This window comes from Cheilinus undulatus, linkage group 1, assembly GCF_018320785.1.
Source record: "Cheilinus undulatus linkage group 1, ASM1832078v1, whole genome shotgun sequence".
NCBI classification, from domain to species: Eukaryota; Metazoa; Chordata; class Actinopteri; order Labriformes; family Labridae; genus Cheilinus; species Cheilinus undulatus.
The window spans coordinates 47,156,996-47,229,084 of NC_054865.1; the positions used below are offsets into that span (position 1 = coordinate 47,156,996).

General features: G+C 38.2%; 2 protein-coding genes across 2 annotated transcripts; both read right to left on the reverse strand.

Annotated features, from left to right (window-relative positions):
- Window positions 1-6,136: 6,136 nt before the first annotated feature.
- On the reverse strand, window positions 6,137-33,427 carry secisbp2l (SECIS binding protein 2-like). Its single transcript, XM_041787842.1, has 18 exons — window positions 33,209-33,427; window positions 28,140-28,351; window positions 23,952-24,279; window positions 23,678-23,816; window positions 21,192-21,415; window positions 19,549-19,573; window positions 19,314-19,429; window positions 18,140-18,250; window positions 17,897-18,007; window positions 16,660-16,827; window positions 15,834-15,975; window positions 14,569-14,744; window positions 14,297-14,429; window positions 14,026-14,188; window positions 10,747-10,967; window positions 10,010-10,164; window positions 9,606-9,825; window positions 6,137-8,314 (listed from the first exon to the last, which is right to left on the reverse strand). Exons 1-18 carry the CDS (start codon window positions 33,227-33,229, stop codon window positions 7,689-7,691), a joined length of 3,291 nt encoding a protein of 1,096 aa, XP_041643776.1. The 5' UTR covers window positions 33,230-33,427; the 3' UTR covers window positions 6,137-7,688.
- Window positions 33,428-33,596: 169 nt separating this feature from the next.
- Window positions 33,597-47,299, reverse strand: cops2 (COP9 signalosome subunit 2). Its single transcript, XM_041795474.1, has 13 exons — window positions 47,146-47,299; window positions 46,563-46,676; window positions 46,380-46,457; window positions 46,168-46,293; window positions 45,957-46,046; window positions 45,779-45,856; window positions 45,485-45,659; window positions 45,184-45,362; window positions 44,884-44,936; window positions 41,226-41,323; window positions 41,036-41,118; window positions 38,107-38,165; window positions 33,597-34,182 (listed from the first exon to the last, which is right to left on the reverse strand). The coding sequence occupies exons 1-13, from the start codon at window positions 47,197-47,199 to the stop codon at window positions 34,038-34,040; spliced, it is 1,332 nt and encodes a 443-aa protein (XP_041651408.1). The 5' UTR covers window positions 47,200-47,299; the 3' UTR covers window positions 33,597-34,037.
- Window positions 47,300-72,089: the final 24,790 nt, after the last annotated feature.

Below are 72,089 nucleotides of genomic sequence, written 5' to 3' on the forward strand. Positions count from 1 at the left end.
CACTGAATTTAAGACTGCAGCATCAGGCTGCAACATATCCAAATTGAACAAAGAAAAGGGTTTCTTCATACTTTCTGAATGCAAGTCTTCTTGAAATTATACACCTTCATATAAATAAGATTCTTTAATCATTTGTAGTTGTGACAAAAGAACAGACATCATTTCTGAGTTGGAAATGATTAAATACTGTATAGCAGAGCCCCCTAGTGGCTGTTCAGTGAAACTATAATAAGGGCCCCAACCAATTATTTCTATAATATTGATAAAGATGTGGAAAAATTTCTCAGAATTTTTGAAATCATAATGCAAGTAAAAATACAATACATATTAACAATCACCAGAACAACTTACTCAAGCTGCCTGCTTTAGTTCCAGTTTTACTCAACAGTGGTTCTCAGGACTCAGCACTTCCTTAATAAAAACATCCTGCCCCAAATTTCCAAAAATACCCAACCGTTCAAATTAATTTGAGAAAAAGGCTGTTGTTTGGACCTAACATAGAACACAAATGTGATTCATTAGGTTAAAGGTGCAGTGCACAAAATTCAAAAGCATTTAGCAGAAAAACTTTGAAAACACATTATATTCATAAATATGTTACGTGTTAAATCTCCTGAATACATTAAAAACGGTTTTTGTTTTTAAACTTAGAATAAGCTCTTTTCTTTCATAAAGAGGGCTCACCTCTACAGACTCCACCATCTTGCACAACGTTTCTATAGTACCACAGAATGGACCAAATTAAAGTTATAGAAATTTTAATTTAATATATTAAATTTGAGTAATTTTTTCTTTCCAATAGTTTGCCTCAGTTAGCACCAAAATTGAGTGTAGAAGTCTGGAATCTGACTGTTGGATACCACTAATAATCTGAGCTTTACACAGTGTACTTAATAATGGCCTATATCAGCTGTACATCAGCTAAAAATGTCTGCCTGGAGCGACTGTATATATCGGCCTATATCAGCTGTAAATATGCGACTTTATCAGCGGTAAATATCGGCCTATATCAGCTGTAAATATGCAACTTTATCAGCGGTAAATATCGGCCTATATCAGCTGTATATATGCGACTTTATCAGAGGTAAATATTGACCTATATCAGCTGTAAATATGCAACTTTATCAGTGGTAAATATCGGCCTATATCAGCCGTAAATATATGACTTTATTAGTAGTAAACATCAGCCTATATCAGCTGTAAATATCGGCCTATATCAGCTGTAAATATGCGACTTTATCAGCGGTAAATATCGGCCTATATCAGCCGTAAATATATGACTATTAGTATCAAACATCAGCCTGTATCAGCTGTAAATATGCAACTTTATTAGTAGTAATTATCGGCCTATATCAGCTGTAAATATGCGACTTTATCAGCGGTAAACATCAGCCTATATCAGCTGTAAATATATGACTTTATTAGTAGTAAATATCAGCCTATATCAGCTGTAAATATATGACTTTATTAGTAGTAAATATCAGCTGTAAATATATGACTTTATTAGTAGTAAACATCAGCCTATATCAGCTGTAAATATATGACTTTATTAGTAGTAAACATCAGCCTATATCAGCTGTAAATAGATTACTTTATTAGTAGTAAACATCAGCCTATATCAGCTGTAAATATATGACTTTATTAGTAGTAAATATCAGCCTATATCAGCTGTAAATATATGACTTTATTAGTGGTAAACATCAGCCTATATCAGCTGTAAATATATGACTTTATTAGTAGTAAATATTGGTCTATATCAGCTGTAAATATGCGACTTTATTGGTGCTAAACATCAGCCTGAATCAACTGTAAATATACAACTTGATCAGTGGTAAATATCGGCCTATATCAGCTGTTAAAATGCAACTTTATCAGTGGTAAATATCGGCCTATATCAGCTGTTAAAATGCAACTTTATCAGCGGTAAATATCGGCCTATATCAGCTGTAAATATGCGACTTTATCAGCGGTAAATATCGGCCTATATCAGCCGTAAATATATGACTATTAGTATCAAACATCAGCCTGTATCAGCTGTAAATATGCAACTTTATTAGTAGTAATTATCGGCCTATATCAGCTGTAAATATGCGACTTTATCAGCGGTAAACATCAGCCTATATCAGCTGTAAATATATGACTTTATTAGTAGTAAATATCAGCCTATATCAGCTGTAAATATATGACTATTAGTAGTAAATATCAGCTGTAAATATATGACTTTATTAGTAGTAAACATCAGCCTATATCAGCTGTAAATATATGACTTTATTAGTAGTAAACATCAGCCTATATCAGCTGTAAATAGATTACTTTATTAGTAGTAAACATCAGCCTATATCAGCTGTAAATATATGACTTTATTAGTAGTAAATATCAGCCTATATCAGCTGTAAATATATGACTTTATTAGTATCAAACATCAGCCTATATCAGCTGTAAATATATGACTTTATTAGTAGTAAATATCAGCTGTAAATATATGACTTTATTAGTAGTAAACATCAGCCTATATCAGCTATAAATAGATTACTTTATTAGTAGTAAACATCAGCCTATATCAGCTGTAAATATATGACTTTATTAGTAGTAAATATCAGCTGTAAATATATGACTTTATTAGTAGTAAACATCAGCCTATATCAGCTGTAAATATATGACTTTATTAGTAGTAAACATCAGCCTATATCAGCTGTAAATATATGACTTCATTAGTAGTAAATATCAGCCTATATCAGCTGTAAATATATGACTTTATTAGTAGTAAACATCAGCCTATATCAGCTGTAAATATATGACTTTATTAGTAGTAAACATCAGCCTATATCAGCTGTAAATATATGACTTCATTAGTAGTAAATATCAGCCTATATCAGCTGTAAATATATGACTTCATTAGTAGTAAATATCAGCCTATATCAGCTGTAAATATATGACTTTATTAGTAGTAAACATCAGCCTATATCAGCTGTAAATATATGACTTTATTAGTAGTAAACATCAGCCTATATCAGCTGTAAATATATGACTTCATTAGTAGTAAATATCAGCCTATATCAGCTGTAAATATATGACTTTATTAGTAGTAAACATCAGCCTATATCAGCTGTAAATATATGACTTTATTAGTAGTAAATATCAGCTGTAAATATATGACTTTATTAGTAGTAAATATCAGCTGTAAATATATGACTTTATTAGTAGTAAATATCAGCCTATATTAGCTGTAAATATATGACTTTATTAGTAGTAAATATCAGCCTATATCAGCTGTAAATATATGACTTTATTAGTAGTAAATATCAGCCTATATCAGCTGTAAATATATGACTTTATTAGTAGTAAACATCAGCCTATATCAGCTGTAAATATATGACTTCATTAGTAGTAAATATCAGCCTATATCAGCTGTAAATATATGACTTTATTAGTAGTAAACATCAGCCTATATCAGCTGTAAATATATGACTTTATTAGTAGTAAATATCAGCTGTAAATATATGACTTTATTAGTAGTAAATATCAGCTGTAAATATATGACTTTATTAGTAGTAAATATCAGCTGTAAATATATGACTTTATTAGTAGTAAATATCAGCCTATATCAGCTGTCATGTAAGAAGTTTTTAGAGTTTTAGGCAGGACCAATAGACCTACATCTACAAATCTTTTTCTTTGTTTGTCCTCATTCCTTACCTTATAAAGTGAGTTTAAGGACTGAAGTTTGTATCTTTGCTCTTCCTGTAAGTTTGAAAAGGGTTTTAGGTAATTAAGTTTAAGAACTATATCTATAGTATATTGGTTTCAGTATTGCTATCAGCTAAAATGACATCAACATTGTTTATCAAACAAAGTCCATTACTGTGCGTTACTGTGCCCTATAATTAAGTCAGTACACTGTGTATATATATATATATATATATATATATATATATATATATATATATAGTACATATTTTAAGTAATTGTTACCACAGTACATGGATTAAAATACTTTTTCAGGTATACAACTGCAACCCTCTGAAAACAGCCCCACAACCCACTTTTGCTCCTGAGAAAAACTGCACTGGAATAAACAACAAAGTAAAGCATCAAGTCTTCAAATTTGACCTTAAACAGATAGTGTTGGGGCCTTTCTTTCTTGGAACATCGATTAAAAAATGATGATACAATTATAAAACCAACATCATAACTTTTTCCTGAAACAGAAGATGAGGCATCAGTCAGATCATTTACATAAACAACATTTTAATGATGTTATTCATCAGTTCATATAGGTTAAGAGTGATAACAGGATTATGAGAAACAGCCTCTAACAATGTTGCTAGTGATGTACAGTCTGAGGGAGACGTCTTAAATATCCATAGAAAGACGAGGAACACGCTGAAAAAGTACTTCATTGAACCGTTTTTTTGTTTAGTTTCTGTGTTGTTCACATTAATTACAAGACCTGTTTACCAGTACGTATTTACATAGTGCAAAAAACACACTCGCTGTCAATTAACTTACTTCAAACACTGACGGAAGTATAGCAACAAAAAAGCCTACACACAGAGTACCTTTTATCAAACTAGAAACACAAGAATGATAACGAGTACACTGTCGTCTCCCTTATGAGGGCTTCACATTGCATACAGCCCGACATACTGCATTTATACACTGCATCACCATCGACTGGCTGAAATCTCACTAGGATTCACTATCAAATACCATTATCAAAATTGGATTCCAACTGTTTAAATGTTAAAACTATCAAATGGCTTTAAGAACAGGATGATTGTATTTTTATTTTAAATACAATGCAAAAAAAAAAATCTCTTTTGTACACTTGTATTTACAAAGGTTTATCATTAGTGTGTGTATGACTGTTTGCCTTCAGAGGCTACTGCTCTGATACGGGAGCCTCTCAGCTGTGGTGAACGGCTTTCAGACTGGCAGCTGCAGCTCAGTGCCAACAAAACCTACGTATAAAATCTAAACAAACTCAAACAGGATTCATTTGAGCTTTAAACAAACACGTTTGACTCTATGAAGGGTGAAGGTAACAAAAATGAGATAATACAAGTGGAGAAAATTTTAAAAACGCATGTGAATGGAATAATGAAGCGATAAATTTTATTTGATTAATTTGAGGTTGGTTTGATGAAAATCGTGGCAAATCTTATCATTTTGATTGTCTTCCATTATCTATTTACCATCAGCAGCTCAAACATTTTATTTCATCATTTAAGGATGGAAGTCACAAAAGGTGAGGATAAAAATTGAAGTGATGAAAATGCATTTGATTAGAATAATAAAGCTTAAAAACATGCATTTGAATTATCCTCCCCTGCTGAGAGGAGCCACATCCATTTCCTGAGAGAGGCGGAGTCAGACAGCTCAATAACATTTAAAGCCACAGACATAAAGACAGCTCATTCTGAGCAGGGCTGAAACAGAGGATTTTTTAGACATGCAAAAGTCCTATACTGGAGTGTTTTTTCAGCAACAAACTTCACAGGCATATTTTGGGGACATCTGAGACCAATATAAACTTGTCTTAAAGGGGTAAAATATGTGACCTTTAAAGAAGAAAAACAATCTCATGTTGTTCTCATGTTTGCACACTGGCGCAAAAACTATTGTCCGTCATTTTTTTTTTTTCAGAACAGGTTTAATTTGATACAAATGTTGGCATCAGTTTAAGTCATTTACATGCTGATTGATGATTCAAAGCTGCACCTGCTGCCCCCTTCTCTCTCGCTCCCCCCTTCACTCTCACTGAAACCTCAATTTTAACACTGTGATTTACCCATGTGTTCTGTGAATATCAACCATGAAACTGTAACAGATAAAAGCATATTGTTGTCACAGCCACCTGACAAAGACTGAATCAAAAGTTGCTCCCTATCCCTCAAACTTGGCAAAGCTGTGCTGGCTGAGCTGGTGTCATATGAAGCTTTGTGTCAGGATGGACGGATCAAGTGTGGTTTTAGGAGTGACAGAGCCACAGGCTCATCCTCACTGCTTATTTTCATCACAGTAAAAAACAATTTGCCACGTTCCATGGATTTTAGAAGTGAATACAAATAAAACCAAATGGCCTCAGTGTGCATGGTTCGAGCATGTGATGTTTTTTTTTTTTTTTTTTTTTTTACCCGGTTAAGGGATCAGGGAAAAAAAAGCATTTGAAAATAACTGACTCAGTGTGCATGTTTTAATTCGCCTATATTTTTGATGCTTAGTAAGTCAAACCACATTCATTTTTATCACCTTAATTTTTATCATCACTTTCTGTGACTTTCACCCTTGAGGCCTCTTTCCTTTATTGATTAATGGAAATGTTTGCGCTGTTAATGATAAATAAAAGCAATCAAAATGATTACATTTACCACTATTTTCATCAAATCAACCTCAAATTAATCAAATCAGTTATAATTTATCACTTCATTATTCAGTTTAAGAGATTTTATCACCTTAATCGTTTCATTTTTGTTACTCTCACCCTTCATATGACTCAGTGTAAACTGTGGTGTAGTTAAACTTCATGATTACCGGCTTGTAAACACCTGCTTGTCCTTTCAGTTAACTTGCTTCTTTTGATTAAGTGAGTAGAGTCAACACTGATAAGAACGACTACTTAGAACCCTGTTACAGTTTTTAGTTTTCATAATGCTTTACACTACACAGAAAGTTTCGTCAAAGATTAATTTGACAAGAAGGCTTTTAAAAAGTGGTGTTAGGTCATTACTAGGCAAGACAGCTTGAGAGCCACCAATCATGGACATCTAAAAAACAGAGCAGGAGAATTTTTATCTGGAGCGCAGAGAGCATTGATGATTTCCAGTCTCCATATAGTTTCACACTAGGCAAGATAAATATGACAAACCATTATACCACACGTAAACAAAGGTTATATACACGCTTGTTTTTGCTTCTTAGAAGTTTAGACATTTGAATCGTCTGAATATACAGAATGGGCCACTTATTATTTGAACATTAAAAAACACTGAAGACTGATGAGTGGGAGTGGTTTTGCTAGAAGCACAGACGATTTTCTGATGCTGTAATATTTAATGAGGAAAGTTAAACATAAACCACGCAATAATTAACAAATGCATGTCTCTCCTTTACTCGTGGAGCAGTCAGGGGGTAAAAAACAGAAATCACACACATTATTTACAAAGATAAAGCTAATGAACACAGCAAAATAAATGCAATGATGTGCCTGTAAACGACACAAGCACACAAATACTCGTAGAGCTGTAAACCTTCTAGGCTCTTTGTAAAGCAAGATGGGAGCTGAAAGGTTCCAACTTTCCACCTCGGTTTTTTTTAAGGGCTCACCACTTGCTCCCAAAAGGTTCCTGACTCTGAAAGAGTTCAGCTTCAGAGGAAGAAACTCAAAAACTCCCCTCTGAATTCAAGTGTAGCAGGTTATGGGCCGACATAGTGAAGGAAGCCTTTTAAATAATACGAGTGTTGTTCTTACTTTTCCTCAAACTGTGCTAGTTTTCGTCATGTGTCGTCATGTGTATGTTGGTCAATATCTCTGCGTTAATGGTCTGTGTTTCTGTTGGTCGGTTGGATACCTGAGATTATGTGGTGTCTGGGTTTGTAGACAAAGGAGAGACGCTGCTGGCTGCTGTGAGGATGGATGTGTGAGAGTGACAGGGAATGAGCGTCACAACAGAAGATGAGAGCACACGTCAACCTGCCATCTTTTTAGCCTCCACTTGCTCCTCCTCCTCCGCTGTCATCTCTGTGATGTCTGCTGAATCCAGATCCTCCTCGTCCTCACTCTGTCCTCTCTCCTCATCATAATCTTCTTCTTCCTCCTCCTCTTCTTCTGTGCTTTCCTGACTCTTTCCTAACTGCAGGTTCTCCAGAGTCTTTGACACCCATGATTCAATACGGCTGCTGAGGGTCGGCACCTCAACTGAAATCGGTTCAGGAGTGTAGTCCTCCTCTTCCTCCTCCTCGTCCTCGTCCTCCGCCTCCTCCAGCATCCCCGGGACAAGGGTGGAGGTGGTGGAGGTAATGGAGGAGGTCAGAGGGCCCCTGCAACTCCCGTCCAACGAACCTGTCTCGGTGCTCTGCTGAGAGGCCAGCTCCAGCCGGTCATCAACCCGTACCTCGTCTCTGTCACCAGTACCCTGTGTGGGAGGCCCCGTCCTGGGCTGTGGAGCAGAGGAGCCGGGGGGTGCTGTATTGGTGTTAGCGGTGTTGCCCTCTGTGTCTTTCTGAGTGGCTGTGGAAGGAGCAGGGCGGCTTGGCTCAGCCTCTACAGGCTCCAGGGCATCTGAAGTCTCAACCATACTCCTCCAGTTTGTCTCTGAAACAAGGCAGACATTTTTATTGCTTCATTTTTCTTTACTTTAGAAACACTGCAGACAAAAGTTGCAATCAAGAGAGCACAAAATCAACAAAGGTGAAAGAAAATTTTGAAATACATTTACTTAGAGACCGTATGTCTCTGCAAAACTTGCCCTCAAAAATGAAATATTTCACCTTTAATCTGCTTCATTAAATTTCCAAGATGTTGCTGAAACCTTTTCACCACTACTTTTACCTGAAAGCATCTATTAGTCATCAAAGTTTGTAAAAAATAAAACCTTTTTTAGATCAAGAGCTGCACTGTGTTCACAACCTTTCCTTCTTGTGACTTTTTAAAAAGTGTTAAGTTTGGATCCCTGGTCACACAGATGGACGTATTGTTTGCAGATTAGGATTGGCAATATTCATTCTTTAATACCATCATGCCCGCCTAAATTTTACCAGGGTATACCGTATTACTGACAGGTGTTCAAAACCCCCATTACACAACACAGACAATAGAACGTGTCTCTACTGCACTTCAGTGAATCCTTTATCAAAATATTTCGAGTCTTTAAAAAACATGCTTGTAAGGCGACGTTTATAGGAGCGCTGGAAGAGAGTAATATAATTAAGTTAAATAAGATACATCAGAACAGAGGATAGGATATAGTTTCGTTCTTTTTCCCCTCCATGTATGACACATATGCGCAGTCTTTTCCTCCCTTCTGCCTTCCTCCCAGGGGTGATGTGAGAAGTAATATTCCAACACTATTATTGTAGGATCTGGGAATATGAAGAAATGCTTTCAGATAAAGATTCGCCATAATTATGATTTATTTCCATGTCATTTTTCAATGGCGAGCTCTGCCCTGCAGAGAGTTTACTTTATGGGGAGCTTATAAAAAGTTACAGACTACTTGAGCACTCAAAATAACCAACAAGCATCGACTTAATCTACATTTTACAGCTACATTCATAAAGATAAAACATTTTTAAAAACTTTGATGGTTTTAGTTGTGCCTAGAATGGCTTCTGCAGAACATGACACATAGGATTATTAATAATCTTCATCATTTCTCATCACTGATAAGGGTGTAAAGATATATGTATTTATAACGTACGGGCCTCTCAATATGGCACAGTCGTGTACCGAACAGATACATGTGGAACAAAGCTCATACACAGACGGAAAACCAGAGCGCAACTCATTGTCACACTGTCCTGGCAACCACACAACCACAGCAAGCAACAGCAACAGCCTGAATATTCCCAGGTAAAAGTAAAAAGCTTTAAATATTGTAGCTTACCATACTCCTTTTCATTGACCTCTGAGATCGGCTCAGAGAAGATGGAGCAGAAGGAGATAGCAGAAGCAGCAGAGTGGTTGCGGTAATGGCCCATTTGGTGTGGGACTTTCTTGTCATTTTTAAGAGCCTCTTCAGCCTGCTCTTGCTCCAGAGCTGACACCATGTCCTTGTAAGCTTTCCTTGCCTCTTCTGTCAGGGAAACCAAACGGTTGAAGAGATCCTGAAGGAGGGAAGATGAAAAAATAGTTAAGCATATGAAAAAATCAATCATGCTGTAAAGCAGAGAATAACATACATCTGCCTATAGTTTAATGCTCATTTATTTAACTCACACTATGATAAAAAGAGGAAATGTGAACAGGAACATTACAACCAAGGGGTTTGGGTGAATGAGAGAGCCCTACCTCAGCTCCAGAATAGTTGAAAATGCCAACCACACTAACAGGCACCAGTTTGTTGACGCAGCGTCCAAGAGCTTTTCTGCCCAAGGCAAACACGAAAGGGATCTCCTGCTCCCTCGCCATGGCAATCACGTTATATAAAGCTTCATCCAAACCACCTGCAGCACAGGAAGTAAGTGACCCAAATATACAGTTTAAATAAATTAGCATACAGAACAGAGAATACTAGAAACTGCTCTGGAGCACAAGAATACAAAAATCTGTTTTTTAGGTGATAACATTCAGCTATAGAGCTACACAACTGAGACTGTTAGGTTTATACCCAGTTTATGCTTACTGGAAAATACATTTTCTTTCTTTTCTACATTTTTTAGGAATCCCATCCAGTAATAACTCACTTCTTTTGAGGACAAGATGAAACATGTATGTACACTCCAATTCCATGCTGTTTGTATAGACATTACTAACTAGTAAAAAGATGCTGTTTGTGATAATTATTCTGGCCATCTAGCAAATCTGAGGTTCATATTTACTCTCGTACTGGTCTACAAGTCATAAATAAAATAAATTAGAAAAGATCATCTAAAAATGGAATGTAATTCATTAGAAAGCTCCATGCAGCAGAGGGCCAATCAAGACTTCAGTGCTTATACTACTATGCGCACCCACTTTTCCCATAATCCATTTCTCCATAGTTAAAGACTAACGAGCAAGAGCTGAAGCAATGATGCTTGGCTCACCTTTGGCCTGGATCTTCTCACAGTTTGGAGAGATGATCACACACTTAATCTTGTGCAACTTCATGTGCTTGGTGACTTCTCTGAGACCCATGACCAGGCGCCGTTTGGATTTGGCCTTGGTAGGATCTTTCTGGTAGACTCGCTCCTGGAAGCGGACCAGTTCCTGTAGCAGCAGAGTCACGCTCTCGTCTATCTCTTTACTCAGCACCTGATTACAGTACCTGCAGAGATGAGAACCATGAGAGGAAGGTGGAAAAATATGGGTTACAAATGCTAAAAAAGATCTTTGCATGTCTGGGGGAGCTCTCAAGCTAAGGATGATCAAATCACATGAAATCAACTTTATCTATATAACATTTTACACAAAGAGTTGACTGAAAGTGCTCTAGTGCACACACAGAAAAAGATTACATTAAAAAAGCAAAGAAACACAAGTAAAGAAAAAAAACAAGAGTGACATGAAGGAAATAAATGTGACTAATTATAATAACAGTTAAGACTTTAGGAAAAGCTATATTTGTGTAGTTGGCAACAGTTCAGAGCTACTGAGTTAAGGTGTGTTTTGAGATGACTCTTGAAGATCTAAACTGTGAAAGACAACCAGATGAGAAGGAAGACAGTTAAGAGGCTTTGGGGCAAACCCTGTCCCCTTAGTCTTCAGTTCTGTTGATCAGAGGATCTCTGTTCTCTCATGGTGTAATATGGGACGGGGGCATAATTGAGATGATTCCAAAAAAAGTTTTCTAGCAAAAAATGTTGAGTGTATTTAACTGGCTTTTCAAACATATGACATGTTTATTTATTGCTTACTGTAAAATACCAAATAATCACCAGGTCCTAATCAACCGCTGGGTGTGGCAGTACATTTTGACAAATAAACACCTGTTCCAAATAAACGCGGGGTGTAATTTATTTAAAGCTCCGATATGTGACTGAGATGAGATCCGTATAGAATCAACTCTCAACTCTCCCTCCATTCCTGTTCTTCTCTGTGTTTGACTCATGGTTTGACTGTTTGAGCTCTGTAGCTCTGCCCCTCTCTTTACATACCTCCTTGTGGATAAAAATGTTCACTGAATTAAATACTGATAGTGGCAAAGCGCTCGTGGAGTGATTTTGCTCTGCTTTTCCACTGAAATCAATGGCCGAATCACAGGCAAGAAAACACTTCATCTCATCATGAACAAATTTTACACAAGACCAAACACCGCTGTAATTCCGCCATTGAATCAACTTCTCACTGAGCTGAGATACGGAAGCTACAGTGGCCAATAGGAACACTCCCTCTGACCTGAGCCTGATTGGCTGCAAGTACTAGCCTCCTCATTGGCTGGGGCACCCCGTTCCTTGCTGGTTTTATCAAGTGAGATAGCAGCGCCATGCCCCGATGCAGCGAAAAAATAAAAAGTACGACATTAACTTTAAACTGTTGTCAACTTTGTGTTTGTTTAGTTCCTTACTAGTATTTAAAGTGTTTAAAGAGTGTTGAGTTGACGGAAGAAGACAAAAGTATAACTATGGTACTGTGATCTTGTCTTAAAAATGTAAAGGTGATATTCATACTGGTGTAAATAAACGGTTTGATTAAATTTTTTTCCAATTTTTGCAAAGCAAGATTTTTGTGAGAAAGGAATTAAACGCCTCTTCCAAATAGCCGCCTGGTCCCAAATAAATGCCTGGTCTGCTTAGTGATTGAGACAAATAAACGCCCAGGCTATTATTTGGTATTCTATGGTAACTGACAAAAAGAACCTTTACAACATGAGTAATAGATTGACTCTAAAAGAAGTTAACGGTGTTAGCATTAATGCACAAATCATGATTAATTAAGGTCCATAATAAAATGCATTATTTTTAAAATTGCTATTAAAGGCATGCTTTATTGCCCCTTTCAGCATAATTTGGTTCCACCACTGCAGTGTCTCCCTGCAACCACAGTGATGTAGAAAAAGTTCACCATTTCTTACTAATGTCTTATTTCACGTGAAAAAAAAAACACTCCAACAGCTCAGTGGACATGTCACCAGTCCTTTGCACCTTGTGTGTTTAAACATTTATCTATCTAACCTTCCTTTATTTCCTTTTTAATCTATAACAAGTTCCTTTTCCTTGGTTAAGTTCATGTCATATTCATCAATCTACCAAAATTCCTTTCTTTATCGAAAGATTTATTTTGATATATTTTCTTTCAAAATAAAAGCAGGTCTGTATTTAAAAATTCAGAAAGGAAATGAACCCAAAACATCTGCACAGTCTCTGTTTTTCTCCTAACTGCTGGTAAACTGTGTGAGTGAGTGTGTGGCTAGCTGATAGAACTAGTAGGATGGCAGAGCACTTTGCTGTAGAATTATCTCAGTTACAGGAAATCTTTGGACTAAGTGTGCAACAACATCATGGCAAAATCTAAGTTCAAAAGCTCTTCTTGTATATGCAGTTATGTCGCAGAGCCCGTTTCAGGCAACTGCTCTGTTGGTTGCACGACATTTTTACAACTGACATGTAGATTTATTAGTTAAAGGATTTGAATTTTTGGTTAATGCTAAAGTACTCTCAAGAGCATCTTCTCTCAGATTGTAATTCAGAATGTAAATGAGATATTTTTAAAAGTAACACTACACAACACTGCTGGTAAAGATAAAGACACTTACAAGATAAAAAACATATACATTTAGGCTCATAAAGTCATATGTTGTTTTCTTGACTCTCACTTAAAATTTATACAGTTCTTTCTGACACGTTTAACTGCCATTTGGTTATGCTTTTGCTGCTCTATTTTTTTTGTTTTTGGACTCCTTTTCTGGATAAGGAGCAATCTTTCTGCATCTTTAAGAAAAGCAGAGCCATCAGACAGCATGCATACTTCAGTGGCTCTTTGAGGCCACATAGTGTGGTCAAAGCTGAGAGGAGGAGAGAAGTTACAGAGGTCTTTTGGAGGTTCTAAATGCAAAATCTGTTAGAGAAGGGTGGGCTGAGACAATAGGCCTACAGCAGAGGACATGGAGGGACAAAGCTGTGTCTGTGACCACTGGCATACATTCTGCTGAGAAGGAACAATGTGGTAGGCATCTGTGCCATACTCTACAATTCTTTATTGTACAATCCCGCCCTTAAGAACACCCATTCATGACTCTTGCAGCCAAGGCTCTGTTATTTTTGAGTAGGAGAAGACATTTTTGTTGTGCATTTTTGACAAATTGCAATGCCGGAGATTCCTACAAAAGGTCTTTCCTGTTTAACTTTCCTGTTTGTTTTTCATGTGGGTTAAGAGTGTGGACTTACTCTCTGAAACGTCTACTGTGGATTTTTGTGATGGCGTTTGAAGCCATAGGACTCCCAATGCCAGAACTGGCAGGAGAGCCCTGGGACACAGGGGTGATGCTGTATGGAGAGTTCTGACTTGCTGGGGAGAGAGAGGCATCGCTGGGCACACTCAGACCGTTCTCTGTGATACAAACAAAGGATTAGAAATAAATTACAATATATATGGATTTTTTAAAACATAGGAGGACTGGCAATATGTGTTGTTTTTTAAATCATGGAAAACCTTCACCTTCTTGGGAAACTGGCTCTCGTGGAAGGTCATCAGTAAAGTGAAGGCTCTCGTCACCATGCTCCTCCTGGCCTGAACACTCTTGTTCTACACTTGTCTTCCCTTTCTTTCCTTCTCGTTCTTTTAAGATTATCTATAAAAAGGCAACAGAAAACAGAATATCAAGCACAGGTTTGTGTGAAAAGATTAAAAGTTTGAAGTATAATTTTCCCTTTTCTTGTGCATGCTAAATAACACCATTCCTCTGGGAAATGATTAACTCAATCAATAACCTTCTTCAGGGCTGTCGGTCGTTTAACTTTGGGGATCTCTCTCTCCTTCCCTCTCTTTATTCGGGGAGCGGTGGAATCCAGCGGGTTATGAGGGGCAGAGTACTGCTGCTGACGACCTTTCAACATGGAGGACAAATTGGTTGAGCCTGAACCGTGGAATGGAGTAGATGTTCCCACTAAAGAGGGGCATAAAAATGTTGAAGTTAGTCATGTAAATGGAAGCATATGTTTGATTTAATTTAGCCTTTTTAAGTCAAGAAAATGTCTATTTCAAATCAGTTTAAGTTCATATTTTTATTTATAATAGATTGGTTATTTCATTTAAATCTAACATATTTCCTTTATTGTAAGGCTCCATATTTAAATACTAGGGCGATATACTTTTAAATTTCTAAGCTTCTGGATGGGTAGGAAAAATACCACAAGGTGAATTGTTCAAATTCCTCTTATAGAACAGGTGTTAGTATTAAGTATAGTTTTACTAGACTGCAGTGCTTGGCAACTTATCAAGTTTCAATTGCAACCACAATTTTGGCATCCCATACCCATCAAAAACATGAAGATCATGATTTAATGATTTCTGCACCACATGTTGTTACATTTGTTTTTTCAATAGATTTTGCCTAGTAAATGTTTTAAGTGGTAAAGACTTTTGTGTTTCCAGAGAGAGCATAGGAATCTGAGCCAGGGAAGGTGTCCTGGCTTGGGCTAGTGCTCATCCCCATCTGACTCAGAGGTTTGTAACTTTATAGGTTGTGTTGGGTCTGTCAAAGATTTTTAAATAGTCAAGCATGGTTTGATCACTCAGTGGCAGTATCCACGAAAGTAAGATATGTTGAATTGAGATTATTCACCAGAAAGATTAAGCTTTCATCAGCCTGGTAATTATTGAATTCCAATAAGTTTAATAGGATCATAAAGATATATACAAAAGGTTCAAATCACTGCCAGAATTTTTGCAACAGAAGTCTAAAACGCTGCCATGCTATGCAATAGAGAATGGTGATAATCCTTCAAACAGAGAATAGAGAGAACAGAGAACAGAAAAAAAAATTCTTAGAGAGGAAAACTGGAGACATGCAAACATTATTTAACAGTCAAAGATACAAAGGAGTTCTTTAAAAAAAAACAGACAAATTACAGCCTAAAAGAAGAGTATTAGGCTGAATTGACACTTCACAATCTAAACCCAAAATAGGCTGCACCCAAGTCGTGTAATTTTTTTGTTTTATTTCTTTATAATGCTAAGAAAGGAACATAAATACCTGTGAAGTCCAGTGGCTTTGTATTGGTGAGTTGTTTGGCCTTCATAGCCTGCTGATGTTTCTCCAAAGCTGCCAGCATGTCCCCCAGGTCCAGCTCGACAGAGGTTTTACTTTTCTTCCCTGCTGCTTTGGTGAATGCCTCCTGCAAGCGGGAAAAGAGCAGGCAGAACAGGGTCAGCTGAAAGAATTGATCAAAACAGCTAGAGAAGAGAAAGATAATGTGACAAGCAGTTTTGACGATAAAGATTAGGAAAACTACAGATCAGTTGTTATGGCTTTGTTGAAATCAGACATTTGCTGTCAAGGTCAAGACTCTGGAAAGACATGCCCCAGATGATAAATTTTGCAGAATCAGTGACGTCTGTAAATCCTTCTACTGCTGTGTTCTTAAAATCTTTTCATATTCTAATTTACTGTTGATGTATCTCTAATACCTCTGATTTTATCTTCCTGTCCTTGATGTATCTCCACTGATGAAATCTTGTCTTAATATATTATTTCTTACACCATTTTGTTGTCCCTTATGGCTTATATTCTTTTTATTTACTAAATAATTACTAAATCATTTAAGTGCCAGTTTTAATTTACCTCTGAGTTCATACTTTCTATTTGCCTTCTTATTTACTCTTCAGGGCCTTTACTGTTAGGACTTCTTGGTGATGTCTTACTTTATTATTCCCTGAGTTCCTGTCCTTGCTACATCTGTTTCAGCACTTTGTTAACATTTGTTTAAAGGTCCTGTATAAAAAAATTATTATCATTCTTATTATTTCTGCTGGTCATGTTTCCATCCCACCTGACCAGCAGACATGGTGCAGGTTTATACCTGTAATTTCTTCTGCTCCATGCTGATTTCAGAGTACTCCTGTGCTGTGGCTAAAGCAGCAGCTAGAGCCTTCTTCCTCTGGCTCTTGGCCCTCTTAGGAACAGAGGTGGTGATGGGGATGGGTGTCTGCACAATGTTAATGGGGGAGTTTTCTGGTAGGTTATCCAGCTGTGAAGCAAGAAGAAACAGAAATTTGTGTTAAGTAGAGGTTGAAAGATTATCAGATACAAGAGTCAGACATATTGTTGCACAGACGTACGAAACCAGAACTAACTCTTCTAAAGTGCTCTCTCTATCTCTCTGCAAATAGGGGCCTTTGCTTTGTGTTGAAGAGAGTCAGTGCTTGTGAAATGCTCCTGTAACGTTTTCTTTGCAATGTTTCCTTATTTACACGCTCTCCATACACTTAAAGGTGCAGTGTGTAAAATTAGGGAATATTTGCAGGATCAAACAGTCACATTCTGGAATGCAATGCTCACATCTGGTGATAATTGTGGCAACCCATCTATTTTTAAAAACATGGACATTTTTTTCTCCTTTCTGTGGTAATGTAGAAACATGCAAGATGCAAAAATCCAAGATGGTGGGCTACATGGAGGGATTTTCCATGCATATGAATAAAAGGCTAATTTTAAGTTAATTAAAAAATTGCAATTTTGTTTATTCAGCTGATTAACCACTGATTTAGACAGGCCTATTTATACACATGATGTACAATTTGTTCTAAGTTTGTTCCCCAAATACCACTAGGCTAAATATTGCACACGGCAGCTTTCATGCATCCACAAATTTTACACACTGATTGAATGTAAGAAATTTGCAACAATGTCTACAGTAGATTTGCATCACCTGCAGCAGTATTGTAAGTTATCACCACATTGCTTGTAATTCAAAATTCAATATGTAGTCATGCAATTAACCCAAGACAAGCAACAAAGCTAATGCTACTTCCAGGCTTAATAAATGTTAGTTTAGTTAAAAACTTAGTGTGTAAAGGAAAGATCAAGAAGATTAAAGGGCAAATGGAGCTATTTTTGTTGTGTAAGTTGGAATAAATTATATAATATTAAGACAGAGGAAAAGGTCCTAAACACCCAAATACATTAAATCTGCTTTAATTAGAAGTTTAAATAGTTGATATGCAAACAAACAGACTGATGTGCTTAATTTTCAAAAGGACTAATGTCAAAGTGAAAGTGGCAACATCTCTCTATTAACTGGGTCCAGTTTCTCCTACCAGGTTTTTGGGTAGTTTAGGTTGCGTGTGCGTCTGGGCTGGAGTAGGTTCTTGTTTGGCGCTACGTTGAGCTGCGCCTCCCGTAGCAAGATCTGGGAACTCCTCTTCATCCTGGCAGAAACACAGAAAATATCATTAGCAATACAATCCATCAGTTGAAAATAAATGTAAAATAAAAACAAGGGTGACAGTGCTGCATTGAAAATTCACCCCCCCAAAATTACACATGAAAACTTCTCTCACCTCAAAGTAGAGGGGCTCTGGGGTGAGCTCAGTGCCTGTGACCACTGCTGCCTGCAGCCTTTGTTCTGACTGGTTTGAAGGCACTCGCCCTGGATAACCACCATGGAAATCCTGAGATTAGGAGAGAGACGAAAAGCACAGTGGTCAGACATGTTTGGCAGGACGCTGAGGCATGCAGGTAAAATTGCAGCTATTGCAGACCCCTCTCACCCCAGACATGGACTTTTTGAGGTCCCCATCTCTAATAAGGCTGAGGTCAATCATGACAAGACCTCCTACCACAAGAACAGTTTCTTCCCCTCTGCTGTCAGCATCATGAACAACACACATTCACACACAGCAGACTATATTTTTTGTTTACAACTATATACTGTGTGTTTTATACTCCTATGGAAAACTGCACTTATAACTTAATCACCAGTACACCTGCACATCTGTGCAGTCTCTGCTTTTGCTCCTTTGTACATACTTTTGTGATGTTTCTAAGGTATTCAGTATTTTTATTTTACTACAATATTTCCCTAAGATAATCTGTTTAAGTTTCCAGTCTTAATATTTCTTATTAACCTCTAAATATTTTTGTTCCTTGACTAAGGTGTTTGTTTAGCACCAAACACCAGGTCAAATTCCTTGTACGTGGAAATGTACTTGGCAATAAAACTGAATTCCGATTCTGTGCATAATTTTAATGAAGTGAAGATGAAAAGAAAGGAGGCAAAAGCACTGTTTTATTAAAAAAAATCTTGCTCAAGTATACTCAGTCCATATATGTTTTTGTTATTTAAATTCCTAACATCACATTAATACTGCGTGATGTTAAGCCTTTCTTCAAGCAAACATCACCCTTACTTTCACTTTTATCTGGGAATATTCAGGCTGTTGCTGTGTGGTTGCCAGGACAATGTGACAGTGAGTTGTTCTCTGGTTTTCGTCTGTGTATGAGCTTTGTTCAACTTGTATCCATTCGGTACATGTCTGTACCATACCGAATGGATACGGTACGAATACACGTACCTTTACACCCCACCATCAATACATATTCAGAAATGTGTAAGCTTCAGTGTGACTCACTAGACATAGCATTTACTCCAACACTAATTACAGTAAACCTGCAGCTGTTTCCTGAAACACATCAGTCTTTTACTCTGCCTATACTCCAGTGGGTTTACAGTACCTGTGAGAAATTCCTCTGTTCAGGATTCTTCCTCTGATCTGCTCTGTGAAACTGGCCATTTCTTTCCCCCCAGGGCTTTGGGTTAGCTTGAGAGGCTACATTTACCCAGGAACCAGCTGGTGGATGAAGACATACAGTAAAACATTTATTCCCAGGTAAAAGAAACAACAGAATCAACTTATAATATGGAGTAAATATGGGAACATAATGACTTCAAATGTTGCTTCAGACTTACCTGTCATAACACCAGCTTCTACTCCCTGTGAAACACAGAAAGAAAAAAAGGGGGGGTAGTTTTCAATCTTTTTAGATTCTTCTATTAATTATCATACTAGAGAAAAGGTAATTAAAGGATAATGATGCACCTTCATCATTGATTGTTGCTTAGCTCTTAGTTTTGTATTTTGGGATATGTCCAAGTTCTTTGTTTTTTAACCTCTAAACTATGCCAAACCAAAATGCCATGACTGTTTTATGATTAGTACTCTGAAAAGGTATGACTGAATAAACACAGCTGGGAAAAATTCTCACCGGTGTATTTACGCTTGCTTCTAACATACAGCTACAATTACAAAACTCACTGTATGTGATGCCATGAATGCTTATAAAAACAGAAAAATACCCATAGTGAGAAACCAATGCACTGACCTGAACATATGTTTTTCAGCACACTATGTACAGTGCATTCAGTAAGTATTCAAACCCTTTCAATGTATTTGTTTTTCTTATATTGCCTGATGCTACAGTCAAAAAATATATATGTATATGTACATGTATATATATAGTTCTCATCAAAAGAGTACCCCATCATGACAAAGTGAAATCAGAATTTCAGAAAAATTTGAACATTTTTGAAAAACAAAAACATTGATATATCCCATTGACATAAGTATTCAGACCCTTTGCAAACACACTTCAGGTCAGGTGCCTCCCATTTCACTGGATCATTGCTGAGATGTTTCCACACCTTGATTGGAGCCCAGCTATGGTAAATTAAATTGAGTGGACTTGATTTAAAAAGGCACATGCCTCTCTAAAAGGCCTCTTGAATGTCAATGCATATAAGCAAAAACCAAGCTATTAGGTCAAAGGATCTGCCTGCAGAGCTCAAGAGACAAGATTGTTGCAGGACACAGAGATGGGGAAGGCTTAGAAAAAAATATGTTGCACTGAGGGTTCACAAAAGCGCAGTGGCCTCCATAATTCTTGAGTTCTGGAGATATTGTGTGGAGATGGGACAAAGTACTAGAAGGACAACCATCACTGCAGCCCTCCACCAATCTGGGTTTTATGGCAGAGTGGCTAGACAGGAGCCCACTTGGCTTTTATGTGTACTTTTTGTGAACTCTGAGAGGTGTGTGCCTTTCCAAATCATGCCCAATCAATTTAACACTGGTGAAAACAATCAAGGTGTAGTAACATTTCTGCAAGGATGAAGAGAAACAGGAAATTTCTAATGTGTTTTGCATCATAACAAAATTAAATTAAGTGAAGGAGGGTTTGAATACTTTCTGAATGTACTGTATTTAATGAATGTGTATCACTGCACCAAATATCCACAAAATATAGTGTAAAAATCACAAACTCATGTTCTTTGACCCCATCTCAGTCAATTATGGCCGATCTTAAAGATTAGATTTAAAAATATTCTGTGGAGCAATGCTCGGTTCTGTCTGTCAATGTACAACATAATCTGTCTTACATTACAACAGAAAATTCAACTTCCTTCTTCCCCATTCATTTTCTGCATATCTAAGTTTTGATTCCCAACCAAAATCAAGGAAGTTCTTCTCTAAGAGCCTATCATATTTCTGACTATGAGAAAAACAAGTATCCAAGTTTAACTATACGTCTACTGTAGATACATTATTGACATACCGGTGGTGCCGCTGTATTCTCTGTTGTTCGTTGTGGTACTCCAGCTGCCTGGTTGTGTTTAGGGCTACAGTAGCCGCTGTCGCTGTCTATGTCTGCTTCACTAGCACCTTGCTCGTTGTAGCTTTCACCTGGGTGAGAAGCCCGTCTTCTCTTAGTTCGGTTTTTCCACAATAACGGACTACCTCGCTCAGCAGCACATCGTCCTGACACTTCACCTGGAAAATCTGGGGATAAACACAGAAAAACTAAGAACAGAATTTTCTTTTTAAGTCTTAAACAGAGGAAGACAACATCACTGGCATACAGGTACATCTCAGAAAATTAGAACATCATGAAAAAGTTCAATATTTTTTGTCACTCATTTCACAAAGTGAAACTCATATATTGTATAGACTCATTACACATAGAGTGAAGTATTTCAAGCCATTTATTTCTTGAAATGTCGATGACTATGGCTTACAGATAATGAAACCCAAAAATTCAGTGTCTCAGAAAATTAGAATATTACATAAGATCAATTAAAAAAGGATATTTCAAACAGAAATGTCAGGCTTCTGAAAAGTATGTTCATTTCTATGCACTCCATACTTGATTGGGCCTCCTTTTGCATGAATTACTGCATCAGCGTGGTGTGGCATGGAGGTGATCAGCCTGTGGCACTGCTCAGGAAGCCCAGGCTGCTTTGATAGTGGCCTTCAGGTCATCTGCATTGTTGTGTCTGGTGTCTCTCACCTTCCTCTTGACAATACCCCATAGATTCTCTATGGGGTTCGGGTCAGATGAGTTTGCTGGCCAATCATGCACAGTAACACCATGGTCATTGAACCAGCTTTTGGTACCTTTGGCAGTGTGGGCAGGTGCCAAGTCCTGCTGGAAAATGAAATCAGCATCTCCATAAAGCTTGTCAGCAGAAGGAAGCATGAAGTGCTCTATAATGTCCTGGTAGATGGCTGCGTTGACTGTGGACTTCAGAAAACACAGTGGACCAACACCAGCAGATGCCATGGCAGCCCAAATCATCACTGTGGAAACTTCACACTGGACTTCAAGCAATGTGGATTCTGTGCCTCTCCACTCTTCCTCCAGACTCAGGGACCTTGATTTCCAAATGACATGCAAAATTTACTTTCATCTGAAAAGAGAACTTTGGACCACTAAGCAACAGTCCAGTTCTTGTTCTCCACAGCCCAGGTAAGACGCTTCTGATGTTGTCTCTGGTTCAGGAGTGGCTTGACATGAGGAATGCGACATTTGTAGCCCATGTCTAGGATTTGTCTATGTGTAGTGGCTCTTGATGTGCTGACTTCAGCCTCAGTCCACTCCTTATGAAGCTCCCCCAAATTCTTGAATGGATTTTGCTTGACAATCCTCTCAAGGCTGCGGTTATCCCTTATGCTGGGGCACCTTTTCCTACCACACTTCTTCCTTCCACTCAACTTTCTATGAATATGCTTGGATACAGCACTCTGTGAATAACCAGCTTCTTTAGCAATGATTTTTTGCTAGCTTACCCTCCTTATGGAAGGTGTCAATGACTGTCTTCTGGACATTAGTCAAGCATGCAGTCTTCCCCATGATTGTGTAGCCTACTGACCCAGACTGAGAGACCATTTAAAGGCTCAGGAAACCTTTGCAGGTGTTTGGAGTTATTTAGCTGATTAGGGAGTGACACCATGACTTTCCAATATTGAAATTTTTCACAATATTGTAATTTTCTGAGACATTGAATTTTGGGTTTTCATTATAAGTAAGCCATAATCATCGACATTTCAAGAAATAAAGGCTTGAAATATTTTACTCTATGTGTAATGAGTCTAAATGGGTTTCACTTTGTGAAATGAGTGATAAAAAATATCGAACTTTTTCATGATATTCTAATTTTTGAGATGTACCTGTAATATTGATTTTAAAAAGAGGACCATAAATCCTTGTTGAGTAGAGATGAGTTTGGGTTGATTGTATGATGTTTCTTGATATGACAATTATCCACAATGGGGTAGCTAAACTTTTGACACTTGTTCATTTACTTTTCAAAGGATAACAATATCACGGGTTACATCACGAGCAGCACATACATTTTACTCTCCAACTGGAAACTCTGCATTCCATTTCTTTAAGAAGCTGAGCACAAGCATCGTCAACATCTACCTGCAGGACCAGACACAGCTCTTAACACCATTGTGTCCTACTTCCTTACCGACAGAAAAGATTCTTGTTTGCATGCAAAGACGCTTTCTTTGATGAAGTCTGGAATGTTCTGAACTTCACCTTCCTTTAAGCCACAGGAAAACAGATCATCACTGACGCTGATTGTACACATGGCCAACAAAAATTAGAGTGAATTTTCCCCAAGGCTAAAGCTAGCTGGCTTCTCATCTTCAGTAGGCAGGGCTGCTGCTTGATTCTTTTTATTGTTAAAGGAACTCTGTATACTCCTTGGATCATAGGACTTAATGTGTCTGTCATTAATCCTAAAGTATTCTTACCTGTCTGCTGTGCTGCATCCACCAGCAGGACAGTCTTGGTCCTCCCATCAGGCCCCAATGTGCACACCTCCTTCTGTACAGCTACACTTCTGGTTGGAGGCCGACGACCTCTAGGAGGCTGGCACACACCCAACTGTTGCTGCAAGAGAAAGAAAAAAGGACAGGGCTGGTCATTTAATCTATTAGATATGACAGGGTCATTTGTAAGCGATACAAACAATATAATACTTCAATGTGACGTCAGTATCACAATAAAGCAATTGCTCTTGTGTACCTTTGGGATAAGATTAGGTCGCACCATGCCTCTCCCCCTCTGACTGGCCATCCCGTATGCCTGTCCCAGGGGGAGTGGTCTTTCACTGACATCTGCTGAGACAGGGTTGACCACTCCAGCTTGCACTGGACCTGCATAGGTGCCAGGAAAAGGCTGATAGAAGCCCATTACTGGAGGGCATGGAGCAGGCATGATCTGGTAATAAGTGTAGTCGTTGGAGACAGGAGGCTGGGGGGAAGACAAGATAGGGTATGCCAGGTACGAACCACCGGGGCTAGGGTTAGGCTGCTGCCAGCGCAGCTCCCCTCCATTATACATGGGATGTTGCCTATGAAACAATGGAAAAGAAAGGTTTGTTGTTAATCTCCAACTGTTTCTGCATTCAACAAGTGAAGTTTACTTGCAAAAGTAAGCCAAGTTACACTTACAGCTCAATTAAACCAATTATCCAGACTAATAACTTTGTCCTAGTCAAGCATCTATTTTTTGGTTGAGGTTGGTCTGACTCCACAACACCAGGCGTCATTATGTCACCTTTAAACTAGTTACTGTAGAACCTTTCTTCTTGTTGACCTAGCGGGCAGCAAAGCAGTTGTATATCTAAAATGTGATATAGAACTCAGTGGTCCAACAATTTTGTAAATTACTTAAGTACTACTAGCTTTACTTCTGGTACTGATCCAATACATGCACTGCGGTATAGTGCAGGGTATTCACAGGTAGGTCAAGTATACTCAGTTGTTTTTTAGGTCTCCATGCAGTATACCCACTTCTAAGTCTCTTCTAATGCATGTTTCTTAGGAGTATGCAGCATGTTTTTATTTTATTGCCTTTGTTGTTTGGTCAGGTAAGAATATCAGAGTAAGCCAATCAGAGGCAAACTAGGGTGGGTCATACTTTGCTGTTATCTGGGATGTCTAACGACGCAAACAGATTTGCCGGCACTGACTTTTATCAGCTAGCTTCCCTCATCATGATTTCAGATTTATACATATAATGCAATCATTCAAGGACCATTTTTTAGAATAGTCTACAAAAAATCCTCTTTTCCTTGTTTTTATACTTTTTTCTTATTTAAACATGAGAATTACATAAAAATTAGCACTCTCCAATACAACAATGTATATCCACTTCACAATAAAGGTAAAATTAGATATTTTTTCAAAACTGTTCAGCCCTTGTTTAATCTAATATTGTGTTGGTTGTAATATAGAATGATTTATTTATTGCTTGTGTGTGTTGGAAAATACACAAGATAAGGAACCCTAGGAATAATCGCATATCAAATTGCAATATTGGGGGAAAAAAACACAGTTAGATTATTTTCCCAAATTGTTCAGCCCTATTCAAAGCTCAGTATGGACATTTCTTTAATAAAAAAGGAGGGAGAAGTTATAGTGGAAAGGATGATTTTGCTGTTCTCCTGTGAGCTTTGGCATGAGTTTGTTCCATCAACTGGCTCCCCTGATTACAAAGATAGTGGCTACTGGGTCATGTTCGCTTTTTAGAGCTCAGCATACACACTACATCATTTGTTTTATCGCTCTGATTGGCCTGCAGTTAATGAAACAGACAGTGTTTGTCCAACCACCCAATGGGATTTCTTCTGCCCTTCCCAAACACAGACTGTGGGCAGTCGTCCAGATGGATGTGAGACATTTTCCATGCATTGGATATTTGAAGCAGTCTAACTGGCTAGTCAGGTTAATGATTTCATTTGGACTAACTTGCTCACCAGGCCTGACATCAACCAAAGAAAAACTTGGTTGACCGAAATTACACCCACGGATCGACCAATCGATTGGTCATTTAGGTTAGAAAGAAGAGAGAGAAAAGCTTCTCTTTATTTTAAAATCAGTTAAGTCCATGACAGGTTTCTCATTGCACCCTTTTTCTAAGTGATCTTTAATAAACTCAACATAAGAAGCTTTATGCATTATCAATTATTTTTATCTCCTTTATATTGTACCAAAATAACATATGACTGTATACTCCTACAGTGAGAGCAGAACCATGAACAGAATCTCCAACTTTGGGACATTTTTTTTCCATTGTAAACTGTTGGACAGCATGAAAACAGGAATGTCTTTTTTGGCATGCCTTCCCCTACTACAATAAAGGCAATCAACATGCAGAGACAATCAGTGTATCAGTGTACCATATAATTTCTGTGATCACAGCAGGATAACTATTTTGAATCATTAATCATTTGTCTACAAAATATCCTCAGATAATTGTTGGTATTAATTCATAACAATATCTATTAACAGGACTGACTTGTTCCAACTCGCGCTATGTCATTTAGAAGCATATATCAGAAAGCATGGAACGCTTTTTTACTGAGATGAAGTGAAAAAGTCGTGTAACATAATGGCCAGAAGACATTATTTTTTCTCTCTTATGCTCTGTCTGTCTGTGACAGACAGTTACACTGATGTGAACACTTTAATGGATGATAAAGGGACTTAATACTTGTATTTGCTAACTGGTGAATTAAACTGGCAGCAGGAGTTGATGCTATGACATAGGGCAACAGAGACACTCATAGGCGCCACTTCAAAGCAAACATCCTGCATCCTTGTGTCGAGTTTAATATATATGTTGTTTCCAAGTTGATTACAGTGTAACCACAGTGAATATTCTGTGTCACTATTCTGTGTGAGCCTCTCAACCTAGATTGCCCAGCGCTACATTACTCCTCTCTGTCTCCGGCTACGCGTTTCTTACTCAGTCAGCTGTGTGCTCCTGCTGTTTCGTTCTTACAAGCACACATGACCAACCAACGAGCAGGATCTTGATTGGATGAGAGCTTATCAGCCAACCAACCAACTGGAAGGTGCCAACGTTAAAAGCTGTATGAAGCTTTACTTCAGTTTTGTTCAACAGGGCAGATGGCACAGAGGTGAGATTTAAAATAGCAAGTGGTAAATTGCACTTGCTCTTCTATAATTTACAGATGATGTGAGACTCTTTTCATTGTATTTGGCAAGGCATTCATATAGCAGTGCAACCTATGAGCAACTTGTGTTTGTGATTTTTTTTCATGCCATTATCCCTCCAATGTATAATTTATTGTAATCAGCATGTCCCTTTGTTAATGTCTGTGTGTACAAGCTACTCCAAACCACATATCACTGGATGCATTCAAAATGTCTGAACTGAACCGATTCATATTAAGACTAAAGTGGACTAGTTTTTATAGCCAAGTATAATTATACAATGAGGGGAGTTGGCTTTACTGTAAAATACTCAGAGGTAGACTGCAGGCAGCTTGAAACTAGGACAACAAGCCTGATTAGGTAACATAAACATTTTAGCACTATGTACAATTGTACAGAACTTTTTGGCAGTAAAACAATAGTGCAGAAGCGAAGGGAGCAAAGGGTGCTGTTCATGTGAGTTATGTAACATTTTGCTCTATATACAAGAGGCAGCTGGATAGTAGTATTCACAGTAAATACAGTGTGCACACTTCAGTGTTTGACAAAGCTGTTTTAAGCTTTAGCAGTGTTTAAAAGGCACAGTGGCTCAACAGAGTGGTGACATCCTGTCAAACATCAGTATTGCCACTATGATGATGTGCCTGATTGTCGGTTTGTTGGGGGTGTGCACATGGTATGCAGAAATGATAAGGATCCAGATGATATTTTCACAGCCAGCGTGCATTTCCTTGCATTCAAATAGCGGGGAAAGGAAACAAAGGAGCGGATGTGTGCAGGATACAGCAGATCACTCTGGACAAAGAGAGAGTCACTGGAAACATAGACTGTGGTTCCATGTACACTGTGTTAACTCTGGGGAGGTTTCCATTCATAATTAAGCAGTCTTAAACTACAGAGCATCTAATGGCTTAAACTCAACACACTGTTTAAGCGAATTGATTCAGATCTCTTTGTGAAGCACAACATTAGGGACACAGTGTTCTCTTCTTATTATAGTAAACATTGTGGTGAATGAGTTATTCTGAAAACAGAAAAAAAGTTCAAGAGAGGGGCAAATTGTTCTTGGCAGTCCTAAATTGGGACACCATAATTCCCACAGTGCCACAGGAAAGTAAAAAAATTGAACCAAAGATGACAGCATAGGGAAAATACCATAATTATCATGAACAAAACCACTAGTAACATGATTCAGTTACATAAGATTGAAGCCACAGTCTTTAGTTTTAACTATTCCCAAGTTCAGTACCTGTTTGGTTGGTTCTCCTGGACGAAGGGGTAACAGGTGATGAGGTAGCTCGGTATAGGAGTGGTCTCCACCCCTCCACCACCACCTCCTCCTAAACCTCCACCCCCTCCTCCTCCACCTACATCTCCAGAAAGACTCATGCTGACCAGGGATCCTTCGAAGCCTTTCTTCTGTGGGATGAACGGTTCCACTTCGGCTGAAAGCTTCACATCCTATACAAAGAAAGAAAAAGACACAATAATGTCACAACAGCAGCCAATTAACCACATGACACGTCTGAGTGAGAAAACAATCAACACCTGTGAGCAGAAATGTCTGATACAGCTCAAATAAATTTGCTCTAGTCAGTTACCATGTTATTTGCTTCTGCTCAATCAAGCCCAATGATTGCTTTCTCGGCATCAGTGTCTAAGCTTACATGTTACAACAAATAAAAGCTTTTTATGGTTTTATTACCATCTCCCATCCCTCAAATGGGACGATGTGGGATGGAATCAACTAACTGCATCAAACACAGTCATAAAAATCTACCTCATTTCTTCATTAAAATGACTTTATCCTCAGGGGATATTTTGCAGTTACTTAGTTGTCTTCTTTGGTATCATAATAGACTTAACCAGGATACTAGAATCTGAATTTTCATGCAACACTGGTTTAAAGCCAAACGATACTTGTTCTGATACCACAGCAACATAAAAAGGTTTACTGAACAACCCAGCTCTGACATACTGTTATTTTAACAAACAGTATAATTATTAGAATTTTCCCAAGACCCTTTAAACCCAAAATAAACAGAATTTCCTATAAATTATCATTAATAATCCAGAAGAAATATGCTATTATTCAGCTGACTATATCTTCCAACTTTCTTATTTAGCACAATTTATGGGTGTTAGCGCTTGAGCTCACAGTAAACAGTCTATCTGCCAGGATTCAGAGTTAAACTTTTGACCATTGGATGACACTGTTTTTTTATCTAACCTCAGTTGAAGCAGGCCCTTAAGTTATCATGCATGTCTTTATGAGATGCTAAAGACACTTTACAAAACGTATTTGCCGACTGGTTAATGAGACCATTTAGCCTCGCGTACACTGTATGTTTATCAGCTGATTCAAACAAAAATTTTGAGTCACATGACTCCGAAGTAGGGTTGACTTTTAGCCTGATCATGCGTTGTTTATCCTGCAGCGAACAGGGAGACATGACCGCTGATCATGACCCAACCATTTGCTCCTGACTGGTCCGATGGATTTCCAGCATGTTTGATATTTTGGTTGTACAACTAACCTATACACTCCCATAGTGAGAGCAGAACCAAGGGCAGAATCTCCAACTTTGGGGCATTTTTTTCCATTGTAAATTTCAGGACAGCCTCTTAAATCACTACAAAAAACAGCAAGAATGCCCTTTTAAGATTAGTTTTAGGGGTTTTCGCCTCTATTACATAGATAGGACAGTGGACAGAGCCAAAAACAGGGGCGAGGGTGGGGAATGACGTGGCAAAAGAGCCAAAGTCTGTACCTGAATCCAGGCTGCGCAAGTACATGGGGCAGGACCCAACCATTAAGTAATCTGTGCCCCAGGAACGTCTTTTAATTGAAGTAACTTCCCCAACTATAATAAAGGAAATCAACAAGCAGTACTCTTTGTTGTATATACCATCAACCTGCCGGGGACTACAGATGGAAATTAGCCTATGGCTACAATCTGGCACATTTACATGTTCATCTCATTAATGTTTATTTTCCCTTATCACAAATAAATAACGAAAATAATAATAAAATTTAATAAAAAAAGGCCTACCTGTGGACCTTTAACTGACACACAATATTTGTTATTTTTTGGTTGCTAGTTGCTGGTGATGCTGTTAATGTGCATGTGTGTGAGAGAGAGATAGATGTTGGTACTACTTTAACCTCCATCTGGAAACTCCATTAACGTTTATTACAGTCCTTCCCAACTTCACTGGGACCTCTTAGGGATCTGGGTTGAAAAGTAAGTGCATATCTGTTTTTCTTTCATAACTTTTTTACGCTGGTCAGTCTAGTTTAATGGGTCACTAGACAGGCACAGACAAGCAGTCGTCATTCAGGCCTTTTTCTGTTATGGACTGGTACAACAGGCCATGGAAGTCAGGGGCATTAGACATTAGTGTTAGGACTGATAACCTAAAGTGCTTTCAAGACCAATCTGCTACTTCCAGCAAAAAAATAAGCTTTCTGTTCTTAGGTTTTTTTTTTTGACAAATTAAAAGAAAAACCCACAAATACAAACAAAAAATATTTAAGCTTCTGCAAAACACAGACAGAGACACGTACATTTTAGTTGTAGAAAAAATATTCAAAAGTTCTGGTATCATTTTTTAAAGGCACTTCGCATGTTTTCTTAGATTAAGGTCATTAAAATTTCAAATAGTTGTAAATTAAATTTAAAAAAGAGGCATTCCAGCAACCAGCAACAATTTGCAGTAAAACACCAGTTTGTCTCTGTGCCACAAACTGTTGATCTAGTGTCCAGAAACCACTTTCTGTAGGGCTGGGAAATTGATCAATCTTTTTTTTTTTAATCAAGATTACATGATTACTGCAAAACCATAGACTGTAGAAAGAAGCCAATCTGCAGTGGCTTCCATATTGAAACCGCGGTCTCATCCGAACTTTGGATCAACCTAACAGCCCACCCGCTAAGCTCTACTTCCTAGCTAGCTAGCTAGCATTCTGGTTGACAGAAACATAGCTTCTGCCTGTTGAGCTATCTGTCATTCAAATTAAACGCGCCAATCAGTAAGTGCATGAGATGCAGATGCTGTAAAATCAATCATAAATTGTGTTTGATAATCAAGGCCCCACTTTAAAGGTAACTTTCAGTGCTCCAAATCCAAAATGTAATCAACTTAAAAAAACTTACAGATAAATGTTTAAATTGTTACACCACTATAGTCACAAGTACTTGTAACTGATAAGAATTCATTGATTTCTTATTTTTATCCAAGACCTTCAAGCCATTTTCACATTTAACGAGCATTTGACTGGTAGATGCTGGTACAAAATTCTCATCCTGATTCTAACCCAGGGTTGCAGCTCTGTCCAAGAGGTCCCATTAAGATAATCTGCTATCTTTTGCAAAGGATGAGTAGAGTTGACAGGGTTCAGAGTACAAAGACACCCCCTCAAATCTCTGAAACAGTGGTCGGATGCATGAATAGAGTATCAGTGCAACCAGTGGATGTCAAACAGACAGCTATTGTCTCCCACTGCTTCTGTCTGTGGGAGGCTCTCTCACTTTTCCTTAGGTAACCTATATAACCCATCCTAGCTAAACATAGTCAACATAGATCCTGTTTTCCTAGGGGAAAAGCAGATACCAAGACTTGTATGGCTATAAGGATTTAGGACTACAGCACCTGTATGATAGCTCAGTATAGCGGATAGGGAGTGGTTATAGGATTAAGTTTGAGAGGATAAAGTAGGGACAGTGCAGCAGGATAAGCTAATTACACAGCAAGCTATAGCATGGAGGCATTCTGCACTAGTGGTGAACCTTGACTCTGATCACATGCAGAGAAATTCAACTATTTTAGGATGAGTTTTGCCGTTCAGAAGATCTGTCTATTGATTCAACCATGTGTGGCTTTGTGTATCTGAGTGTTGGGGTGTGAGAGGGTGAGTGAGAAAGCTGTGATTGTCAAGAAGGCAATGAGGTCAGATCCAGATGTGCATTCATTGGTGGTGACAGACCTTGTAGTGATTAGACTCGGGCTACAGATCTCAAAAGCCTCTGTTTGTGTAAGCATTTATTCCCACACCAGTTGCTCTCAAACATAAGAAAGACGGTCTGTTCCTCTTGTCCTGAGAGGAGGATAGCCTTTAAGGGTAGAGCATATGCACTAAGGCAAAAAGGATTCACAACACAACATAGTGTGGTCACTACAGCAAAATTTTAGCTTCAGTATGATAGTAAAAATGGAAAAATACATATAAAAGTGTACTGATACCAACGCAGTGGTTTTCAACCTTTTTTGCCCTAGGCACCCTTAAGATCAAGCTATAATCTCATGGCAAACCATATGTACACAAAATAGCCTCTTTCACCCCGTATTTCTAATTACCAAATATTGAAGGCAAACTCCTGCTCAAAGCACAGGCATTGTTTCAGTGCTGTAATAACGCGTGTGATTTTGCACAAGTCGGACAGCGTACAGGGGTTTGCCTGCAATTTTCGCCTGGTTTTAAAACACGGTTTAAAAATGCTGGATCGCATGTTTTATTCCGAGAATATTTTTGAGCCAATGACACCACAGTTTTAACCCACTCTATTCCAGGTCAAACTCTGGCATTACGCACTGCAAAACCAAACCCAACCAAACTGAACTTTCTGCATTATCAACCGCGTCAGAGGAATGCCATACATGCAGAAGAACCAGACATTCCTCTTATTGACAAACACTAGCCACGAAACCTCCCCGCCTCTCCTCATAACAACACTCTCATGCGCACATTCATACCTGACTGAAACGTTTTACGTCTGCCTTTTCTAAACTGTAACCACACATAAAACCACACAAATACTCCTAGCTGTGTCTGTAGCTCTAAAACGACAAGCGACGTCAAATGACAGCTGAGATGTTTAGCTTTAGCTTGCTAGCCTGGCTCCTGCCTAGAAGTCGACTGCCTTTCTAGGATTATCAAAAAGAAGGTGTCATTTAAATATATCTTCGTCATGTTGTGAAATAATAAAACATGTTTAATGCGACAGACGACATGTAACACGCAATCCCTTTTCTGCTGTGACGAGCAACGGTTACCCGTTAGCTGTTTTACGTTAGCCTGCTAGCTAAACAGGGTAGCCGTTTACATAGCTGCTTCTCATGACAAAACTAAACCCTCGGTGCTGTTAGAGTAGCTGCTGACCTATATAGCTAATTTAAGTCACAACCAATTAACGTCGTAATTAATAGCACAATAGAAAAAAGGTTTTGACCACAATGTAAACGGAATCCCAATTTTTGGGCCCTTCTTCCATTGGTAGACCCCCAACAAAAACGGCAAATTATTAACATAAATCGTACCTTATTGTCATTTGCGTCCATGTCAGTCACCGACGCCGCCACAGACCGTCATAGACCACAGTGCGGACGTCAGGATGTGGGCCCTTTTAATTTCTTCATTGTAAATAATAATAATCACCAAAGGCTAAGAGAGACTCACACCCAGTTTCCACTAACCGCTAACTGTTGCTAGATGCTGCTGCGTCAGCTAGCTGCGCTCTCCACAGTCTAGCTTGTAGCTTTGGCTCGCTGGGAGTGAGCAAACTGCTGTCACTGTGGAAATGGGAGTCACCTGAAACGGAAAGCGCCGAGGCCCAGAAAGCGTTTACCAACTGGAGAAAAGCAGTGCGTCACGAGTGCACAGAAATGAATTCAAAGTGTAATGAAATAATGATTTTCTTGTGTCTTATTCATGGCAGTCAAAAACATTTTATTCGCCTGTCACACAGTTAAAACTTTGTAGCTAGTCAAAGGCAGCTGAATCCTTATAGTGCTGAGAGAAATCTGTTTATTACCAACAGGGAACAGTATACATTAAAATACTGTGTACAAGTTTTCATACACATTTTGACTTTTTTTAACAACTGAAGCATTTGTGTGTTGCACATGGAAGGATCTGCCAATCAGGATCATGACAAAAATAAGTGTCAGTGATTTCCTCTCATCACGACAAAACATCACACTTTGAACACGTTCTCGGGGTTCCTGGTGTCTTCTTGAAATTGGTGGCATTCTCAAAACCTGTGCTGTGTATCTTGTCTCAGAGGATATACTTGAAGAAGCACAGTAGCATACTTTATGGATGTATTAAAACATGCCATTTTCCTTGTCTCTTGATTTTTACATGCCATCATGTGAGCTTGCTAACAATGGCTTGGTTGAGAGTGTTCAGCTGATTTGTCCATTTGTCTAAAGCTGTGTAGCGAGCCCCTCCTCTCTTCTGGTAATCCAGTTCTAGTAGCTGGTTGACTTGGTCGATTCGCCCGTGGATCGTGCTGTGGAAAAACAAGAGAAAGTAAGAGAGTCTGCCAGGACTGGAAAGGAACTTTTTCACCTACCAGCCACTGTGGCAGGTGGATTAAAAAAATCTACCAGCCGCTCACTTTTTTGTTTTTTTTTGTTTTTTTTACCAGCCATTTTATTTTAAGAGAAGCATGAGATAAGGTACTAATAATCAAGATCTATAGCAGTGCAGCCCAAAGTGTGGGCCAGTGACCAGCGACTGGATGGCTGTGAGATGTCATTTGCAATATCTAAAAATCATCGGAATTATTAATAAATAAATCACATTTTAAATGGAACTGGTAAATGCATTTGAGCATGTAACACACTTTTACACTGCAGACCACACCTACCTATTCATACCCTTACACACTATTCACACACTGATGGCAGGGGTTGCTATGGAGAATTGGCAATCAGTATTAGCCAATCCTATTCAACTGCATCCATACATATTTACACATCACTGACGCAGCAGTGGGAGCAAATTGGGATTAAGTGTTTTGCCCAAAAACACATTGACATGTGACCGCTGGGGATCAAGCCAACAACTTTCCACTTGCGAGACAACCAACTCTACCCACTGATCCACAGTCGCCCCATAAAATACTTGGTTACATTTCATTTTTTATTTCAAGTCTCAGAAGAAACAAAACACAGCAAAAACTTTTACCTCATGTCACTATTAACCTTTTTTTCTGATGTAAACAACTGGTGTCACAATTTAACTGGTGTTGGATTAACTGGTGAGACCATGCTAGTCATTCTACTATGCCACTTGCTTCCCAAATTTAAGAATTAATCTGTGTCTCTGGAGACATTAATGCAACTTGGGAAGAGTTTTCTGGGCCACAAAGTACATTTACAGAGATAAGTATGAGAAAAGAAAATACAAGTGACTTTGCAGATGCCCGATTAAAATTAAATAAATGGCAAAGGCTCATTAATTGTACTTTGAGACCCAACAAACATTTTCTGAGTAATGTTGTTGTATCTGAAGGCAAGCATTTGCATTGAATTCCCTGTTTATGAAACAAAAATATCATCAATCAAAGATAAATATGCAAATCTTGTGTTATGGTTGTACAAGGTTTTCTGTAGGCTCCAGAAGATATTCAGGTCTTAATTTGGGCCGCAGAATACTCAAGTTTGGGAAAGGCTGGTCTATGGGGCTTAAGTTTAAGGCTATTCAACAAAGTGAAATGCTTCAATAGCATTTTCTGGCATTATATGTCTGACTTGCAAGAACTAAATATTTTGTGCATAACCCCTGCAATCTGTCCAGAATTCAGGCCTTGTTTAATTATCTTGGACTTAAGACGAGAGAAACGTCGGTTCAAAGAAACTTTTAACAGATAGACCACTTGCAGAACTTCAAGTATGGTATTGAGTCAGACCATCCCAGCACACAGTTAATAGTAAGCTCTGACACAAGGAAGGGGAGGCAGGACTCTTTGGTCAGTGAGCATGTAAGTCTGCTTGATTCTGATCATAAAGTTAGTAGGAACAAGCAGAAATCTGGGACTTACTTTATGCCAAATATTATCACAAAATCATTCTGTTATATTACTTTTATTATCCTGCCCCAGAGGCAGGTAGGTTGAGAAAACTCTTCCCACACTGCTCAAAAATACCTGCATTTGTGGTGGTGGATGCTAATTTTCCACCCTGGAGGCTACAAATTGAAAAAAAATGAAAGAACCAAATCTGATTTTATTTAAATTAGTCATGTGTTAGCTTCAAACAAGCCATTTTTTACCAAATTGTAGTCATGCTGTTAAAGTTAAAATTTGAGTTTTCACTAAAAGTCCCTTGTTGTCAAAAGCATACCGGTTCAGACTACTAATTGCTCCCATGTTATAATGCAGTTATTACTGTAGACATTTTGCAGAATTTCTTCAAATAAAAAATCCACAAGTCTAAAAATAGTATTTTAAAATCCTGTTTCTTGGGGGAATAAAGGGAAAGGGAGTCCCTTATGTAAACTCCAGAGTACAAGTTCAACTGGTATTGAAGATGCAGTCTGTCTGGGGTGATTCCTACAGGGGGAAGTGTTTAGACTGTATTCCTGTGCAATCAATTCCCTTGTGCTCAGCTAAGTCCACAATGTGCAGATTCTGTGCAGCTGTGTTGCTCTTTCTAGTAAAGGACTGATCACGAAAATGCTGTTTGAAATAACAATTCAGCCAATCCAAGGTTATAATAATAATAATAATAATAATTATCTAAAACTTACTAAAAATAAAATTCAAAAATCATTTTTGGTAACTGAACTAAATAAAAACTAAGCTTTATCAAAAAATAAAGAGAATTAACTAAAACTGTATAGTGCACTTACATAACTAATTAAAATAAAATGGTAGTCTTTGACACAACCATACCAACTGGCACCTACACCAAGTTCTGGGGAGTGTAAAATTGCCTGATCTGATTGGTTAAGACTTCACACAGTGGTAATTTTATGTCTGGAGTTGTATTCAAACATCATCATCAAGTAAATAAAATGATAAGTGAAGAGTAGCCTGTTTTAATATGTTTTCAAAAATGTATTACACTCACTCAGCCCTGACATCTATCCGTAAAAAACAAAACTAATACTAAAACTAATAAAAACTAAACTAAAACGAAGTATTTTTGCTAAAAAAATCCCAAACTATTATAACCTTGAGCTGATCACAGATTCTGATATTTTTCAATACTTCCTTTGGGGCAAGACTTCCAAACTGCTGATATTTTCTTTCACATTTGAAAATGAAAACCTCAAACTTTTTCCAACATGGTAATGTGCTGATGTCTGTTAACGAAGGTGAGATTAACGGGAACAGGTGCCAGACCAGTGCATTGTCGCATTCCTTTCTTTATGCATCATCTGTTTTCACAGTTTGTAATCCTGCCAGCTACCAGCACTCAATGTCATTAACTGAGGAGTCATTTTGATAAAACTAGCATCCACAAGGTTTTATTTACTTAACAGTAGAGCACTTTCTTTTAAATAAAAGATTATGGCCTAAAAATGAGAAAAGCTGTTCAAAAGGCTCCTCTTGCCACACACAATGAATGGGAGCTGATTTTCAAATGTAAGCATTCACACTGGATCCGTTAGATTTTTAATTCTCTACCCTAACAATTTCAGTTTCTCCTTGTTAAAAAAAAATAACTTCTTGTGCTCTTATGTTGAAAGTGGAGAAACAGGCGTGTGGTACCATGTACTGACTTGCATTTGACTGCTTTGGCCCAGATAGTTTTGTCTCTGTGTTGACACAAGTCAGAACACTACATTTTAACCATGGATATGTTTTTTTTTAATTGCGCAACTATCTCCATTTTGTAAAACAAAGTGAAATACAACAAAATGAAATATAATCAAGGAAATATTTCGCCTGATACCACTTGTGCCTTCTAATCTTCTTCTTTCCTTGTTCTTTTAGCCATTTCGATGCAAGGACATGGTGTTATGACTGTGCATGTCTCAGCATTTCATACTTTTATATCTGTTGCAGCAGAATATAGGATGCAGCCAACTTTTAAAAGAAGATATCAAAAGTGCACTTCAGACATTGGATCTTAAAGTACAAGCTTCTTTGTAATTATCTTTTTAAATAAACAGAAACATTTAAAAATTTTGGACAAGATGGCAACAAGAATCGAGTATCTGCAAGTGATCTGGTGTTTTCACCTGCTGACAAGTTTCTTACGTCAGAGAACCAGCACAGCCGGGTTGTGAGGCTGTAAATAGCAGGTCATCATTACAGAGTGACAATAAGTAAAGCACGAGACGTGACTGAAACTGTCATTTCATAACACCTGATTCTATCAAGAGGCAAAGCATGCAGACAATGAGGAACTACAATTATTTACAGGAATAAAGCTATTTTTGTTCTTTGGCTTCTCAGCAGACATGTGAGGGAGAAACTTACTTGTCCAAGATGCACTGCACCAGCAAACTCTCCACATCACACACATCAATGTTCAGCTCCTAAAACACAAAACAAACAGTCAAGACTCGTACATGCATCTGCAGAGGAATATATGAGTCAGCAATTTTAAAGCATTCACAAAAATCAACACCGAGCCCAAAGCAAATATTGTGGTTGAAGTGCTGCCAAAGGTGTCAACCATCATGTAAGTATGTAAACTAATGAGAAAATAAGCACATACATGTAAAGAACATTAACAGATACAATTACAGTACTTAAAGTAGTGATGCCTGTCATCTGACTGTGATGTGAGAAAGTATCACAACAAGTTCTTATAATACTGCATTTTTGATGCATTTACTCAGACTTGGTCTTATTTTCATGAAAAAAAATTAACAAAACATACATGAGGCATAAACCTTGCACTTCTTGGTGCTTGTTTTCAGTATATATTCTAATGTGTGGGTTTCATTTTAAAGCATGTGTCACCCTCAAGGACAATCTGTATTATATTCCTTTGTATGGCATGCTCTTAAAGGCAAGCCAAAAAAGCCTTCAGGGGTCTGCCTCTAAGACATTACATTTTAAGCCAGAACAAATCTTGTTACATTATCGTCTCTTCTACACTAGAGTCTGAACTATGTGTGACAAAACTTGGGATTTTTACAGCACTGAATTTTAATAAGGGATGCACAATGTTATTGGCACGATATTGGTATGAGCAGATCTTAGCTTATAAAGTGAATTATCTGTATCGTAATGAAAATTTCTGCTGAGTTTTGTTTATAGTTTGGCGGGAAAAATCTGCTTATATCAGCTGTTAATACTGGTCACATAAACAAACAAGTTAGTGGAGTTTTAGGCTGGATCAGCTGACCTTCTTCAGCTTGAATCTTTTTCTTTATTCATCTAAAGTATTTGACACAGTGGACCATGTGGTGATGAGAAACAGGTCTATCTGAACAAACAGTCAATTAGTTTAGTGTGTGCAAGCATCAGGTTGTCCTTCGAGCTCACTCAGTATAACCAAAGGTGTGTCTCAGGGTCAATCCTATGGCCACTCCTTTCGTTCAATCAAAACATGTCTAATGCTAATTTTCACTTTTATGCTGACAACACTGTAATATACAGTCCCCACCCCAGACAAAGCACTGTCCCGGTTACAACTTGCTTTTCACACAATCCAACACTATTTTTATGGCCTGAGACTTGTTTTAAATGCAGAAAAAAAAAGTGATGCTATTCTATGTCAAATGTTAAATCTAAGCCACTGAGCCTGCCACCGATCTCCACTTCACAGGGTACGCAGAATGAGTTTGTGTTGTTACAGATATTTTGGTATTTTGACTGATGAACCCCTCTCTTTTATTCCCCACATTCAGCAGTTGGTAAAAAGGCTAAAACTTAAACTGGGTTTTTATTTCAGAATCAAATCCTTCCTTTCTTTGGAGTCTAAGAAGAGACTCGTTGCTACCACGTATATGTCAGTGCTGGACTGTGTTGATGTTTTGTACATGCATGCCATGGAGCTCTCAGGTCCATCACAACTTTTAAGGCTCTCACTCATCACTGTCTGTTGTATGAACATGGTGGGTGGTCTTCTCCATTTTCACATAGACTAAAACTCTAAAATTTGTAATCTCTCATCACAGGATATTTTATTACCGTCTATCCCAAGGATCAGAACTGAACTGGGAAAAAACACATTTAAGTTTGCTGTTCCTTCTGCCTGAAATGATTCACAGAAAAACCTCAAACTTAGTGAGCTGGTCAAATTGGACGCTTTTAAGAGGTTGATTGGAAGCAGAGATATCTGGCTAGAGATGTTTAAATGTTTTATTTTGACAGTGGTTCATCTTAACAAATACTTGCCATTTCTCTCATGATTTCTTGTCTTCCCATGTATTGTGTTTGACATTTTATTTGTATGCAGAGGTGGAAAGTAACTAATTACAATTACTCAAGTTAGTGTAATTGAGTAGCTTTTTTGTGTACTTATACTTTTTTGAGTACTTTTCAAAATCACTACCATTACTTTTACTTAAGTATATTGAGGTAAGTATTGTACTTCACTGCATTTTAAAAAGCATCAAGTACTGAGTAAAAAAAAAAAAGTACACTAAAAGCCAAAACGAGGAGATTCCAGCCTTTTGCCAACAAGGAAATGGCCAGAAGTTTGACTTTCACTGCTTTTCACATGATGGTAAGTAGTGAGAGAATGATTCCACATTTCATCCTAAGGCAGCTGTTCGTTTGACCTTAGGTTAAGTCACATCGTATAAAAAACACATCTGGTTATAGATTCATATTCTCTTGCTGTATAACCCTCTCAGGTATCAACAGTAGCTACTCAGTACTTTGAGTACATTTTAAATGACTTACTTTTTATTTTTACTTGAGTAGATTAATAGATCACTGCTTTTACTTCTACTTAAGTAAATTTTATTTAAAAAGCCCTTTACTTTTACTTGAGTATGATAGTTGTGTATTTTTTCCACCTCTGTTTGTTTGGCTGCTAAATGTTTGTCTGTTGCTCAGTAATTTGACTATGCTGCTGCCTTTCTTGGCCAGGACACTTTTTCCACTCTTTCTACTGGTTAAATAAAGGTTAAAGAAACACAAAAAGGAAAAAAAATCTCTGTTCCATACCATTTAAATGTGTTTTAAGGCTTAAATTTGCTTACTTGTTCATCCCCAAACTTTGAATCCTGTGTGTTAAGGACTTAAGTTTTAGGTCTGACCTACATTTAAATATTGGCATTGATATGTTTTGTGATACAGACCCATCAAAATGGAATTAATCTGATGAGTTGGACTCTTATGGCCATAAGCAATGTGTCTGGAAAATACTTCAAGAAAATTTGTTTAAAAAAAGAGACAGCAGATAAAGTCACTGTTCAGGGCAGTTTTAAGGACTACACTGACTTACCTTAGAAATGAAGGGGATGTGTATTCTCGTGTATGGTTTGATGAGTTTGATAAGTACTTGAGTTCTAATGTTCCGCAGGAGCTCTGAAAAAAAAAAACATCACATAATCAGCCACACTTTAAAAGGAAAAAAAAAATACCATATTTTCATATTTATAACGCCTGTGGACTGAAGTCCTCTCACCACTCACCCTCTATGTGCTCTCTAATGAATGGGTCGTCCATTATGTTACTGTGATTTGTTTTCAAGATTTTCTCAAATTCAGTGATGTCATTGTTCTGGTAGGCGCTGGAAGGAAAAACAGAGAGTGTTGTTATTTGATATACATTGTGTCAATGTGACCCACACAGAGACCTTCGTCCAGATGGCTGTCAATTCTTTCTAAAATATTAGACTAAACACTATTCTTATGACAGCTTTGGGAGTGTTTCTTTAGTGTCTTGTTTATGCAATAAAAAATGCTAAATATATGAAAGGATCACAAATTATTTAAAACTGTGAATGTTATTTATAAAATCGCGTGTTTCAGCAGTGAACAGAGAGCTAACAAGGAAACAGAAGGCTTGAGAAAGACAATAGGCATGATCAATACATAAAACAAGTTCAGTTAAATATACAATACTGTTTACACGATGCTGGTAACCAGTATGAAAGATATTAGGACCAATAATGTCGTCAGCGTGTATATTTTCATTATGATAAATACTGATTGTCCATAGAATGCTGTGAAAATACATCACAAGAGACGAGTTACAAGGAACGGGATTCAGAATAACAAATCAAGGGCTATTCATTAGGCAATACGAGTCCTCGAGATAAACACTTCAAAATATTATGTTAAAATTTCCATGACATGCACTCCCTAACAACTTTTATAGTTTTGGCCACCAGCAGCAAATCTTGAGTCACCAACTTCAGATAAGAAGATTCAAAGTCACATGCACCTTGCCCAGACTGCTGAGGAAATTCCAGCACACACTTTGAGTGCACGAAAATAAAAAAAACTGGATTCTGAACCAGATTTTATGGCCTTTATAGTGTTGTGTTGGGGACTGGTGACAACTGTGGTCACTAACTCTTTTTATTGGTTCTCTTTAAAAAAAAAAAAAAAAGTTACCCACTTCTGCTTTTTAGTCATGGAGACTGTTTTTTTTTTTTTTTTTTTACCATTATTACATAAGCAGCCTATTCTGAGAGACACAACAGACTCCATGTCAATATTTAGGTGGTCTCAATATTGTTGCCATATTTACTCATAAGTAATCTCTATCCACACATTCAATGTAGAAATTTTGACACTGAACACAGGTGTGGTGATTATGTTTGTAGAACACCTGTAGTTCAAGCTGTATTCACCAATCACGTATTAGCAAACTTTAAGTGTGTACAGGAAAAGACTCCAAATGGAAAACAAAACAAGTGGAAAATTCTCCTGGCTAATAACACCAACTCGCATCAGTTGTATTCTGACAATGATTTACTTGTCTCTGTGAACAGATTGCTAGCAAACAATCTGTTATATACCCAAAAAATCTCAACTGAAGCCACAAATCTGCTTGACGCTGTAACGTCATAGCCAATCCCTGTTTCGATTTTAAACTGCCTGAAATGCATATGAAATAATCTAACCAGTTTAAAAGTAGGTTTCTCCTCATCTTCAGGGCAGACATAATAAAGCTTGACTTCTTACTTTTAAACTGTAAGTTATGCTGTTTTTGTTTCCAGCAAACTTGTTTACTCTGATTTTAAGTAAATCACTGGGGATGCACTGATAGCACTTTTTATTTTAGAAAAAGTACAAGTATTTACAATTTGATATATACCATTACAGAGTACAAATATGAATAAGGGCAGTCAATATTTATCATATTAATCACAATAAACAAAGATCCACTATAAGTTCATCTATTTTTTGAAACCACAATTAGGGCTGAACTATTTGAGTAAATAATCTATTTTTGATTACCCACATTAATGCAATTGTGATTTAATATACAATTATTTTTTAGGTTTCTTAGGTATGACTTCCTCAACAAAAAAGCAATAACAAACTCTGTTATAACCAATATAATATTTGGTACACTAAACTATTGCCGAACAATATTGGAAAAATATCTTATTTCAATTTTTTTAGACTCATTGCAAATTTTATATGAATTAATGTACTGAGGAGAACGATGATATTATCTCTCTCCTTTTTAATAAGACAAATGCACTATAACAGGGAAAGTAAGGATATTTCTTTTACGAATTATTCTAAAAAATGACAACTGAATGTCTGCATGATGTGTAGAGCATAGAGTATCTGCATCAAAAATGCATTTAGCTGGCATTTTGAAAAATAAAAGAAATATTGCACCTGTGATTCATTTTTTTTTTTCGGCTAACTTTGGAGCAGCGTCCCCCTGCAGCCAAAGTGAGGTAAATTAATAAGTCTACCACTGCTCTTTATTCTCATTTTACTTGAAAAACAGCTCACCGCAAGCTCAGTGGGTAAGTCAAAAGTCATCTGGACCTTGTGTTATGAAACATATACCTTTTTATCATTCACGTATTTCCCCCTTAATTCACAACAAGTTCCTTTTGTCATGGTTAAGTTCATGCCATAACCTTTGATCTGCCTAAAAAAGCAGGTCTGTATCGAACCAGAGAGTCAATTACAGATTGTTTAAGACCGTATAAAAATCTAAATTGACACAAGAAAAGTTTTAAATACAAAAAAGTTAGATATTAAAATGTGATTTTGAAAAGGGCTGTAATTAACTCTATAAATCCTGAGATTACTTGCATTTAAAAATGTTGATATTTTGACGGCCCCAATATGAATACCTAACAACATGATTACAGTTCTTAAAATTGTATCAAAAATTATTTTACATTTTCACATGTTCCTCACCCCTCTTTCAGCATTGCATTATTACCTCCGCCAAGGAGGTTATGTGATCGGTCTGGGTTTGTTTTTTTGTTAGTTTGTTAGCAACATAACTCAAAAAGTCCTGGATGGATTTTCGTGAAATTTTCAGGAAATGTCAGACATTGCATAAGGAAGAACTGATTAGATTTTGGGACTGATCCGGATCACCGTCTGGATCCAGGAATTTTTTTAAAGGATTCTTCACTACTGAGAGATAGGGCTGATCGCGGAGGTCTGCATTCTTTGAGTGCTTTTCTAGTTTAGCAATGTGCACAACTTGTGTCTTCCTCATTTATTTCAAAATACACCCAGGCTGAAGATATGTCTTTAAATTTGCCTACCTGCTCAAATATTCAAAGACTAAGATCAAGCTATAAAATGATATCAAGCACAGTATCAACAATGTTTTCAGAAGTACAAATACTTGGGCTCTGTATTGCTACCAGAATTGACAGCCAATACTGGCATCAGTATCTGTGCACCCCTATGAATCTCACTGCTTTTTTCCCCTTTTTGGGCTCATACCATTAAAATGGGCATGAGAAAATCAGCCATTTACCATTGAACAAGGACTAAAAGATACACAGTGTTATATTGGGATGTTTTGGATAGAGAAATTTCATCATTTATGTTGCAGATGTAAAACCCCACACAGCCTTCACCAAAACTACAGTGAAATTCATGCCTGTGTCCATGGGCATGCACCATCAATCGGGCGATGACATATTATTATAGCTGGGTGCCAAGACTGACAGCACTCTTGTTGCTGTTCAACCTCAACTCATTAGTAAGGCTGTGCCTGTCAACAAAGCCAGTCTCTGGTCAGCACAATTTTAAAAGCACTTGAATAGTCTTTTGTATTCTGGGGCCATTAATACACCCGTGTTGTAAAGAAATAAATAATTTTACTGTGAAAACGTGAAATCAAACTTACCTTACTAAGTTAGTCATTGCTAGGATCTCTGGGTCGTTTTTGTATGGTTTGGCCTTTGAGAAAAAAGGAAAGGTTATGCCAGGAATCAACAACCTCTATCAAACTTAACTAGTAAAGTACATAACTCCAAAGTATTTTCAGCTAATTCTTCTGATCAGGGATATCCTATCTGTGTGTTCTAAGTACTGCAACACCAATCATGAGTATTTGTCTTAATCTCTAGTGTTCCCTATTTCTGTACATAGTATTTGCATTTTTAAAGGAGCAAACAGTTTTAAGCAATAACAATTGATTTCATACCTCTTGAGAGTCAAAAGGGTTTATTCCTGACTTCATCAGCATGTTAGCTAGCACCAGGTACTTCAGGCATGTCGTCCTTCTGGGGCTTCCGGACTCGTCATAGTTTTTAAAGGCCTCAAAGAAGTCTGTGTGAGCTTTCTCGAACTCTCCCTCTCTCAAATGCATCTTCCCACCACACTCTGATGAAGAGCAAACAAGCACAGGTCAATCAGCAAACAGCAGTGACAGTGCATGGTGAGCCAGTTTTGATAAACACAGAGACAAAGAACAGTTGTATCAAGACAGAGGTAAATGATCCTACCTCTGATAACTCCCATAATGAGTGGATGAGGAATGGCAGATTTAATATGAAGTGACTGCTCATAAAGGGCTTTCAATTTCTTGTTGTTTTTTTGTGCTGTGTACATTTGGATCTCCAGGGCATAGATCTCCAACAGCTGTGTGCCTTTCTTCAAGTCATCCTCGCCATCATCTGTCTATAGTGACATAAAGAAAGAAACAAACCCTTATCAGATGGCTGATACTTGGAAATACACCCTTTATTGACGATCTTGAATTTGAAAGACTAAACAATGACTTAAATAAACATAAATACCTGACACGACTGGTGAAGTTGCCTAAGAATCTTTTGCAGTTTTCCATACTCTTCCCTCTCCAAGTACAGCTTTCCCAACTGTAAGGGAGGATTAAGAAAACGAGCTTTTCTGAGCAAACGTTTTTATACTAAATTATAGCACAGAATTTCCTTGATACAGTGTGAAAACATTGCTCACCTTTGTATTTGTTTTGAACCAAAGTCTGTCATTTTTTGCATCTTTCAAAGCCTCCAACGTGGTTTCATAGAACTCCTGCAGCAAGTCCATCTAATATCATGACAGGCACATAAAAAAAATATTTATTACAGGTAGTATGGCAAATTTTAATGGAATAATAAAATGTATCTTGCACTTTGGCTGTCATCTTCCTCAGGTCCTCCTTCCATACCTGTTTGGAGGTAGAGATATAGTCGAGTATGGAGTTGATTGACTTCTCTGAGTAGTTCCTGGTGACAGCACTTCTGATGTATGTGAGGAGCTGCTTGTACCTGTTCATCATCTCTGGAAAGTTGGTCTACACAGGCGAGACACAGAAAAACAAACCTGTCAAAAAGCATGCCTGGGGATACTGGTACTTATTAACTATAGCCTATCACATACCAGCTTGAAGTTGATTTTGATCATCTGTTTCAGTGCTTTGAATCCCCATTCTCCTTTCTCTCCTTCAAGTTCCAACACCTGAGCAAACATAAACCAAAATCTGTTAAAATGCAGCGCTTTAAAGCTGGTGAGTTGACTAAAAACCCACACAGAACAAATACTTGTTATGGAGTACAACTCCACCTTCTGGAAACTGCTAAGTGCTGCTTTGGGATCATCCTCCTTCAAGGCTTTGGAGTTGTAGTACTGGTTCTCCAGGTCCACATTTGGCTCTGAATTACTGTCTTCTGAGTATTCCTGAATACAAGCATATAAATATGTCAAGGTTATGTTTAAACATAAATATTCGCTAAGTAAACATGCCAGAAAACTCTTAGCTAGCTAACATAAAGATGAGGATGGCAGATTCCTGAATACAAGCCTGCAAACATGAGCCTTGAGCTAACGTTACGTTAGCAAACGCCATAGCTTGCTAACTAGCCGGCAGGTTTGCTTTTCGTGCCCACAAATACGAGCCCAGTGAATGCTTAAAGCGTGCTGCTCAATAATGGTAACGTTAACTGAAATTAGTCATTCACATAGTGACCAAAAACAACTATCCCAAGCTAGCTAAAGAGCTAACGTTAGTCATTCGCTGTCAGCTTGATATTAGCCGACAAGCTAGCTAAACAGCTAACGTTAGCTAGCCCGTACTGTCGGCACTTTACTGTTAGCGGACAAACGGCAAAAATGTAAGCGCAAGTGAGGTAAATTCAGGTGTAAATACCAGGTCGTAATCTTCTTCATCGTCGCACATGAAATCGTCTTCCATGTCAGACATCTTGAGGGTCTTCCTTGCTCTTAATCAGAGACAGACAGTAGCCCGGCCTATGCTGTGTTTTGCAGCGGTGGTGAGGTGGTGTGTCAGGGTGGCACGAAGCATGAGCCTAATTCCGTCCATAGATGGCGCTGTTGGATCACCTCAGACACATGAACAACTCCACGAGGTTAAGAAGATTCCCTAGCTGCAGTCTCAGGGATGTGTCTGCCTGTCACTGCATGGGGACAGACTTTTAATGTATTATGTTGCACTATGTTGATAAATTTTACTTTTAGACTTTGTTGTTAAAGCAATTAAGAACTCACATTTTACATCTAGGCCTTTTGAGGGAGGAAGTAACCGATTACATATACTGACATTAAGTAGTTTTTTAATCTGTCATTGTAGGTCTTCTTAAGCAAGTTTTAACCAGAGTAACTGTACTTTTACTTGAGTACAATACTCATACTTTTTCTGTTGACTACACCTGCGATTTTCATTTGGTGGACCAGGGCCCACAAGTGGGTTGTGGAGCTGTTTTCAGTGGGTCATGAATTGGTACCTGGAAAAAATAGTAGCAGAGTATCTTGGATGTACAGAGGTTCTAGGCAGACAGCTTTCCATACCATTGATATAACACTGTTTTGCAGGAAAAGAATTAATTTTTTTTCTTGATATTCTGACCTATTTGTCCTGTTATCTTAGATAAAAATATCTTGGAGCAAGCTAGTTTTCCCATGATAACGTCTTAATTTCTTAAGATCTCTAATTCAATTCAATTCAAAAAACAATTTGTCCCTGGAGGGGCGATTCAAGACACTCATAGCATAACAAAAAGCAAAGAGCAGAAGCCTAAAAAAACACACAATTGCAAATATATTTAAGTTTTAAACCATGTATACAGTATATGTATGCCTTTATACAAAAATGAACACTTTGAACAGATTATTTTAAATATAGTTCTCAGATATCGACAGTTTACATTCAAACATATCTACAAAGCTGTACAGCTACAGTAAAAAATGGAAGCCAAGAATGGCTGTTGTGCCGAGACAAAGATTTCACCTGGAAATAAATCTAAAAACAGGATCATGTGAAATGGACCAGTTCTGTGTACACAAAGTGGGTGTAGTGCAATAAATGAAGTACAAATAATCAATGAAAATATAAACAGAGGTATATAAAAAGGTTTTAAAAATATCGACATTATCATGGCAAAACCGATTGAAATGGGGGAAACAGAAAGCTCCAGCAACACTAGTAATATGGAGAACTTTATCATAAATATGTTCTCTAAATTACAATTGTTAGTGAATCTGTTCCCTCCAAGACTTTATATATTTGACATGAGGTGGAAATTATATTTTGTGTTATGTTTTTTCCAGTCTATTTGTTCAGTCACATGCTTTGGTACATCTAGGGTCCAAAATTCCAGACTTTTTAATTCGATTAACTTTAGTGAATTAATAAAAATAAGGTCACTATTTCATATTAAGGAGGAGGAGGTGGTGGGTCCTTAGAATAGACTAGCTGCGGACCATCTGATAACACAAAAGTAAATAGCAAGAGAATGATTCCACATTATACCCCACAACAGCTGCTGTATTTCACTTTATCAAAGAGTTGTGACTTTAACTGAAGAACCTGGATGGAGATCTATGGTGAATCCATTGAGAATCTATATTCTGATGTTATTGTTGATAAGCTGTCAATAAGGAAAGTTCTTATTTTACTGTCCTTGTGAGCAATCATCATGACATTACAAAGCTCAATATTTTTATTGGTGATGATGATGTATTTATACTTCTTTGCAGGTCTGGGGGAGAAATTATATCCTGTTTATATCTGACACAATAATCTGGGACAAAATGGCTAACTTCCAGGATCAGTACACATGGTATACAACAAAAAAAAAAAAAATTAATCGGCATGTGTGCATAATAAATTAAACTGCAACTTGTAGATCAATAGAATATAATAGTATAGAATTGATGTTTATTACAGTTTGCACAGACACAAGTCAGTACAGGTACATTGGAATTTTTGTGCAGTCGTCTACAAAAAAAAGCATAGAAATGTGTAAGTTTAGAAAATATAGACTGAATGAATCAGAACAATATAAACCAGAAAGAGCTGTAGTATAAATAAAGCTGTTTCTTGAGGGTTTTTCTGAAGTTTAGTGTTTGATGAGCCTGTTACAGCTCTTCTGGTAAAACAGAGTTCTCCACATTTTTCCCTTTTTTAACTATAGCTAACAGAAATCATTACTACCAAACATTTAAGATTTAATGCATATCTAAAATACACAAAAGCATGATTTACTATTACAAAGCTGTGTAAACCCTTTAGTGACTTGCAGGTGTTTGATCCACCGGTGTTAGCTGACATAAGAAAAGTAGAGAGGAGATCTTAAGCGATGAGCGAGGAAGATTTCCACACAAAACCACCAACGCACACACAAGAAATGCACCCCAAGTTCACCAGGTTCATCTGAAACATTGGTGGTGAGAACATTTCTACTTAATCTAATTTACGGACAAAAGAAAGGCTACATGACCATAAAAGAGAAACAAAATTTTATTTATTTAATCTTGTGGTGAAAAATGAACTTCGATCTAAGGAAAAATACTCAACTCTTTTCTAAACATGTCCCCATCCAGGAGGTCATATTATAAATAAGTATATTTGGATTATTTTTCTTGATCCATTAACACAGAAAGTGTTGCAGCAAGTAAGCTGAACAAGTAGAGTTGGGATTTTAATGTACATTCATGCATTTTTACTGACACAGCAAAGCATGGTCGAATAAATATAACTTTCACATTTCCTTTAGCTTTAATGGTATAAAAAGGTTTAATTTCTAAAAGCAAATACTTTAAAAAATTGGACATGAAGTATTTGAATAAATGCATTTTTTGAATTATATCCATGGCTGCAAACATCCCATGAACTCCAGACTCCACTGGTGCGTGTCAGATCTCGGTCAGCCCCTTGAATCAGGCTCTTGTCAGAAGTATTTCGTGACTGTTCTCTCGACAGTCTTGGCTGCCACAGAGCGAGGCCACTGGCAGCATCATATCTCTCTCTCCCTGGCCTCTTTGCTTCACTTGGGGGGTCATTCCACAGTGAACCCTATGAGGATCTCATTTCTGGAGAAATGACGTTCCTGTTCCGAAAATTCACGCAATCAACCCGTGTGTCATCAAGTTATGTGTCATAGGTTTATTTAAAAAAAATTAAGAGCGGGGGTGAAAAAAACTGTCCGTCATCTTATGCGGTCGGTTTGGCCATAATATTTACAGTATCCAGACATGAATCACAAACACTAATACTGGAGGGAAGAAAGTATTCACTGAACAAGTTATAACTTTAACGCATTAAGACTGACCTGAAAAATATTATTTGTGCAAGTGTGTGTGTACAAATGTGTCACAGACTGTGGGCTTTTCTCAGTCCTTTCTTCTTTCATGTGTGCTCTGGCAGAGTTTTTGAATCTTTTACATAAAGCCATGCTGCAGCTGTCTGCTGGGTCCCAATGGAAACCAAACTGTTTTAGTTGCTTTGCATCCCTCTTCAACTGTTTGTGTGAGAAAACGCTACGGTGATATGATGCAGGATGTGCACACCCATTTGTTGCATGCGTGTGTGTGTGTGGTGTGGAGCAGGGGTCCATGTGTTGTGTCTGTCATCATTTCATTAATTGCACTCAGTTTGCATCATTACAATGACTTAATGAGTGAGCCGCTCTTTTCTGGTAACAACAACACGGGAAAAACTGTGGGTTGGAGACAAAGACGCAAAGGTGCTAAAACAACCTGATTTGTCATCACAATGCCCACACAACCTCCAAATTACATGGCATTCAGCTGCTTCACATACTTGAAATACAGACTGACTGATCTGTCATCACACTGATAACCTCGACAGAGGGTGTTTCCGTCTGTGGTGGGTAGATGCTAAATAACATGTGGGCTAATCTTTAGAAACAGATTCTACTTAAAGATGAGTGTCTACACAGGGGTTATGGTTTACAAACCGAGTGTATAATGTTAGTTCAGGCAGGCCTCGAAGGCCTCAAGTACTGATCAGCTGATCTCATGCAAGCCTTCATCAGCTGATGGCCACCTAATTTGCTCCCAAGCACACCATTAGCTAATCGCACTCATGCTGCAATACTGCTCTAGCATGGCTACGCTTTGCTGTTCCACTGCAAGCCACTTTTTGCAACCCTCCTCCACCCCAGCTCCTCTTTTATTCTGAAATTGAGCATACAGTGTTAGTTAAGGCAGGTTGCGGAGTCAAGCACGGCAATATAATTGAGATGCCCTCATCAGCTGGCCTGCTATTTTGCATCTAAGCACACAAATGGCTAATTGCACTCATGCTGCCACGATTAAGCTTCTCTAGCCTGCCTATGGTTTGCTGCAACCTCTAAGAGCAATAAGTCCTAATGGAAATGTTCCTGTCTCCATTTGTAGTACAAACTGCATTGACCAATTTTGTATCAGTGGGCTTCCACAGGCTCCATCAATGTTATAAAATGTTTGTAAAACTCTTCACTCTAGAACAGGGGTGTCAAACTCAATCACAGCAGGGGCCTGAAGCTGGATTCAGGTCTAACCTGAGGGCCTAACAGGGTCACCTTTTTAACATCAAACTGTCAACCTCATTTTCACCAGCAAGAAAATATGAAAAAACAGCAGTGATGATAAATCATTTGGAAATTCAAAAAGTAAAAATGATTAAATTAAAGGCTCACAATCTATAAAATAAAAATGGTAATTTATTAGTTCAAATTATCAGAACACGATATTAAAAATAGAAAAATAATGTTTTTAAAGAGCAAATATATAAGGAGAAAGTTGAAATCAAAAATCTGAAAGGTCCAAATATGAGATTCAAATTTGAAATCATGAGTTTAAAAGTCAAAATATGACTTAAAATTTTAAATTGTGAGTCTGATTGGTCCAAATATTGGATAAAAAAAAAACAAAATTAGGAGTTGAAAATGTCAAAATATGAGCTAGAATTCAAATACATGGCTTAAAAAGCTAAAAATATACTTAAATTCAAAACTGGGGGTGTAAAAGGTCAAAATGATATAAAAAGTTAAACTTTATCAATTTAAAATGTCAAAATATGAGAAAAAATTGAAATCATGTTTTTAAAAGTCAAAATATGGGATTAAAATGCCAAAGTAAGGAGTTGAATGGTCAAGTTATGACAGAAAATTTAAAATTGGGAATCTAAAAGATAAAAATGTGGCATATTAAGTCCAAATTCTGAGTTGAAAAGGTCAAAGTATCAAATGAAAAGTCAAATCATAAGTTTAAGTCCGATTCTTGAGATGCAAAATTAAAAATATGAAATAAAACACAAATTATTCAGATTTTTATGGTTTAACAAGGATATTTTACGTAATCAAGTTGAAGTTTACATTATTATACTGGAGGAAGTCTGCAGACCTCATAGTGGTGGGCCAGTTATAATAGCCTGATCCTGCAGGCTGGATATAATCGTTCCACAGGCCAGATTTGGCCCCCGGGCCTTGAGTTTGACACCAGTGCTCTAGAAGGAGTTTTCAAAAATATGCAATTTCAGTAACCTGAAACAACTTGTGTGTGTGTATAAACAGTTCTTAAATTCTCCAATTTAAAAATACTTGCCTATGCTTGGACTAGGCCTCTGCAGCAAAGACTTTTATTTACGTGAAAGAGTTAAGGTAACAGTGTGATGAACATTATTTCATTACGTTTCTCCCTGCCATGTAAACCCACTCTTTTCAAAGATCAGAGATTGTGGTATTTATCCTTATAAACACTTCAAAGCAGCCTTTCACCTTCCAGATAATCGATGATTCATTTGATAAAAACAGAAAATTGGACATTATTGCCTTGGCGTCCATGACTAGACTTGGTTTTATAAGCAGTTTAATTTTTTGTTGCCAAAATCTGTTTTATCCAGAGCCTTCCTACCTTAATAGAGTTAACATAATCTTATTTTGACAGGTCCTTAAACATGAGAAAAGGGTTTTTATATTTTCCCAGAAAAAGCTTATGTACCTCTCTCAGCAGGCTGGCAGCGTGTGTACTCGACACAAATGGCTCTCACTGCTAGAGTGCTCACAAAAGGGTGCTAAGTCTTTTTGTACTGCTGCCAACTCCTTTGTAGATCATTACTCATACATGAACATAAATGCAGAGTGCCACACACATTGAAATTAAAACACAGTATATGTATATATATTTCATGATCTAATATACACACCTGCTTAATCATGTGTGCCTCTGCATGCACACACTGTTAAACAAGAAACCGGCACAGTTGCCAGCCTTGTTCAACCTACCCTGAGGTCATCAGAGCTGCTCTCACTTCTCAACTTCTGCAAGATGCGTGACTAGCCGGTTTGTTTTTCTCTTTCAAATTTTTTTTTGATGCTGTTTTCATTTTTACAAGGTATGTAGAAGCGTGTCTCAATTTTATGCAACAACTTCCATCAAGAGGGGCTGTTATTACAGATGAAATCCCGCTTCCAAGAGCTGAAGCAGCCAAATCCACACGCACCCCTACTGCCTCACACGCTAGCATATTGTGGTATGTGTGTGGTACTGACTCGAGTGGGGTGTGTGGGTTTAAGTTTGGGCCTATGGGCATTCAGATTATTTTAAATGTATGGCCTTTAGAAAAATACTATGCAGGGAAAGCTTTCATTCTATTTTGGGTATACTTGCGGACAGTATTTAAGACAAGTACTAACAGCAGAGACAAAGGAGAAAAGGGTCTGGATGGTAGTTAAAAGAAATAAAGAACAATAACCAAAAAATGATAATACAAATAAAATATTCATACTTAACAGACCAAATGTAGTTGCCGTTTTTTTCTTTTAGCAAAAACTGTATTCGTAGTTTTAATTTTTATTCAATTTTTTGTCAATTTACATTTTTTATTCATATATTTGGATGCATTGTAATAAAAATACAGTCCTTGTAATCTATGATATATAATAATAACCATATGAAATGTCTGTGCAGGTGCTCAGTCATCCAGGTCCCAGTTTTCATAAGCTTGATCCAAGGAGTATTGCTGGACTGGTTAAGGTTCTTTAGAGTGCTTGGTCCCTTCTCTGAAAGACTAAATCTAGTCATTCAGCACCCTGTTGTCAAGAAATACACATGGTTTGGGGTTATTCATATTTTCTTTATTATCAGTTATTAATTTGCACTTATTGCCAACATTTAAATATGGCGGTGGGGCTGTTCTAAGATCCCCATGCCTTTCCAGGAACCCACATGGAAAGCTTCAAGCATGACCAGCACATGTTCCTGCCTTTGCTGTGCCTACAAGGAAAGCCTGAGGCAGGAAGAGAAGCTGCAGGGACCCAGAGCAGAGCAGGCATCAATGGCAACAGAGTGACAATAAGTCAGAAGCAGAGTAAAGAAGGAGCTGGGGTGGAGGAGGGTTGCAAAAAGCCGCTTGCAGAGGCAGAAGCAAGTCATAGCCAGGTTAGAGCAGTTTATATATGGCAGCATGAGTGAGATCAGCCAATGATGTACTTAGAACAAATCATCTGTCAGCTGACAAGGGCTTGCATGAGATCAGCTGATCTTAATTATATAGTCACGCTTGCATCTGGACCTGTCTGAATTATATCTGATTGGTAACCAGATCAATGTCTTCACCAGTAACCTTTAAATGGGACATATTTTACCCTTTTAAGACAAGTTTATATTGTTCTCAGAGGTCCCCAAAACATGCCTGTGAAGTTTATTGCTGAAAAAACAGTCCAGCATTGGATTTTTGCATGTCTGAAACCCCCTCTGTTTTAGCCCTTCTCAGAACGAGCTGTTTCTGGGTCTGTGGCTTTAAATGGTAATTAGCCGTCTGACTCTGCCCCTGACCACACCCCTCTCAGGAAATGGATACAGCACTCCTGATGTTACAGACACTTTTATCCAAAGTTTAGGACCTGACTGGGATTCAAACCATCAATCTCCCAGACCATAGTCGGCAGGGTAACCCACTGAGCTATCCAGAATCTCAGCTGGCAGTTTAGAGGATCAGTAGAGGAGGGTTGAACTTTCCTCCAGGTGGGGGAAGGCCAACCAAACCTGGGGGCGGCTGCTTACGCCCCATGTGAGGTCACTAGGTGTAAAATCTGAGAACGGCTTGTTTCAGCACACATTTTCTGAAAGGTGGAGAAAGAGAGGGGGAGAGAGAATGGATTTTTTTTGGTACTTAAGGGGATTGTGGACAGGCCAGGGGCACATATTTGTGTTAGAAAAGCCTGAAAAAGTGATTTTTGCATAACATGTCTCCTTTAAATGACCACTCAGATCATTAGTCCAGTGGTTGACAAAGGTGACATTTCTTTCTGGCTGGTCACTTTAAGAGATTGAGAGGCCTTTCAGATAAAAGACTAAACATTTTCAGCAACTTAAAAAAAGTCCAGTTGCCCTATTTGGATGGACAATCTGGATGACTGAAAACCTACACAGACATTTAATAAGATTACAATATTGTCCCCTATCCAGACCCTTCCTTACAGTATAATTGAATAAACATTAAGAAAAAAAGTGTAGATCACATAAATGTAATAGGTTGTTTGCAATCACGTGATCCTGAATGTCTGTTTAGGGTCAGGAAGTGGGGGCCAACTGAACGAACGGTATGTATCAAATACATATTACATCTCTAGCATCCAAATCTTCATTCGTAAATGTATCTGATATCACACAATCATGTTCATTTCAAAACCTGGCTGTGCCAGGATGCCTAATTTATATAACCCTTCCGGGACTTTAGGCCCTGATGGAAACACAGACAGTTGGCTACAGGGGCCATGTAGTTCCTTGAAGAGATGTTCCTGGGACCAGAAGTTCAGGTACTTTTGGTCCAACAGCACCTGAAGCTTTTGCCAACCATTACAATGCTAATGATCTGGTTGGCCACCTGAGAGCCACTGACAAAGTAACCAATCAGAAGCTTTCAATCAAAACCTAGCTTTGACCTAAGGTCAGAATATTCCTTTATCAACACCTTTAAACTTCATTTCAGAACATGATAAATCATTCTTATTTAGTGTCATTTGTGTTACTTTGAAGTGTGAGTCTATTTATGGCCAGGCCTAGTAACAGCCAGTAAGCCTGTGTCTTATAATGCTGAACTACTCCTTTAATGATGACTCCACTTCTGTTACTCATTCAAAAATGTAACAAACTGGAAGTCAGACATATTTGTGGTTTCTGATGCTGAAATTCCAGAGCAATCGTCTCTGAACAATCATAGAGTTCCTGATATTATTTGTCTGAGTCCAGGGAAAGTTGGTAAAAGTTTATTGGTTCATTACTGCAAACATGTCACGCACTCCACCCGGTGTAATCTTTCCCTGAAGCACCAAGCATCAGAATGTCCCACCCACGCTTGTGATGTGACTTAGCTCTGAGAATGAGATGGTGATCTAACAGCTTGAAGCTGCCCTGTTTTTATTTTTCTCTTTTGGAGATAAAAATAATAACACATGTGGCACCAAAATGAGTCCAGGTTTCAGGTTGGGTTCAGGATAAAGAGTGCAGGATGGGACTCTGAGAAATGCTCATCTTATCTCCCGTTGTGTCCTCTCTCTTTTCTGTTGTACTCAGAGTTTGGTTTAGAAAAATCAAACCAGGAGACAGGGTATATTTAGATGCTAAAATATTTGAGATGCCAAGGCTGGGGCAATGGGATTAGTGGTTTCAACTTTACATTCATGAAAGGAAACAAGGCCACTAACAGTGGCAATCTGACCAAGGATATGTGACCCTTTAGATGCTTTCATTAACAAGACATGGCGTCAAATCCTTTGCAGCAGACAGGATGCCAGTTTACACAGATCCAGTCCACAGCCATGAACTCACCTTCTGTTGTCATACTGCTGACCTATCAGAGAAAGCAGAGTGATTTATACCCTCGACTGACAAGCCCAGCTCAGAGGGGCCACAGCTGTGAAAGTGCTTGTCAGAAGTGGGGTAATAAAACCTGTGCTTGCACATAACTCTGCTCCTGTTGAAAGGTTTGCATGTGTCTTCACCTTCCACATACTGTAAATATAGATCAAATACCAAACCTATTCCTGGAAGTTCACAGCATGCCTGCTAAATGTGGATTATTGTCTTCTTCTCTACATGCAAATTTACCCATGTACTTTGATCGTATATTTGTTATTTGCCATTCCTATCTGGCTTGCAGCTGTCATCATGGCTTTATCCCTTCCTTGCAGAGACTCACTGGAAATTAAGATGACAACGCAATGGGAGGGATGGCCAGAAACACTAAAAGTGCAACAACTTTATGGGAATATTTATATAGTATAATATATATATAGTGGCAAAAAGTGGCAAAAAAAGCATGTGAGCATGCCTGTTTGCCTGTTTCTAAATGTCAGCCCTCAGATTGACTGACTACCAGTCCAGGGTGTACCCTGTCTCTCACCCAATGACAGCTGTGATAGGCTCCAGCCCCCTGCAACCCCGAATGGAATAATGAACATCCATAGAAAATGGACAGATGGACTTCTGAATGGTGCACACTAATACATTTCATTGTGAATAAATTGATCTATCTGGGGTGATTTTTCTTCTACTCTCCTGTGTTTTAAAGACATATTCAGTCAAAGCAAAGACATCATCGAAACACACTTAATCAAAGGATTGTCGAAAAACTCACAAAATTCCAGGGAGAAACTGTACCCACCTGTTAGGCTGTATAGCCTAGCATCCTGGCCGGTACAACCAAGGAGTCTTTCTTAGAGGAGCGATGCTCACTGAAATCACTGGAGGCTAATAACACTTCTATTGCTAGGTACCTCATAGGACTCAACTTCAAAAATACTGAATACTCCTTTAATCATGATACATTAGACAGCACGAAAAAGAATTTTGTTTTCCACTTAATATATCTCACAGTTCAGATTCTTTCCTCCTCACACCCACACAATGACAGATGTAATATACCACATCTTAACTGTGCAAAGTGAGCTGTGGCTTTTCAGCAAAAATATACCAAACACATTGTTCAGATTCATGGTCTTTCTCAAGTATACAAGTTCTTTGGCTTCTGAAAGATTTCTATTTCCCATGACTTTGCACACACTTGTCTCAGTATTTGAGATATAAACTCTTCTAAACACACATTGGCTATATTCAGATAGTTTTTCTCATATCCACACTCCTCTTATAAATCAAATATTTCTGATGCCTGCTCAATTCTGAGAGATAAATCCCAAAGAAAAATCTTACTGGCCACCCTGCTGGGTGGTAACCCCAGGAGCCTGTTCCACAGACTCACCTTGCTGACGTTCCACCTCGTTTCACATGTGTCCTCATTCTATCTCCATTTAATGCCAGAAACAGTGCATACCTATGGACTCCCCCAAAAGAATCAGATTTTACAGTTATGGACATTTTCACCCTTCTGGAATCATTTATAGCTATGTATTCAGGAACAGAATGCAACTAATTCCATTTCAGGAGACAGTCGCTGTCGCAGGTTACGAACGGCGGACCTTGTTGAACAAAACTCCAGTTAGGAGAAGTGCAAAAACATCTGCTTTGCCAAGTAAAGTTTTCAGTGGGTCTTTTTTCTTGTTTTTATAAAGAATTGTGGCCTGTTTATGATAAAACTGCCACTGTTTTGCAGCTACACCCAAGTTTATTGCTACACCAGCAGCAGCCATCGTATACGCCAGCTTCCAGTACAACTGAACCCTGCCTGTAACAGTTGCAAACTCACGCTGAAGCAGGTTGGGAGAAGAGCAAAAACATTTCCATCACGAAAATCTTTCAGTGCATTTCTTTGCTCTTTTTTAAATAAAATAACATGGTCCACTTCTGCTAAAACTGGCACTATGCAATAGTTACATCTGAGCTAAACTCCTTATCAGCAGCAGCCATTGCTTTCAGCTTCTAGTACAACTTAATCCCCCCTGTAGCTAACGCCTCGTCCTCCTCAAATGATGCTGATTGGTCCAGTCCATTTTCAGACCTGGCACAGTCATTTTAGATTGGAGCTTTGCAAGATGGAGTCGCCAGATGACAGACATGGAATCTGGCCAGTCCATCTGCTTTAATGTTATGTGTTGTATTTTGAAATTCACCAGATGTTTTGCATGTTCTTCCTCCTGTTTGGATCAACCTGTTCTATGTGGATTGGTGCTTCTGGCATGTGCCAGAGACAGACTGGAGTGCGTGCAGGGCAACTGCTAAGACTGACTAGAAAGAGAGCAGCAACTTCCTGGAAAATGAAGCCAATGCTGAAGTGCAAAAAAATTGCTATACCGAGAGTGTCCACTTGAGGCTGGCTGCAGGAACACCAGAAGTCCTGTCTGGACACGTTAAACAGCCGGTTTTGACACTAGAAATAAACTGGTTTACAGCCTGGTTCAAAACACCAAACGTGTCTAATTAGCTAGTGTCTTATTGTGCTCCCACTGTACGGGGGGTGAATTTTTTTGTACCACGATCGTTTGGGTTATATTTAGGATGAAAGCTGATTGGCGCGTCTCATTTGATTGACAGGTAGCTCGGCAGGCAGAGGCTCCGTTTCTGTCAACTGGAATGCTAGCTAGCAGACTGACAGGAAGTCGCACTTGGTGGGCGGGCCGTTAAGTTGATCCAAAGTTTGGTTGAGACCACGATTTCAATATGGAAGCCTCCATGGACTGGCTTCAAGAGCTGTTTGAGTCCGCCTATTGTAAGCAGACGACTGACGTCACACGGGATTTGTCCAATTCTTTCTACAGTCTATGCTAGAAAGGGAGCACATTGCTCCAACGTAAGCTTCACATGCATGCTACTGCACAGTCCAATAAGTGGAAATAGGGGTCAAGCTTTGTCCAATACTTTTTGCAGTCTGCTGTGATCTCATTGTTATCCTTTTAGCTACTGCAAACATTCTGCACAGACTGCTGTATGTTGCAAACTTGTTTTGGGTCTTCTAAGTTAAATGAGTATAAGCAGTAGTTAAAGGTTTTAAAAACAGCTCAGAGTCAAAGCTCACATTCTCATCCAGTTACTATACATTACCCGACAAACAATACTCTGGTGATTTAATGCACTATGTATACATGGCGGAGGTGTGTCTGAACCTTTGTCATTGCTGCCGGCCCTCATGTCTCAAGTTGAAGTCTTTAAGCATCCCTGGATCAAACAAAAAACCTCATATTCATCCATTAGGATCTACTTTGTTTATTCCTCTTCCAGTGAGTCGCCCAAATTGTGAGCTGAGACTGGTGGTCTCCTACTGGGGAGGCAAGGGAGATTTTCCACAGCCAGTCACAAATAGTAACTTTCCATTGCATTGAAGCAGAGTCCTTGCTGGGAGATGACTTTGATGTACGTTATCTTGTCTCTAAGTGCCCTCAGTGTTAAATGGCAACAAATTACAGTTCTGGGAAAGACAGAGGGCTTTGAGTGGGAGGAAAACGTCTTTATCATAGTGTGAATTGATGAGCATTTATCTGCTCTAGGTTTGTTTATGTTTGAGACAACAAGTGTGTCTGTCTGGCTGCCTGGTGGTGCAGCAGGGATCCCATGTAAGTTGTGTCTTGCTCCTATGCACGACATCTCAGGAGACAACTAAACCACAGAGATATTTCATCCCCCAGCTTGATGAAATCCTTGCTTGCTGAGGATAAGAAGCTCCCGCAAAGGTGACACACAGCTGTTCACAATCAGGCCACTGCAGTGGGTAAAGCAAATATTAACTCGCAGAAATAAGTCCAGTCATCACTGATCATTGTTAAAAGAGACATTTAACAAAAAGCATGATCAAACCTAAAACGCCACACATCCATTTGAAAAACCTTCAATACTAAGCGTTTGGGAAAGGGCAGAAGCTATGAAAAAAAAAAACTCAGAGTGTGACTGGAAGAACGTTCTGCCTGTCACATCTTTACGGGCCAGTAAGAGCAATAAAACACGTGATGTAGCCGCAACCGAGGTGCCCGTGTGCAGTTACCAAGGAATAACGTGAACCATGGTGACTATAGATATGTCAGTACACGAATTTTGTCGTTGTTGAAAAGAAAACAGCTCACTGCTGTTCTTTGTTCTTCTTTTAACGAAGAAATGTCATCAAGTTCTGATAAAATTGGCGCTTTAGCAGCATCCATGCTAACTTCTTCTGCTATAATTGCATTGGCCTCTTGTTGCTGCTTGCTTAAGTCACGACTCCGCTGCGCCCGAAAGTACTGCTCCTCATCGCTGATTGGTCCTGTCACTTTCTAACCGGGCCCAAATGGTTCAGATGGGAGCTTTGCAAGATGGATTCATCAGTGAGAAACAAGGAAACAGGTGTATCCATGTGCTTTGCAAGGTTAGATCAAACCCACATCAGAATGACATTTGTGCCCCCTGTGCTGCCATAAACAGCAAAAAAACAACAACAAAAACAACAAAAAAAAACAATTGCAGACAATGGTGTGGTTTAAAATGAAATACAGGAGGGGGCTGAAGAGCATTTTTCTTCCTTTTTGGTCACATATGAGGGTGTTGAACCTGAGATGAGGCTAAAGCAGTGATACTCAAGGCGTGGCTCTTTTGTGATGACTTGTGCCTCTCTTTAGCTTAAACCTTTAAAAAAGAGAAATGCTGACCTAAAAATGAACCTTTGCAAGTCACATCAATGTTTGTTTCCCACATTAACACAGTTGGCTTAACACCAAATTTCATTTTCAACCTTTATTTTTTGACAGTATATTTCCATGGGATGTGTGCTAGAAAGAACATAGAAGATAAATAGCACTGACATGCTCCGAGCTTGGCTTTTTATTTTTGTTTTACTCCAATAATTGGAAGATGATATTTCTGAAGGTTGAGGTCTCAACTTGCAGTTTGGTGTAGTAAAAGATTTTTAATTCAAAAATCTTTGCTGTAAAATATGACTTTTTGGGGGATGCATGGAAGCACAGGGGTTAGCGCTGTTGTCTCACAGCAAGAAGGTTCCTGGTTTGCTTCATTGTCAAGGCTTTTCTGTGCAGAGTTTGCATGCATGGGTTCTCTGGCTTCCTCCCACCACCAAAGACATGCTCGTTAGGTTAAAGTGTCAGTGAACCCCCAGCTCAGAGGTACTCCACCCACTTCAGACTTTTGAAAAATGGTCAGTTTGTACTGAGAGGAGGGAGGGGAAAAGGACGGGGTTTTCCAGATGAGGCTGGAGTGACAGTGACGTCCCCTTGCCAGAAAGTGAGACAGTGCAGCATTGCTGCCTCAGAGCGATCTTTTGAAGTGGAGGATTTTTCCCCTCCAGATCCCTTGAAGCAGGCTGTATTGTGGTGATGGACCGTGGTGGTCCTGAGCACTACCTGTTTTGCCTGTTGGCTCCAGCACCGGCAACAATGCTTCTTGGCAATAAATGTTATACTGTTGGAAAGCCTGTTTGCTTCCCTTTTAAATGGTGCCACATTTGTAAAGAACATGCATTTATGGGATGAGCAACAGAGCTAAGTATGTTGGTTGCACCTGTGAAAAATCTAATACTCTGTCAGTTTAATTTATATTTTAGAAATTACTGGATTCACAACCCCAGGTTTGGATTGTTGCCCATGCAAGGGTATTTATTTAACAATATGGCTCTTTGGTTGAACAGGGTTAAGTAACACTGGACTAAAAAAAAAAAAATGGTAAAAAATGGAACAAGTCTGGAGCTCAAGCAGGGTCCGAGGCATGGAACTGACTTAAACTGAGGCAAGCGTTCAAGATACAAAGGCCAGGGGTTGACACTTTGCATGCAGAAATTTTAATGAACTTGAAGTGGGTTGCCACAACATTTTAGATTTAAGAGCATATAAGATCCGTGCTAAGTATAATAAAACCTAGGTTATTGCACATATCAGGCTCTATTACTGATTTAGATGAGGCATATGGCTCAGGTTTAGCTATGACCGGAGTAAGGGCTGGCAGACTGCCAATGCTTCATGTGATTGTGGACTCTGAAACTTGTAAAGGGGAAACAGGCAAACACTTTTCCCCTGGAGTAAACTCTTGGCTTTAATGCATAACATACAACATAATACAGTAAATCTATAACATTCACAGTGTTGTCTACATGTAAACTGTCTGTGTTATGTTGAAGTCTGCTAACCACATATTTACACAGAAGCGGCAGGCAATAGCATAATGTGTGTATATTTTAAAATACAATGAAAAAAGTATATGTGACCAAACCTGGGAGTTTTGAACACATGAAAATAAATTAATTGTGTTAAAAGTGTGATTGAATTATTTCGAAGTCTTTTATGAATTATATAAATATGTATTTAGTGCCTCAACGGAGTAACCCCACTACAGAAATCCAGAGTTTTACAATCTGTAAAGAGTTAAGAGGCGGTGGAGAAGAGGGTTTACAAATGGTTCTGGGCACATTTCCCTCAAAGGCGGGAATTCCATCCCGCTACACCAATCTGGAGATGTTTACCTACAAAATGTGGAAGCATGATGCCGTGTCTATGTGTCGGTGTCGGCATATGTCTCTGTGTATGTGTGTGTCAAGTGTGTGTGGTCAAAGGAGACCCTCGGCTCTCGTGACTCTGGATGGGGATAGGAGAAGGGGGTGGGGGAAGATCCTATCAGGCCCTGATTTCTGTGGTCATGATGACATCCAGATAATAGCAGACACACACAAACACAACACAAACACATGCGCAAGCGTCTCTTCTACTCCGAGCCCGCCACCACTGGCCTCTTGCACACACAAAAACACAGAAACACATACACCAGAGCCTGAAAATTACAGCTTAGCATGCAAGCACAGAGCAGATGGGTTGCCTAATGACTGTTGTGTACAGTGCAGAGTGAGTTTGCTGCTTTCCCATTACACGTCCCCCTTACTAGACTCACTAGACCCCAAAGCGCAGGTCTGGATTTCATTTACTTTATGTCTTAACTGGCACTAGCATGACATACGCTGGTTGCAGGTGGTCAGACTATGAAAAAAAGAATGAAAACATTTTGGAGATGGCTCTGCACTTGACTTTTTCAGGGAGGAGGGAATCATCACCTGTCAAATCTGATGTGGAGTTTCTTATTTATGGGGCTGAAGCTCTTGATTAGGTAACATAATGTTTATATATCTGCTGGTTTTCTGTAATGCAGCACATTGAACTGAAAATCTGTTGTGGTCTAAGGTATAAAACACAACTTTCCCTGTAGAAGAGGAGGTTTTAGAGGACATCAATGTGTTAGCGTGAGAGTCAGAGACAGGCTGCTGGGGATCTATCATGATTGCTGTTGAGGGATGATTACTTTAAGATGATCTCATTTAATGATCTAATATTTGAAAAGTTATCCCTCCAGTCTCCTCGCATTAAAGAGGGATAATTTACCTTTTAAAATCAGTCTGGAGGGCACTCTCCAGGAGGGGCCTGGTGGTTGTGTCTGCATGATCCATTATACGGAGTGGGCTGGTCCTCAGCACAGATGGTTACGGTTCAAATTCAACCTGTGGCTCCTCTCCCACGTCATTCCCCACTCTCTCCCCTCATTTTCTAATCTACCTACAGTTATACCATTTAAATAGGGCAAAGACTTCCTCAGACCCTGCATTAACATATGAGGACAATCAAATTTGGCTTTTCTACAAAATAGCAATAATTTAAGCTTTTTAAATTTTTTTACATAATTGAAAGTCTGTTGAAGTTAAAGTTATTTGCTTGAATCATCTTTGAAACATAAGGAATTTCCAAGGAATTTGGGTGTATGTTTGCCAATTTTGGAGAATTTCACTGGGAGAGAGCTGCTTTAAATCTTTTTAGCAGTCATGGGAATTTGGAAAAAATTGTTTGGATGTTTGGGGGATTTTGTCAGGGATTTTCAATTCAAGAAATGGATGTTTAATTTTTGAGATCTGACTTTAATTTCTTGGGCAAATTTGCTTTGAAGTATTGCATAGAAATTCGGGAAATTTATCTGTGTGCGGATTTCTGGGAAATTCAGAAATTTTAGTGGAATTTTTTTTCATGCTCAGACTCAACAAATCCTGGTGGTTCATCATCAAAATAAGAAGAAAAACAACACCACCACACCTCTCTCAATAACTGATGTAATTTCTTACTGTCTGAAGACCCCCAACAACTGTCTGACAAACAGCCATAACAAATAAACTGATCAAGCCTTGTATTTTCTGCAGAAACAGGACCTTTTTGGTGGAGATCATTTTTGGTATTAAAAAAAAAAAAAAAAAAAAAAAAAACTCCTGTTAAAAGACAAAGCTGAGCTTCTGAACTTATCAGGTCCTGCCCATCCTAAATGAGTGGGAGAAACAAAAAAGTGCATCCCAAACAAGTTTTTCAAGAGGATAAAAGATAAAAAAAGAAATCTTGATACTAAAAAATCACCTGGGATCCTTTTCTTCTCCTTGGAGAATTCCTGGACAGTGTCTTTGCAAATCTGAGTTTTTCTACAGAATAAAAAGATAGAATCATTAATTGATCATTACAGAAACCACTGACAAAGGAATAAATGTGCAAACTGAAAAGTATGATCATCATACCAGTACAAGAACAAGCTCTGATAGAATCAGCCTTATTTCAATGTATTTTTGAAGAAATTCCATCAGTTTTAAGTTCACTCTGAAGAAGTTTTTTTGGACGAAATAACTGGAAACCTGAAATCACCTATGGTTAAGGATGCATGATACTGCAAATTTTGCAGATATCCAGTAAGCAGATATGCCAATCTTTGCCATTTCATTTTAGCCAACAGTGATATTTCTAGAGATAAAAAAACACTTTGAAGTTTAAGGAATAAGGATGAACACATAAAAAAATACTTCGGCCAAAGCAGGTCTTTCTGTCATGCATATAATAAACTTACTCATGCATATTACCAATGTGTACAGCCGATACAGCCCTATATCTACACCTTATATATTGGTTGTAAATATCTGCAGACATTTTCCAGGTACAGAATATCTGAGATTGGATTTGATTCCTTTTAGGACCTTTTTAAGACCCCCTTCATACATTAAGACCTATTACATCTTTGATTTCTAACCAGTAACGACACAGTTGTGTATATTTTGTGCTGATAGTAAGACAAAAATGTGCCAAAAAGAAAAAAATGACAAAAGTATTTTTTAAACCATAGTTTGTAAATCAGGCTGTCTTTGAGCATTTTGTGATTATGAGAAAAAAAGAACCAGATATTATATAGGAGCTGAATGTAAAGTCTTTTTCTTTAATCAAGTGGCCTAAAAGGAGCTATTATAAAATCTATACGTATTTATTTACAAGCCCTGCAACAACAACAACAAACATATAACACTTCAGCTTTTTAATGATATCTCTCACAGTTGACTGTGGAATATTCAGCAGGGTGAAATTACACGAACATCTTAAAGTAAAGGCGGCTTCCATCACCACTCTTGACGTCACTGAGCGCTTCAAAATGACCCATTTTGTTTAACAAATGTTTGCAATTAGAGACTGCATGGGTAGGTGCTCCATTTTATATGCCTGAGGCAACAGGTTTGATTGAAGCACCTGAATTAAAGAATTACCAGGTGTGGCCAAACACTTTTGTTCCTATCCGTCCCATCAGTGTATGAGTGTGTGTGAGTGGGTGAACGTGACGTGTGAAAAGCACTTTCATGGTGAGAAGACAAGAAAAACACTCCAAAATACCGTCCATTAACATTTACACACCAAAACAAACACATGCAGACTAACAAATATATCTGCAAAGCTGTAAAAATCTTAAGCCAATTGTAGACCTCATTCCTTATTTTTATACACAAATAAAAACAGGAGAAAACAGCACACCATGACATCTTAGAAGTTAAAAACTCTGGATCCGCAGAGGGATTAAGCCCAGTCCTATCATGTGACCCGTTTCCCAGGACCAGGTCATTCATTTATGAGGACAAAACGTGTTACAACAAACATTTAAGAATCAGGTATCAGGTAGAACACCAACATTTACACACACCTGTCTTTCACAAGCTCCTTTAAGAGGCATCTATCAGCAGCTCCCTCAGAGCTATCTGAGAGAGGGATTGATGCTGTCTGCATGTGCGTGACCCCTCTTTATGCATGTTCAGTGCCTGCGTGTGGAGGAGACAATAGTGGGAGAGGGTCTGTCTACAGGCCTGTCTATACCTAATCTGCTGTTGCATGCAAGAGGTGGTGTGTCAGACAACCATGAAGGTAACTTCAGATGGACAAACGGCCGCTCTGAATTACATCACTGTGTGAGGACGCCTTTGTCTCAGTGAAACCAAACACATCCACATGAATGACAAGACGAGCTGGCTGTAATTGAGATGTCTAAGCAGGAAGGCGTGTTGAACTTCTGTTAGTCTCAATTTCTGCCCCTCTCGCACGATATCTCATCCATGATACCTCCCTTCCCCATTCTCCTCTCGCCCCCTCCATCTTCATCCTCATCACTCTGTCTCTCTGTGAGGCACAGCGTGGTGATATCCTATACAGTCTGCACTTTTGACCAACGGTCCAGGATAATGGTTTTCAGACTCTTCAAGGTGGCCTGACTCTGTGCCAGAGCTGAAAATGGAAAGCAAACACGAGTCCACCACCCTCTGTTCCTACTTAACTCCAATATAAGCTGATTATTCAGGTTCTCAGAATATTCTGTCATGCTTTTTCATCTGAGATTGCCATCCTTTAATGGATAGGCAGACAGAGCGTGAGTTTGTTTTACCACTGCCTGTCTTTATGTAACACAGTCAAATATGGAGGAATCAGTCATTCGTTTCAGAAGGGAATACTTCAGAAAATGTGTGAGCATAATTGTGAAACCTCTTCATATGTGAGTCAGGTCTGTTTACTGTTACAGGTTGTCTGTGGATCAGTAAACACAGTGGTGTCCGTGATCCCACATGCAGTATTCTGGGTGCCTTAACAAGCTCTCCTCACGTCTCACATGGCCTCAGTGTGTGGTTCCTCCTGACCACAGAACTATGTTTGTTCTACCAGCCTTCTTTTTTCTTCTCTTACAATTGTTGTGGTTTCTGAGCTACCCAAGACTTGTCTGGCAATCCACCGTCTTACTACCGAACCACTGAAAAAGTGAAATCAAATATTGTAATGCCTTGGTGATATCTTTCATTGCTTTGGAATCTACAAAGTAAACAGCCAATGACTCAAATCATATCACTGACAAATTATCCTTGTGAGGTCTTCCTGGGCATGTAATCACTGGACAGCTGGGGCTTTTTTCTACTAATTTATGCCAGAGTGTGAACGGCAGGGAAGAAAACAAATGGAGTAAATGAAATAAAATCAGATACAGACAAAATGAACTAAAAATGAAAAAAGACAAAACAGAACAAGATAGGAGTCCTTCGGGCTTTTTGTTTTTTTCGGAGGCTTTATCACTGTTAATTAGCACGCATATCATAGAACTGGTTCTTGTCTTTCACTCAGCATTGAATTTTAATAAAGACCAGTCTGATGCTGGTAAAAACTTTAAAAAGTCGAACCATAAAATGAAAACCTGGAGAACTGCTTATTTGAGAATCTATTTTTAGGTCTCCTATAATAAATGCATTAATCACATTTAAGTCCACAATTAGTGTAATTTTATATTTATATTTTTTTTATCATGATTAATCACATCTTTTATCATCCTTTCAGCACACTTTGGTTAAGCAACGGCAGTGTGTCCCTGCAGCCACAGTGTGAAATAAATCTACTGCTGCTGCTTTGAAAGTCTAATTTTTATCTTATAAAACTCACAGACAGCTCAGGGGTCAGAAGGCATTACAGCATCCGTTTTTCAAACATTAATTTTTTTCTGTTACCTTATTTTCCTTTTCAATCCATAACTAATTCCTTTATTCCATTTGGTTAAATTCATGTCATAATCTTCAATCTGCCCAAAGTTCTTTATTTATTTATCTATTTTTACAATAAAAGTATCCAGACAAGAAGTTAATTACCCTTAGTTAAAGACAGTATCAATCAATTAATTAATCAATCAACATTTATTCATATAGCACCTTTCATACACTAATAATAGTGCTTTACATATGAACAAATAAATAAAAAAAGACCCACCCAACTATCCATGCACATCATTGAGTGCCTGGATTGTCATAAATAAAGGACACGATGAGAACAAGAACTTACAAACTGAGATAACACTATCTTGAGATTCAAAATGAGGAAACACTGGAGGTTTGGTTAAAATATATATAAAAAAAGAATTTAAATGAAATGAAAAATAAATAGAAAAGATAGAATAAAAAGATCCAAAAATAATCATGAACACCAAAAAATAACTCTGCCAAAAATGCCAGAATAAGGCTATAAATACTTTCAGGGATTTCAGTTAAATTTAAAAAAACATTTCAGAAAAAAAAAATCACCCTGGAAATAAGATAGTAGTTAAAACCTAAAACAATGAAACAAATGAGGATGACACTATTAATTTTTAGTTAAAGGCCATACTAAAAATGTTAGGATCAGGTGATGCTTGCAGGTCTTCAGGTAAACGGCTCCACAGACTGGGACGGTGGTGATAAAATGATGTCTCGCCATATGTTGAAGTATTAACTCATGGGCCGATATAAAAATTCAGATGAAACAAAAACAGTTTTAAATGGAAATTTGTGGAATTTCAAAAGGTGGAGATGAATTGAAATAAAAAATTCTAACTGTTCAATAGCCCTAATTATTATCATTGTAATTACTTAACATATCTATGTTTATCATATAAATGAGGCAGTGGTTCCCAACATGGGGGTTTAGACCTTCAAAGGGTGAAGTGAACTGGGGGGACAGAGTCAGGAGATGCCTTCCAAACCACACTATTTTTTAAAAATTATCTAAAGTTAGGGATGTATGACATCATTGGCATGAAATCAAATCGGCAGCTATTATCTTAAAAAGTGAATTATCAGTGTCGGCGGATAAGAAAATTCCAGCCGATATTTACAACGAATATTTTGCCTATAAAATCTGCTTATAAACTGTAAATATTGGCTGTATGAACAAACTAGTGGAGTTTTAGTCTTTTCTGTATCTACTTCTATTCAAGCTTATTTAATTTTAACTTAATTAGAAACTCTTGTAAACCTTCTGTTTACACCATAAAATCAGTCATAAATTATTCTCACAGCATATCCTCTCACTGCTGATGGGACTATGTGTTTTATTCACCCGTGACCCTGACTCTCCTCCTCCACCTTCACTCTTGCCTGGTAAAATATGCTCATGGCATACAAAGTGTTGAATTTCATTAGAGGATTTGTTTGCATTTTTTTTTTTTTTTACCAAAACAAGAGAATGCTGATGTAAAAAAAAAGTTTTTTTTTTTTTTTAACTTTTCAGAGGCAAAACTATGCTGTATTATTGGCCAATGTATTGTTAGAGACAGCACATGCATGCTGGGCTTTGTGTTACATGTTAAGGCTAAATTCCCAGTCTGATGTCAGAAAAAAAACCTCACTGTTATGTGGATTCACAAAGCTTTGTGACTAATGGCTCCCACACTAAAATGCCCACTTTTACAGGAAAAAGTTCACAGTCTGTTGAAAAAAACAGTTTTGGTCAGTAAAACTTAACTCAGTGTTTCCCAAACGTTCATTTATTTATGTAAACCCTTGACTAGGAGTTAGGACTATTTTTGGTGGGAGAGACAGCAGAATGAAGCAGCGATTAATATAATACTTCTATTACATAAACCTGCTTGTTTATTAAAGTGATAGTTCTGTGCTTTTGAGGTTGGGTTGTATAAGGTACTTGGCGGTAGTAATGGCTACAAAACGTGGCAGACGGGTAGCAGGCTTACAGAAAAAAAGGGCCAAAAAACAATGTTGGCTTAATTGTGCACCATACTGAAAATTTCTGAAGCTTTGTTTGGTACTTTTTTGCAATACTCTTTGTCTACCAGCCACATGCTCTTCCACCTTAGCGTATTTGAGCAGATGAGTCTGCAGGCTTTGTCAGAAGAAAACAATGGCAAACTAAACTAAAACTAGTTATTTCAGCTTAGATTCCCACTTCAACAACTGACACATTATTTTCATAATGTAAACATATGGAACTGATTATAGCTTGTCTAATTACCAGCCATTAGAAGAATAAAGTGATAGCAATAAACTTTCCTGGATGACAAATTTTCAATCAGCTTTTCTGGTTGGAGTTGGTTTCTCCACTTTATCTCCAGAAAGTTGAAGAAGGTCCATAAAACTCCAGCATTCTGTAAGGCAGGGAACTCTTCATCGTAAGTGATGCAGGCTGCAGGCACTGTGAGCCGCTATCCTCAATCAGAAATGTCCTGACAAACTGTTGCTAACTCCCACTCTTGACAACAGTAGCCCTAGTGGACATGGGCGCACAGTTTCTATACCTTTACTTGCAGGTAAGTCACAATCTTCCCTGCTAACAAGTCTCCGCTAATGTTTCTCTCCCCTCTGTCTTTCCGCTGAGTCTCCATCTATGGAATTTTCTCTGTGTACTCCAGTTCATACAAGCATCCCCTCCTATCCACTGTAAATGGCACGTCATCATTATTTGAGTTGAAATCTCTCATTTTACTGTTGTTTCAGCTTTCACTGTGTTCCATTTGTCCTTGTGTCTTTGAAATTCCAAGTTGACATAAGAATAGAATAGAATCTCATTTTGCCAGAAAAACTGCGGTTTAATATATAACAGGGAAAAGAATTAATTAGCCTTGAGCAAAGACTTTAACAAAGAAACTTAGCATTAACCAACCTTTCATTCCTCTTCAGCTCCACCCTTTTATCTGAAGACTTTTCCTTCTAACTGCCAATAAGATGACGACTAGAAGAGTGACTCGAGTCTTCAAGACAAAGTCCACAAACCATCAGGTGATGTCAACAGGGCAAGGTTTACCTGTGAAAAACAGTCCATGATCAGAATACTTACAGAGGGAAAAGAACCACCATCCATGTCA

Bases quoted from the DNA above. Each gene is read 5' to 3' on its own strand.
- secisbp2l (XM_041787842.1), bottom strand. From the start codon at position 33,229: ATGGACGCAAATGACAATAAG. The intron at 28,352-33,208 runs GTACGATTTATG...TTCTTTGTATAG, and splicing joins TGGACGCAAATGACAATAAG to GATGTGAAGCTTTCAGCCGA. The intron at 9,826-10,009 runs GTAGGGCTCTCT...TCCCTCCTTCAG, and splicing joins TCAACTATTCTGGAGCTGAG to GATCTCTTCAACCGTTTGGT.
- cops2 (XM_041795474.1), bottom strand. From the start codon at position 47,199: ATGTCTGACATGGAAGACGATTTCATGTGCGACGATGAAGAAGATTAC. The intron at 46,458-46,562 runs GTGGAGTTGTAC...ATGTTTGCTCAG, and splicing joins CACTTAGCAGTTTCCAGAAG to GTGTTGGAACTTGAAGGAGA. The intron at 46,047-46,167 runs GTATGGAAGGAG...TCATGATATTAG, and splicing joins ATATCTCTACCTCCAAACAG to ATGGACTTGCTGCAGGAGTT.